The sequence below is a fragment of the Pinus tabuliformis genome, chromosome 8 (genome assembly GCF_031772625.1).
Source record: "Pinus tabuliformis cultivar Carrire ecotype Pingquan chromosome 8, CPIR1, whole genome shotgun sequence".
In the NCBI taxonomy this organism is placed as follows: Eukaryota; Viridiplantae; Streptophyta; class Pinopsida; order Pinales; family Pinaceae; genus Pinus; species Pinus tabuliformis.
In genome coordinates, this window is record NC_142294.1 from 1557977409 (window position 1) to 1558049497 (window position 72089).

The 72089-nt window shown below is 38.5% G+C and overlaps 1 protein-coding gene across 1 annotated transcript; it reads right to left on the reverse strand.

The window, feature by feature from the left end:
* Positions 1-2553: 2553 nt before the first annotated feature.
* On the reverse strand, positions 2554-32104 carry LOC149241908 (RNA polymerase II C-terminal domain phosphatase-like 4). Its single transcript, XM_089374070.1, has 8 exons — positions 31505-32104; positions 22371-22459; positions 22078-22220; positions 21606-21804; positions 8321-8616; positions 7360-7548; positions 3325-3378; positions 2554-3153 (listed from the first exon to the last, which is right to left on the reverse strand). The coding sequence occupies exons 1-8, from the start codon at positions 31741-31743 to the stop codon at positions 2773-2775; spliced, it is 1590 nt and encodes a 529-aa protein (XP_089230196.1). The 5' UTR covers positions 31744-32104; the 3' UTR covers positions 2554-2772.
* Between the last annotated feature and the right edge of the window lie 39985 nt (positions 32105-72089).

Consider the following 72089-nt stretch of genomic DNA (forward strand, 5'->3'; position numbering starts at 1 on the left):
TTTCTATTTCAACACTTAAAACATGATTAACATTTATATTAAAGGAACATTACTTCCTATCTTAACGCCTAATAAATAATTAATATTGATAATAAAAAAGAATATTGAGTTTACAAAAAGAGGTGACAAAATTAAAACACTGAAGAAACAAGTCACCAGAAATAAATATTTATAGCCTCTTCTAAACACTCTTAAGCCCTTACTAAATTGGTCGTGTGCCAGATAAAGCTTATGATATAAAATGCTGCCTCTTCTAAACACTCTTAAGCCCTTACTAAATTGGTCGTGTGCCAGATAAAGCTTATAGATATAAAATGCTCATTTATCATCATTGTGCCAGAAATATAGCAAAATGTTAATTGATTTCAAACGCTATGAAATTCAATTATCTAAAAATAAAAATGACAAATTTAAAACATTAACAAATTTGGCATTACTAAAATTCCCTTGATGCACGACCATGGGCTAAAAGCTCAAAACCTCTGCCAATGGAGTTCCTTTATAAGGCTCGTACATCTCAAATAGTTTTTGAAGCTCGATCAATCGCTAGAGGGAATACCTAACTTAATTGGAACCTAGTTCTAAGATCTTCTACGAAAGCACTCCTTTTGTTCTTCTGTAGCCTTGGTCATTACTTCCCTGATCTGTATAACGACTGGCCAAGTCCAACTTAGATATGGTTGCCATCAAGTGCTTCGTGGGTCTAAATTGTTCTTACTCCATGCACCTTAGAAAAATTTTCAACCATTGAATAATAACAATTCTGATTTTCAACCATTTAGTACCAACAGTTGTTTTGTTCTTACTCAATGCACACTAGAAAAAATTTCAACCTTTGAATAATAACAATTATGATTTTCAACCATTTAGTACCAACAATTGTTTGAACCATTTTGAACCTACTAAATCAATATTCAAGCCAAAATTTAGAACGACACTAAGGTCAATCAAAGAGCACTAGGTAAGCATTTGCAAGGAGTTAGTGACATCCAAGAATGAAATCTGAATTGAAAGAAACCACTAATCTCAACAAAATCAAAGTCTAGACCACTGGAGACTTCCAAAATATCCATTAATTAAATTGAAAATTCATGGAGCATCAAGGGGAAAGCCCAAGCAGACTAGCATTGGAATATCGTTCGTGGTTGTGAAGGGCAACCAATGGTAATCTTTGCCACCAACATAGATGAACTCAATGGAAACACAAATAGCACAAATCGGGGTTAAGAGTAGCCTTTCAATTTGGCTCAATAGACACACAAATAGCACAAATGGGGTTAAGAGTAGCCTTTCAATTTGGTTTTCCTTTATTACACATAGAAGTAGTTTCATAGCTCAATCCATCCACTACAACATATTTATTACTAAGAATCAAGGCCCAGGAAAGATCCACCGATGCATGTCCTCAAGTTCGCCACAACAGAGGCTACTTTAGATCAATTCAAACATGTAATATTCAACCACATATAAGGGAGAAACAATTGAGTGGCAAATCTTCTAGCAATTTCAGATGTCCATGGAAGAAGACGAGCTCTATTTCACAACCAGGAGATCCAGAGATTGAGTCAGATTTGCAGTCGAAGACCAAGGTATCCTCCAATTGAAATCAAGGTTTTTCTAAAACCCATTTTAATCACCTGAGCATTGAGATTGACAAATGGCAACTAAGGACCAAGGCACTCATGAAGATGAGGCCTGCCAATTTATCCATCAACACACCACTAAGGCCATAGAATCAACTTGAGGATGTACAAAAGATTGATATTGATGTTGAACCCATGAGTTAAACTTTTTAAAATAATGGCATATTAGCTCTACAGTGAGTTTAGACATCATGCACCTTTCAAAAAAGCATGAGTTTCACTTCATTTCAATCTTTTTATGATAATGTTGATGTAAAAAATAGACTTAAAAGTTAAAACTATCTAGCATCGCTAGCTTTTGGAATCTTCTCAGAAATATGGTGATTGTTATGCTTTCTTTTATGCAAAATTCTCAAAACAAGTTTGAAATAATTGATAATATGCCATATAACAGTTCATAAATAGAAAGGTTGTTTTAGTTATTGTTTGCGCATTATCTGTCCATTTATATATTGTTTGCAAAACTGCTGCCGGCTTTGTAAGAAAAGAAATCGTAGTTTTTACCTTCATTCCACATATTTTTTGATGGCATGGTTTCTTACCAGAATAATTTTCTGCTAGGAAATCTAGTCTGAGACTCTGCCATTCCCATCTGGGGAAATTTGACCTTTCCTCCCAACAACCACCCTAAAATAGACGTTAAGCAGGACTATATGTCAATCTGAATCATGCAAAATCCTATCAATTTGATGAACACTTGTATCAACAATTTTCTTAGTTCAGTTTGCAACGTGAGATGTTAAAGTGATGTGGGACTTCAGGCTTCAACCTACTTGTTTTCCACTGTAGAATACATACATTTTTTCAACTCCTACAGTAATTTTCTTACTTGGCACCCCCATCTTAATATGGTATCTATCTAAACCAAATTCTTTCCCCTCCCATGTTTTAAGAAGCCTGAAACAAGAGATAGGGTAATCGTAGTATTAAGAAGCTTAGATTCTAGAGAAAATATGGAAATGATTGGAAATTTATCGACGCACTCATCTCGGATGTTACGACAATACCTCTGAATGCACTCAATTGTTTGTTAGTACTAACCAAATACAATGCTTCTACTACAATCAGCCCACTATGGAATCCCTGTTAGATGCTACTCCAATCAACTTTGAATGTTTCGACAGCAACATCAGGAATCCTCTTCCTTCTCTGCATCTTCCCAAGGCAACACTGGAATAGATTCAACAAAAGTTGATATTGAACTATTTTTCTTAGCAGTGATGGAGAATTTTTCTTCAACTTGCCTTTGCCACAAGTAGCCTGCTGCTTCAAGCCAGTGAGGGTGAACCAAATAACGTTTATGCTGCACAGCCCAGCGTGCTTTATCAGTTCCTAAATCTAGAGCAACAACATGAGTTACAGATTCATCTAATGCGGTAGAACATGTTGCTCCTAATTCTTCAGCCGTACGCCAAAGATGATGTTTCTCAGCAGGATAATCCATTGGGAAGATCCGACTGAAGACAATTTTGCAACCTTCAAGAACTTTCAAACGCACAGCTTTTATGACCTGCACTTTAAGGAAAAAATGAATCGTTAAACCAATTTCCCTTCACAGAACAATGAGCTCCACCAAATTTTTTTCCCTGTTATCACTGCCAATACTCCTACACAAGAAGCTAAAGTAACAATTAATCTCAAGAGCTGTCAATAAAATATAAAAACATTGGTATTGGCATACCTGTCTTACATCTCTGCTATTGAAGCCCGATCGAGCAATATCTTTATCATTATTCTGTAGAAACAAGGCTATGAGTAAAAGAGCAGTAGGCAATTCTAGTAAAATCCATTAATACTTATATCTATGAGAATTTTGAACTCTTGGGATTCCTTCAGTTCTTCCACAAAATGTTATTAAATATGTTCTATTCATAATGCTGTTTTTACTGAATAATCTTGAAGAAGAAAAAAGTAGAAACATTGCATGCCAGAGAGAAAAGTGCCAGCTTGAATTTCAAGAACAAATGAAACATAAAACTGTCCTAACCAGGCAACAACCCAAATAGATAGACAAGTGACTAGGTGAAATTTTCCATTGGTATTGGTTGAAACAATTCACAGAAGTTAGACAAAAGCAAACATATTTCTGAAACTTTTCCAAACTAACTAATTTCCAGGTTGTAGATCAACTACATACAAAAAATTCAAGCAATTTGTCCATGGCAGTATTGCACACATTGCGATAATATTGGAATTATCATGATATTATTGCCGAAACCCACCTCGCCAATATTATCAGCAGTATTTATCGCGATAAATTGGCGGATTTGAAATTATCGTGAAAATTTCCATATTTATCGCTAGTCAAATGAAATTATCGCCTTGCTGCGCCAAATTTCGTTTTAAAACGTCCGGGTCTGATTTTTTTTGCTCATTTCGGTTTTTTGCTTGCTGGGATTGTGATCTGAGAGGTATAGCAACCTTGTGACGTGACTATAACCAGCTAACAAAGGGATTTCCATAGTATTTTTTGCCATTAGCTGAGTATTTGTAGAGTGGGTATCTACTCCAATATACCATTTCCACATTTCCAGGTATGTAAAAAATTCTCCATTTTCTTTGTTTTTCTTTGTTCATTAGATATACTTCTTTTTTCTCTTTGAATGAAGGATTTAATATTTATGTAGCTAGGGTATTTTAATTGGAACATTTTTCATGGTTTTTCAATTTTGTGAATTTGTAATTCTAAGTTCTTCTCATTTTTTTGTCCCATAGATTTACAAATTGAATCAGTGCTCTAGACTCTAGAGTCTACAAACTCTACACATTTCAAGAATCAAAATGCCAAAGCCATTGGATCCAATCTGGGAGTATGGTCTACCCTATGAGGGTCATAATAGAATGAGGTTGAATTGCAAGCTATGTGGTATGGAAATGTTTGGTGGAATCAGCCGTTTGAAATACCACCTTGCCAGAATACCAGGGAATGAAGTGGAGATTTTCCCAGCAGCCACCCCAGAAATTATCCATATTGCAAACCAATCCATTTTTCAAATGCATAAGAAGAGAGATCAAAAGGAAGAAGCAAGGCTTGAGCTTGCAAATAGATCCACAAGCTTCTCAGGAGTGGGGGAAAGCCAATCCTTGGGCTCACCTTCTACAATGCCTGGCCCCTCAGCGTCCTCACCTTTCTTTGTGCCAAGATCCATGCCTAGGGGGCAACCTTCTATTCGATCAATGGTGAAATCGAAGGAGAAGGAAGAGGCTGACAAAATTGTGGCGAAATGCTTTCTATGGAGTGACATACCATTCAACATTGCCAAGAACAACCCATTCTACCATTCCATGTTTGAAGTTGCTACCATTGTTGGTCCAGGCTACAAGGGCCCTTCTTATAATGACTTGAGAGGGCATCTCCTTCAAGGGGAAAAGGCTGATTGCACAAGGAGATTGGCTGAGTTGAAAGAATCATGGGAGATCACAGGATGCACTATTATGTCAGATGGTTGGATAGATGGGAAGGGCAGGTCCATTCTGAATTTCTTGGTTAATTGTCCCAAGGGGGACAATGTTTATCAAATCTATTGATGCATCTGCATATGTTAAAGATGCACAGTTATTATGTGAGTTATTGGATAACTTCATTCAAGAGATAGGTCCGCAGTATGTTGTCCAAGTCATTACAAACAATGCTGCTAACTATGTTGCTGCTGGCAAGTTGCTCATGGAGAGGTATCAAACCTTATATTGGACTCCTTGTGCTGCCCATTGCATTGATTTGATGCTAGAGGACATGGGAAAAATTCCTTGGATCAAGGAAATTGTTGAGTCGGCTAGGAGTGTTACAAAATATATTTACAATCATACATTTGTTCTAACACTCATGAGACAGTTCACAGGGGGAAAGGAGTTGGTCTGTCCTGCTATCACATGTTTTGCAACTAGCTTCATTTCTCTTCAATCTCTCTACAATTCGATGTTGGAGTTGCAGAGGATGTTTCTCTCAGATGAGTGGAATGCTTGTGTCTATAGCACTAAAGTGGATGGGCAAGCCATAGCCCAACTTGTGAGACACAACCAGAGTTTTTGGATGGGAGTGGAGGAGTTGTGTGCTATCAGTGAACCTTTAGTAAAGGTTCTTCGCTTGGTTGATGGTGAGAAGCCCACAATGGGCTACTTGTATGAGGCCATGGATAGGGCCAAGGAAGCTATCCATCGATACTATGAGGACAAGGGGGAAGAGGGATTCACTAGATGAGATGAGATATGGGGTGTGATTGATGAGCGATGGAACAACACTCTCCATCGTTTGATTCATGCAGCAAGGCTCTACCTCAACCCTGCATTCTCTTATGCATGTGGATTTAGGTTTGATGCAGAGGTTATGGATGGATTTTACCAATGTATTCAGAGGATGGTGTTGACTTCAACGAGATTTCCAAACAACTTGAGGTATATAAGTTGAGTTCTGGGACATTTGGGTATGATATGGCTATCCAAGACAGGACCACAAGGATGCCAGGTAAGCTACAAGTAAAATTTATTTCAATTTCCACTTTCAAATTTCAATGTGTTTCCTTTCTATGACTATCTATGATTCTATTTGAAATTTTGACATTTGTTACTTAATGGAAAATTGAAATATAAGTCATTGTCTTTCCTTGGAAATTTGAATCCTTTCCATTTATTTGTTGTAGATGTTTGGTGGGCAAACTATGGTAGAAGAGTCCCAGAGTTGCAAAAACTTGCCATTCGAGTGCTAAGTCAAACTTGCAGCTCTTCAGGGTGTGAGCACAATTGGAGTGTCTTTGAAAAGATACACTCCAAGAAGTGCAACAGGTTAGAAACTTAGAAATTTTCAAATTAAATTTAATTTATGGCATATGTAGGACATCATCCTGAATCTTGATTGAATGATTCCTCTAATGATTAATCACAAAATGTTCCTCGTGCAATTTAGATGCCCACCGCCTCAATGACATGGTACATGTCTACTACAATCTCAGGTTATGGGTCAGGCAGATCAACAAAGTCTCTGATACAGAGGCCTTTTCATTGGAGGCACTTGACGCCAAGAGTCCATGGAGGGTGGAGACCGAGAAGCCTCTCATGGAGGAGGCACCTGAGTGGTTGGAGCAAGAGGATGAGGAGGAGGAGGAGGAGGAGGAGGAGGATACTACATGTAGGAGAGACAGATTTAGAGCAGGGGGAGGATATTGAATTTGAGAGTGTGCCAGAGATAGAGCCACTGCTACCATGACCACCTCCACAAAGACTGCCAACTAGGGGAAGAGGCAGAAGACATCCCACTTCATCTTCAACATTTTCCCCAAGAGTTTCACCTTCCACTTCAGGCTCCACCTACTGCTTCTAGAGGAAGAATGACAGCAATGACCTTTGCCCATAAAAGGGGTAGAGGGAATCATTGAAACTTGATATTTTAGTGCATCATGATTAGCCTTGTAGGCTTGTAGTATATAGATGCCACATGATTGTGAAGACAATTTTCTTGGTATTTTGTTCTTGCTAACCAGGATCAACTTAAGCACTTGCAATCCTCAACTTTTTAAAAGAAAAATAATGGCTATTAAATTTTCGAAGAATGAACTAGATGGTAAAACTACACAAGTATTTGCATTATATACAATACATGAAGAAAGATGGCCATCATGGGATAGGCCCATGTGTCTCTATGAAGAAAGTCACACGAAAGAAATAATGGCAAGAATTGGTCTCATGATTGGATAGAAATTGCAGTGTGTTCATGACCACTGACCTCATCAAAAAATATCTGATGCACAGAACGCAGTGCACGTAGCATGCTGGCAAGAGTGCCCTCCATCTCTGTTTCATCCCTCATTGCCTGTGTAAATGATTGACCTTGGATATTATATTGTCGACAACTTGAGCTAAAGAAATGGTATCTTTCCATCACCATCAGATTTGATCTGTGCCTTGGCCATACCTGCACTCATTAGAGCATTAAAATTAATGTCCAAAGAAATTGTATACAAAATTACATATCACATACCTGTCAAACCAATTCGGACCATTCCTTGTTAATGAGTCACAAATGTTGCATGCAGCAATGAAGATACTAATGAATAGAAAGAATTAGAGTCAGAACCCATTCAAAATCAAACCAACCAAATAACTTAATCATGAAGACAGTGAACTGTCAACTGTATCATGGTTAAAATTGATGGTTTGACATAGTTAAAGATAACATAAGCACCACACACCAAGATTCATTTTATATCACTCTAATTGAGCACTGAACACGAGTGTATTCATTTCCAGTACTTGGTACGATGTTTCATTCTTTATCAGCAATTTGAATCATGGTTTCAACATACGAGGACCTAACAACCACTTAAATGGCATTTCTTCATAATATACTAAAATCCCAGATATTAACTGCTTCAGTTTTGCCCTCTGGAGCTTATGTTTTCAACATTTGTACCAATAGCAAATTCTCTCTTCTACAGTTTTGTGAAACTTTGGTGCTTGCAAGAAATTCAGAAAATAACACAAGACAATTTTTGAATATGTAAAACCAGTTACCACTCTATTTCTGAGCCAAAATGTGAAAAGCAAACAGACAAAGCAGAGATGCCGTATACATATTTGGAGACAAAAGCTAATACAAAATAACTTGCCATGCAAATATTGAATTCATGTAAGTGACAAGACCCAGACATATCCATCGGCAAATTAAGTGAGGATTTATTACTCACATTCTCTGTATCATCAAGAATCACAACTGCTGACTCTGCTCCCAGTACCACATCCAGGTTTTTTTGATGTCTGTGGGTACTGTCCCCCTGTGAAATGACTCTAGTGCCAAAATATTTTCCTGTGGGATCAAGAAGTTTTGCCATTTTCAAAGCATAACCACGCTCCCCCATTGTATAGACATACATCTCATACATCTCATTTGCCTCTTCCAAAAACTTGTGCACGAAAGGCCTAAGTTTCGTCCACATTTGCAAGGACATCAATCTGTACAAGCTCCTGCTGGTGTCCCCAACTTCTGTTGAAAAAGTAAAGGAATATTACAAACAGAATTCTAATCAAATATTTACACAAACAAAAGAAATAGTAAGCTGAAAAGGATATGCACGAATTTCACAAGATATCCCTCTAAACAACTGAGAAGAGAAACTGCAAGACAGCATACAAGAGACCTACATCCCCAAAACAAGACTGAATAACTAAATATAAAGTAAGAGGCATGCAGATTCTGGACAAACTCACGGTATAGAGTCTAAACACATTATGTGCGCATTTATTTCCTATGCATGTTCTTCCTAAAAAATGTGCAGGAAAATATATGTTTGCAACATTGCATGGTCCTACAACATTCGTAATGGCTTTACCTACAGGATGTAAATTTTAGCAACACCCATCACATGTAGATAATTGTTGGGCTAAGGCTGGATCCTTTCTCTTGCAATATTTTGCTCAGAGAAAACCCTCCGCAAAACATGTAACAGAAACATCATTAAAGAATGACAACTAGGAGGAGATAACACCACCAAGCTTAGGGGTGATCATATATTGACTTGTGGACACACTTTCAGTCCCAAAATAATCTGCTAGCTATGACCCACATTCTAAACTTCTTGTAAACACCCACCACTTCACTATCAAATAATTAGTTGTGTGTGGGTAATAAAGTATGGCCCATTGGTCACATCCTCTGTCCAAGCAGCATATTGATAGCTGCACTGCTCCTCCTCATCCCCTACAATACTTGTACCAGAATGTCCCCAGATCCATTATTGGAATGGATCCGGATACCTAAAATGGACCAGAGGACAGATCTGATAGGATCCAGTTGCAAATGTTAAGTGTGCACAACCTTGTGATGTTATAAACGAATTTGTGAAAAAATTGTAGCATTTCTATAAACTTTATATGCGTGTTTATAAAAGTGAATTGGACCATGAACTGACATATGGATCATCCCTCTGGGCCAACATAGTGGTTACAAAATCCTCATACAGGTACTTATTCTAGGACCAGTGCTATACAACTTCAGATTGTAGAAATTTCTTATTTTCCACCCCGGTTTTCAGTTTCACCTTATTTCTCCAAAATAGTTAAATGCCATTTCCCATATCCATACATTCAACAACTGGAAAATAAATTTTACTGAAAACACAAATTCTGGAAATATTAGAGAATGCTGGAAAATGCAGAAATAAATATCAGCACATACAAACAGTCATTCAACACATTTAAACACAGTGATTTTTTGTCAAGGTGACCCTGGAAAAACCCCCTACAACTCTTGGGGAAAACCAGTTCGAAAGCTAAACCAGTTCGAAAGCTCTTTCTTAATTCTGGAAAATGATTTTACAGTGAGAAAAATATTGAGAAAAATATTCAGCGAAAAATCAGCAAGCAAACTTTTACAACTTATCTCGTTTTCCGTGCCTCACAGCCAACTGGAAAAACTTGCAAACAGCAAAACAGAACAGCAATAAATGTTGTACGGCCTCCTCGATTTTTGTGCCCAAATTTCAGCCTTAAAATGCTGCTGTATGGACTACCTAAAAAGCATGCAGGCTGCCATAAATGCTGCTGTATGGTTTCCTCGATTTCTGTGCAGAAAAACAGCAGTACAGCTGTATGGATTTCTGCCTAGAAAAGCATGCCAAGGTACAGCCACTTACTGTACGGCCTCCCTTGAAAAACGTGCCAGCAAACTTCAAATTTTCTGCTCCTCGATTTCTGTGCTAACTTGCTGTACGGTCTCCTTGGAATCTGAACCAAAACTGTTGTACGGCCTTTCTAGAAAATCGTGCCCAAAGTCTGCCTTTCACTGTGTGCTAACTCAGCTGTACGGACTTGCTGAAACGCTGCCTTGGAATGTGTGCCAAGTTGCTGCCTCCTTCTCCTCACTGTCCAGAAATCTACCTTACTCTCCTCTCAATCTGCTCATGAAAGAATGAATGACCTTTTCCTCCTTTCCCTCCTTTAATCTTACCCTAAGTGGCTTTTGGGGAATCCCTAAATCCAATGGCTGAAATAGATTGAGATCTAGGGCTGAGATTAAATGCTCATTTAAATCTCACTTTCTATTTTTTTAATTCACCCCACTTTAATAAAAACCCACTTAGTCATTTATGTCCAAAATCACTTTTCCTTTCTAATTTTACATTGACTTTATTAAAGTCACTTTATAATTAGACTTTAGTAACTTTATTACTTAAAGTCACTTTTAAATTAGATTTGACTTTATAAAAATTATAAAGTCACTTTACGAGAAAAAATTAAATTCTTTTGGACACTTTTCCCTAGGTCAAAGATCAAAGCCTTAAGGAACCACCTGTCCTCCGGTACCAAATTTCAACACAGATAACAAGTGACCCATACTACTAGTAACAAGTGATGTTAAAGCAACTTCTCTGGTACCCATTCCACTGCAAATTTGTTCTTTCCTCATCTTTTCCATTAATTTTAAATTCATCCTCCTTCCCGAACTCATATTTTTTAGTTTTCTATCCATTTCATTTCATTCAGCTACAATAATAGCAAGAATGGAAAATAATAATAATAACAATAACAACAATAATAACAGCAACAACAATAAGAATGACCAAAGGGGTTGGATCCAATGGTGAAAAGCAAGTTTTTTCACCGATGGGTAACATTCAATTCTCGTGAGGGCCACTTATCCTAGAAGCCATAAGGACACCTTGAGAGATTATATCAATGGTCTCATGACCCGTGCAAACATAAGTGAATCAAAACACACCACCATGTCCTTATAAAAAAGTCAAATCTCACTAACACAATTGGATTTTGAGGGTTTCATCTGTAAAGCAGCCAAGGTTCCAAACTTGCAGTAGTTGGAAGGAGACACTCAAAAAAATTCAACCATGTTAAGTGTTGGAGAGGTCCAGGCAGGGTGCAATCCCCAGGTCATTTTGATGGCTTAGATGCCCCTGGGCCAAAGTTTCTTAGATCACAAGTTAATCCCGCAAGTCACAGACATTGATGCAAGAGAAACACAGCAGGGAGGAAATAAACCACTGCCACAAAATAAAAGAATGTGAATCAGATCACTCTAGAGTCTAGACATCATAGGACCACTGTTAGTCCAAAAAGAACATCAAATGGCACTCACAAAAACAGGCAATACACTCCCCCATATGAAGAACAAAAATTACTTTTTAAGGACTCCAATCACTGTCAAATGCTGGTAAAAGATCACCTTCATACAAAAATCAGTCATCGTGTGATTTTCCACCCTTGAAAGATTTAACGAATGGACATAACATTATCAGAAAAGCATCGCTCCTGAAAACAGGCAACCAGCTAAGTGTCTATTAAATAATAGTGGAAGTGCAGAAAAATAGCAAGTGATACAAAAGATGATCAATTAAACCACTATCTCTAGTGGGTCACAACCATCATGATGTTTGAAAGAAAGGAATGCCAATCAAAACAAGGACTACCACTGGGTGTGAGAGGAAAATAAGTTGCTGCCTGTGAGCCTTAACATTTCTAAAAAAGTTATGAAACTCAATTTCAAAATATTTTTAAGAATATTCCCATTTTAATTTTTTTAAATGGTCCAAATGAGAGTGAAGCCAGTCTCTCTCACATCTAGGGTCTTGTTGCAATTTGCTCTCTTCCGAGCATCACTTTCATTGGATGACTTCACTTGAGAGGGCAGAGAGCCTTGAATTCCAACTCCCTGCAGTCAATTGCAAAAGCAATGGACTTTCCAAAGCTACAGCCACACGCAGCTTCCTCCATCTTTGTCCCGCAGCACAGGATCCAGCTCCCGCCTCACTTATATTCATTATTGCATCCCTCTTCTTTAAATTTTAAGCAGGCTGCCTCTGACTGGGGAAATTAGTGGGTGATACTCAGGGCATTTGATTTCACCATCGATGCGGGCAGCACAGGCTCAAGGATTTACGTTTTCAAGTATGTGAATGTGGGGTGGAATCCGCTGGTGACTTTTACAAGTAAAGATGTGCCTTTGCTTAGGACAAAGCCCAAGATTTCGGCATGTGCTTCGAGGCTGGAGAAGGCAAGGGCTTCGCTGTTGGAGCTCTTGAATTTCACTACACAGAAGGTTCCAGAGAGTCACAAGAGTAGTACAAAGATACATTTGATGACTTGATGACGAGCAGGTTGAATTGGTGGAGGAGGGTTTACATGACCAATTACATAAATAAATTTTCTTTCATGACATAAGAAGCCCAAGTAGGATCAATTAAATGTTAATAAGGACTAAGTCTCATCACACAAATCCTAGAAGCACACAATGGGTGCTTTGACCTAGAAACAAAATAAATAAAGCATGAAACCCATACTCATAAATAATTTTTCTTTTACAAATAATTTTCTTTTTCTTTTCTTTTGACAAAATCATGACTCAAATACAACTGTGAAGACCAATACTAGTTACATTTCTCAACTTCTTGGACAATGCGTTGTGGGTTGATTTTTTGTCTCTAAGCAAACACAAGTGCATAAATAGACTGTATGTATGCAATGAGCCAAATCTGTGATGTGTTTCGTTCCACAAGTGTGACTTGATTGCTCTTGTGCATGATCATTGGTTGAGTAATGGTGAAAATGGTGTGCATTAACACCTCCACGTTGTTATCTCTGAGCTAATGCAAATGATTGTATTCCGGCCAAAGCCATTGCATGATCCCATACACTTATACACTTTTGATGTTTGGGTTCTGAATTCTGACATATGTGTGTGTGTGCGTGAATTGTTTGCGAGTGCAGAGGCCCTTTGACCATTGTTCTGAATCAATTCGAACGCAATAGGCTGATGGTTTCATCGTAAATGCTTGATTGTAACCTACGGTATTGTGGGGTTCCAAAAGTCTGTTAAACGAATTCTTATTCTTATGGTTAGATGGCGATGTCCAACTATATATATATGTATATATGTATATATATATATATAGCATAGCTCATTACAACATCTTGTAACAGAGCTTTGACTTTAGTTTGACAGTTGGCCATACATATATGGCAGACATCTAGCAGTTGGCCATGCATGACTAATTAAAATTGGCAGAGGAGGTGTGAAACATCAGATATGGCCAATGGTTCTATGGCAACTTTTGTCTAACTTGCAGCTCTGATGGTAAACCCTGGCACCGTTTGAAGGCCACAAATATATACATATATACATATGTAACAAAGGCTAAGCCTGTTTCAAAACTTAGCAAAGGGATGGTCAAGGATGCCAAAATCAAGTGGTATCTTGTTTTAAATTGTTCTAGCACAATCTTATACAAAGAAATGTGAAGTTTTGGTTCATGATTTCTGCTAGGAGACAAGAATCAAGAGAGAGTTGACAATTCCCTACAACACTTAGCAGTTTCCCTCTTAATCAAGAGATAAGTACTTATATTTTTCTCCCTAGATTATTATTATTATTTGTATTCCTCGATCAGCCTCTTGTCTTTTGTATTTGCTTGGGTATATTGTTTCTTCCATGGTGTCTTTAATGAGGTTTGCAGGCATATCTTGAAGGTTGCCAAGATTCTGGCAACATCAGGAAAAACAAAGCAAGACTTATGACAAGAGGGTTCTCCTAGTAAGAGGGAGCAGCAGTGGCAGAAGGACTTGCTCACGTAACAAAGGGAGTAGTAGTGGCAGAAGGACTTGCTCACATGACAAAGGGAGCAGCAATGGCAAGAGAATTTGCTTCTGCGACAAAGGGAGAGTTGACAATTCCCTACAACACTTAGCAGTTTCCCTCTTAATCAAGAGATAAGTACTTATATTTTTCTCCCTAGATTATTATTATTATTTGTATTCCTCGATCAGCCTCTTGTCTTTTGTATTTGTTTGGTTATATTGTTTCTTCCATGGCATCCTTAATGAGGTTTGCAGGCATATCTTGAAGGTTGCCAAGATTCTGACAACATCAGGAAAAACAAAGCAAGACTTATGACAAGAGGGTTCTCCTAGTAAGAGGGAGCAGCAGTGGCAGAAGGACTTACTCACGTGACGAAGGGAGTAGTAGTGGCAGAAGGACTTACTCACATGACAAAGGGAGCAGCAATGGCAAGAGAATTTGCTTCTGCAACAAAGGGAGCAGCCAGGACTACCATAGGAAGACTTGCTTCAGAAGCCAGAAGGACATGGTCAGACCACTTCATCCAAGAGATGATATAGACAGGAGTAAGAGAGCTCCAGTACATATCCACAGATAAGCAAATTGGGGACATACTTCAAAGAAAAGCTTAGTATGATGTTGAATGTCTCCCTCATTGGAAAGGAATGATGAGGTCTTTGCAGGATTGGGCTGACCATCTCCTAAAGCCATAAAGAACTTTGGATGGATCATAAAGGACTTTGACCAAGAGAAAATGAATACATTCACTGTTGAAGCCAAAAGGACTTGGCTAGTTCATATAGGACTTTGACCAGAAAGGTGAATGTCCCAAAGCAATTACAAGGGAAAATTATAGGATACATTCCCCTCTGAAGACAAAAGGACTTGGCTGCCATAAGGACTCGCATAGTTTGACAAGAAGTGAACGTCCCACTAAAATTATAGGATTGGACAGATCTTCTCCTTGGCCAAAAGGACTTGGCGGCCAGAAAAACTCGGCTACGTTGATCAAAGGAGATAGATGCAATTCACCTTTGAAGCCAAAAAGACCTGGCTAAGTCATAAAGGACTTTGACCAAAGAGGTGAATGGTCCAAAGGCAAATTCTCTCGTAAGAAGCTAGAAGAACTTGGATGCCAGAAGAACTTGGTTGGATCATGACTAAAGGAGATTGATACATTTGCCTAAGGAGCCATAAAGGACTTTGGCCAAAAGCCCTAGATGCTTCCATATGAGAGTCACATTGCCCCCTCAAGGATGGAGTTATCTATAGACATGCATCAACATGACAAGCTCATAAAATTTTCTTCAGGAGATATTTTAGCTAAAGGAAAATCTGTTGCAACTAAGGAGAATACCTCCCTCTCTAAGAGAGAGTGTTGATTTGTGTGTTAGCATTAGAGGTATTTTTGCATGCCAAGAGGCCTCCTAAGTCGACCTAGAAAATTTATGGAAATTAAAATAAAATATATTTTATTTTCGGGTTTCATGTAGACTCAAAAGGGGCAAGTCGACCCCAACATGAAAGGGTGTGTCGGGTGTCCCTTGGGTAAATGCACCCATTTGACTTGTATATATACAAATGATGTGACACTTCATTTGTCTCACTCACTCATCATCTCTCTTATATAGAAGACACTCGTGGGAGCTAAAAAAAGGATGAAATGGCTAAAGTTTGGACTTGGTTTTTGGCACAGATTTCTAGACATTTTATTGTAAACCTTGTTGAAGAAGAATTTCTCCTACAAGAAGAGTTGTTGGGTTTTCTCCCAAGTTTGGGTTTTCCAAGAAAAACTTGTTGTCTTTATAGTGCAAGGTTGTCCCTTTATGATCTTATTCTTTCTATTGTTTTCATTGCATTACTGTTGAGATTTTTGTGTATAATTGCTTAATGATATCAATGGCATAAGAAGAATTAATTGAAGATCATTAGAAGTAATTATCAGATTAGAAAATTGGTTTCTACTGTGTTGATTGTAGAAAAATCAACAAGACCGCAGCAAAGAAGGGACTTTACCTTATTCATGCAACAAGACATATCTTGAACCAAATATTCCAACTCATCCAAATCCTTCAATTAGTGATATGTCATTATTTTCTTATCTTCAACCTCAAATGCTAGAAGTGGGAGCATCGAGGGTGGTTGATCAACACCCCTCACAAAATATACCATCCCCTCTTCCTTCTGGAGGAATTATTCTAGGGTTCTCAGTAACACTCGCAAGCTTTTACATCAACAATCTACTCTCTCATTTTGTTATACTAGAATACAAATTCCTATCTAGTATAGCATAATTTAGATCCTTTTAATTTGTTGTTTTTATTTCTTTTTTAGAGTAGTTGCCTTTGCACTCTTGCTTTGTATTCCACACTAATGTACTTAGCAATCCATTTAACCTATTTGTGGTCATCTGGTAGACCGTAGAACATTGATAAAATTATCTTATCTTAATTTCTCACTGAAATTCCCTCAACTAATCAACAGGGTTACCTTAAATTCTTTTATGGCAAAAACTTAAACGCAGTCTGTAAATTTTTCTTTTCAACGCTATATGAGTCGACCTAGTAGTCTCATAACAAAATATACACAAGAAAATTGTCAATAAGGCAAGAATAAAAAATATGGTAACCCGATATATTTGAGTTCACATGTCAGCCATTACAAAGCAAAACATTTTAAAATGAGAAGATTGCCAAAGAGGCATCTTCATTCTCTGTAAGTGTGACAACAACGTGGAAAGGTAGTCACCAGTGAATTACATCTTCCCTTTTCAACATTTGATCACATATATTTATTTGACCTACAAGCTACCCAACTGCCTTCTCAACTGCCTACCTTTGTTAATTTATTGCTATTTTTGGGCATATTGGAGCCAAATTTGATTGCCAAGGACAAAGCACTCTTCGTTCATATTTGTATGCTCTTTTGTTTCTTGGTGGTTTGCTACAAAACAAAACTTATGAGGGCATGTATAATTGTTGAAGTTTTTGTAGCTTCAGAAGATCTTCTACATAGGCCTCTTAGCATGTAGAAGATATTTGATTGCCTCTTTAGGTGCTTGCTTGGTGGTGTAAGTGATATTATGATTTCTTTCTTTAAAGTTCACTTAGAAAAAGTACAATAAATTAATCTAATTAATTATTGTGGACTTTTAAGGCCAAAGTTCTAAGGATAAATAATAAAATTATTTAAGTTACTTTTATATAATCTCAACTGTTGATCTCAAGTGAGGCTTAAGATTTGATCCTAGTTGTTGATCACTTATGAGATTAAGGTTAGGGACCTTGGCTTAATAAAATTTTAAAATAAGCCTAAGGGAGAGATGAAAACGTACACAATTGTAGAGGAAGCAATTTTCTGAATGCAATAGGAGAATCCCTAAACACGTGAATCTCTTCAATGGAGGTGTGGGAAATAAATAATCAAAAAAAAAATAGAGGTGGCCATGAAGAGAAGACTCAATGTTGTCATTTCTCTAATAGAAGACCCTCAGGTTGTGTACATGGATGAGCCCAGTGCAGGGTTCAATCCAGATTTAAAAATTTAACATTACCATTAATCGCATAGCATTAGTAGGGCTTGGACAAATCCACTTTAACATTGCTTAATCACCCTTAGTTGTACTCCCAGAGTTGTGACTGAATTGCTGAGAATGAGGCAATAAATCAATTTTAAGATGCTTTTTTCACTAGACACATCCAAATTTCGGGAAACTAGTAGGGCTCATGTCTGACACCAAACTCATGTCTTGCAAACAAGACATGAGTCAAACTCCTATTGGACACATGTCACCCATGTGTCGTGTCCAACACGCGAAATATGCCATAGGAGGTGGGGGGATGACGTGTCATGTCATGCAATTTTCAGAATGCAGTAGGAGAATCCCTAAACATGTGGATCTTTTCAATGGAGGTGTGGGTAATAAATAATCAAAAAAATATAGAGGTGGCATGAAGAGAAGACTCAATGTTGTCATTTCTCTAATAGAAGACCCTCAGGTTGTGTACATGGATGAGCCTAGTGCAGGGTTCTATCCAGATTTAGAAGATTTAAAAATTTAACATTACCATTAATCGCATAGCATTAGTAGGGCTTGGACAAATCCACTTTAACATTGCTTAATCACCCTTAGTTGTACTCCCAAACTTGTGACTGAATTGCTTAGAATGAGGCAATAAATCAATTTTAAGATGCTTTTTTCACTAGACACGTCCAAATTTTGGGACACCAGTAGGGCTCATCTCTGACACCAAACTCATGTCTTGCAAACAAGACATGAGTCAAACTCCTGTTGGACACATGTCACCCATGTGTCGTGTCCAACATGCGAAATATGACACAAGGGGTGGGGGGATGACGTGTCATGTTACTTAGATTGAAAGTGGCTTGTGTAAGCAGGCCACTCAACTCAAACTGGCATGATTCGACAAAATCAGTCTTCCTTTTGGTCCTAGTGGCTAACTAGACTAGACAAACTTCGAATGTTATTTTCTTTGTAAAACACTGGCTTTAACAACTTGTGGAGTGTCATAACTAGGATTAGAATTGGGATCAATTAAAATTGAAACAAGATGGTTGGCAAGTATACCTTCCATCTCCGCCATTGAGGCTTGGTGGTCTGCTTGCCTGTTTTCCACGACCACATAGAATCGGGGTACACTTTGGGCCACATCGTTGATGGCAGTAGCCTCTTGGACATTGTACACCTTTCTGCTATCTTCCTGTCAATGTGGGTAGTCTCTTAACAAAAGCTCTTCAACAGCTTTTTCCTCGGTTATTCAGTCTCATCCTTTGTTGGTCGAATTGGCTTATTCCCACTTGGAGCAAAAAAAAATCTACTCGAATTCACTCTTAGCTAGTATGCCAAACTTGACACTTTTCCTAGCCTACTAGTAACGTAAGGATCTTGATTCCTTCTTTCTGAAATTGGTCTTTTCCTTCTTTTTCCATTTTGTCTGAAATCCAGACTTATGCTTCGACTAGTCATAACAGTATTTAGCCTTCCAAATGGTATCCTCCAGCATCTTAGGTTCATCGAATTCTATTTGATCTTAATAGGACTGAGACAAGCCACAAATCAAGGAAAACATCATCTGAAGGCTTGCACAACACAAAAAGGGAATCCTTTCATTGCTTCCTATGATCCCTCAATGATTCTCCCTCTCTTCAGTGCTTCGCGTGCATAACATAACCAAATAGTCAAGTTCCTCTTGGTCCACCAGACTCAAGTCTAAGTCCTCAACTAATACAATTCAAAAATGGACTCCCTCACAGGCCTAACATGACCCAGGGGATTGTTTTGACTCCCTCTGCCTGAGTCACTCTTTCGCAACTTCTGCTGTCCAATTTCCAAACACAGGCTTACCAGTGGCCTGCTCATGTTGGCTTCACAAGTCGCTACTATTCTATGGCACATGAGGGGTTCACAAGGATTGACACCCACATTCACTCATATTCTCCCCAATGCTCGACCTCCAATTGGTACCAATGGCTACAATGGCTACACTCTCCTCATGAACGCTACCTCAAATATGAGGTTAAGGGTCCCTTTTTGGGCTGCAGAATCAACTGGGACTCTGCTGTATGGTACATAACCCAGGCTTGGGCAATCCGATACCTCCTCTCCCGTTTCTCTCATAACTGCTTGGCAGTTGGTCAGAAACATTAATTTCAGGAAAGATAGGAAACGTCCCAATCCCCCTCACGGGCTTCCTTAAGCTATCCTTTCAGACATCGGAATCTGTATAGGCTGGTCCTCTTTAGCTTCAGCATTTTATAATTTAATTAGTAGAATATTTACATCGAACAGTTTTTGCAAGATATCCATGCTGGCCCTCTAGCATTATCATCCTTTAATTATATTACAAAACTCAGGTATTAGAAAAAGGGATTTTACAGATACAATGAGGTCACATATCTCTATGACATGCCATTTCCCACAAAAGAAAGTTCATCATGTGCAATTTAAAAGCTGATGACAATTCCAGATCACCGCCATAGGGTCTTTCTAAAGTTTAAATGAAAATGAGAAACAATAATCATCTGTTAGTTCTTCTGTTCTTCTGAGCCTATTCTCCATTAACAGTCAGTTTCTGTCATTTCCTATTTGTCAGGATTTTCTTGTTTAGCAGCTTTATTTATAGACCGGAGTTGACGGGTTGACTAATGCCTAGTCATCAGTGAGTTATTTGCATTTAAATAATGAGTTGAACAATTGGTTGTGTTGGCCTGTGTTCATCACATGGAATGTGCTTGGCATGTGTTGGAGTGTCGCCACCACATGGAGAAGTGTGCTTGGCATGTTGGAAGTATGCTTGGCACAGGTGGGGCGCATTACTTGAGGAGTGTGCTTGGCATGTGTTGAAATTTGACATGTGACCACCACATAGAGAGGTCTGCTTGACCTGTGTTGGCATGTGTCTACCTAATCTTTGCACATGTGGGAGCATTACTTGTGGGAATTACACTTCTCTATTCTTCAACATTTTTCTACAGAAAAAGATGGAAGGCGCATCAGCAAGCAAGTAGTCATGCAATCATTCTCAGTGTTAATAAGAATTTATGGGATTACCGCTACAGATTTTCTAGCTTGTTAGTTGTTATTTTCAGATTTATTATTTCTCTTGTTTGCACTCCATCACTCACCATATTTATCTCAAATTCTGATATGAAAAGTCCTACACTATTGATCTATTCTCCTATGCTTTTAGCTTTCGAAAATCTGAAGTGTTGAATTAGCTGTTCCTAATGTTTCATTTTCAGCTCTAGGATAAAATATTTTAGTGCATATATGCTATCATGAATTAGAAAATTGAACATGATCAAAAAGCAGAACCACAAGGAGGACCAACTAATCTTGTCAGAATTTGCTGCTAAATGCACAACACCAACACGCCTCAACAATAGACAACTTGCATGGTACTTGGACCAAATTTAGTTTAATTAGGCTCAGGTATAGTTAATACTTGAAAGCAGCCAAACAGTGAGTGTACATGGCAGACTTCATTGGATCGACTGAATTCCAGATCAAATTAAGGTTAATTTTACCTTGATAGCAACCTGACAAAAACAAGCTCATCAAAATTATCTTGCAAATGGCAAGGATCTATAATTGTGAATCATAGCATCTGACGTGTAATTTGTAAATAAACACACATTACATATTGTGCATTTGAAGCAAATAAGACACTAAAGTATTATTTCCCATCTTCAATGACACTTGTATAAGCAAGAATCTCCCTAGCAACAAGAGCCAAATCCTGACTTGTCCTTATTCAGTCCTCTCTTGATAACTCACTGTTTAGAAAGACACTTCCTAGTAAGATTAATTGATAGGTCACCGCAACTGAAAAACAAATCAATTCAACAACTAAATAACATTTACAACCATGTGCAAGTAGTTATTATACCTGAACCAGGATTCAATACTCCTGTTAGGTATGTTGACGTGATGTACGCCTCCTCTTCAGGAAGAATATCAACAAATCGAGCAGAATTCAGCAATGTGTGATCCAAATCCAGTACTAAATATAATTTCTGCCTTGGTAACAATTTCTTCAGATCACTTTCACGTAACCGTTCGATTTCTGTATCTGCAAGTTCGAAATCCTAAAACATTTGTACATTTGTACATGTCACTTTTTCTCCTCAAAGAATTATTGATGTTACTTACAGTAGTATCAAGTTAAACTTTCCACAGAAAAATAAGCGTAGCCTGTACTGAAGAAACAAATTTTCCTTGAAGTAAAATCTTAACCTAGTTGCACAATCTGCAAATGTAATCATCTCTGTAAACTAATATGAAAGGAGAGATTAAATGCCTCATCATTGAAGGCAATAAAACAAGAATTATATTTACGAATGGCGTTTTAGAAATCATACCTTGTGAATATATTTGAGGGCAACACCAGTTTGATCATTAGACTCAGAATTTTGCTTCATCATGCCACAGCGAATGCAAACTCCCCACATAAATCCTGGATGTGGAGGGCATTCTTGACTACTACTAGATGCTTGTATATTAACTGCAAAAGAAATGCAATGCATGCAAAAATAGTTAAAAGTTTACATTCACAATCAATAGTATTTGTGACAGGGCTCCTAATATAAACCTTTTCAAGTTTTCAATGAGCCTTAAAGATGCAGTTTGAAGGTCTTTTCCAGAATCCAGATACCTTCGAGGTCTTGCTTCATTGATATTTGTACCTCTCTTCTTTCCTCATGTTCAATCCCTTTCTCTTCACATAATCTTCGCCTTTTGCTTCTAACAATATCCAAACACAAATTCCCAAAATGAATTAGAAGACTTCCAAAAGTTAAATTTATTGCCAACAAATCTCAGCATGCAGTTCATTGCTTAGATATTACTACAATGATATTTGAGCTTGATTTCAACATTTACATTGGCCACAATCTGGCATTATCTCCATTTTCTATTAAGAAGGTGAATGCAATGATGCATGGGAAAGGCACAACCACCATTTCTTCTATCATCAGGACATTACCAATGATGCAATAGCAATGTTTCTTGCTTATATACCGCCATCTTACAATATCTCCTGGATATAAACTATGCATCTAAAGTAGGGAAAACGAAATGTCAAACTCAGAATTATCTAGTTATTTCACTCCTGCGAAAATATGGCCTCCTGGTAGAAGAATAGTGTGGCCTGACAAGAATGAATTGTAGATGTTATCTGTTGGCAGATTTCCGCAGTGAAAAATAAGTACCAATTCTTATTTTCGATTGGATCAACCAACTAGCGATGTTATGGCATCTGTTTTTCTGTTCAAAAGTGAAATTGCGGAGCTACAATCATTTCAATTTTCATGAATACAGAGTAGCAAAGGGAGTTTTCCACCACTTGCTGTTAACCTTCGATGATAAACCTACCCTCTTTATGTGATTATAAACTCCCAACCTCGATCTCCTGTTTGGACAAAAGGAAATAGCCCAAAAACTAAGGAAATTCTTTGGCAACGCATTTTGGTAATTTCCCATGTCATGCCAATTCCAAATTATTAATCTCTTTGCCCACTTTGCTAAATTTACTGACAAACTGCAAGGTCCTTGATCTTCTGCAATCTAATAGATATTGGAATACAATTATTTACCATTTATTTAGCATGTGGCTGCTAACGCACATTCTATCTGCACATACAAATGTTGGTATAGATTTCTGTCAGATTTAGGTATAGAAATTTCTAATGATTGCAAATTATGACGTCTTAGGACTCGCCATTGTACAGGCAAGTATATAAATAACTTAATAAGCCAAAGTTGGACTGAACAGTCAATTTTATACTTCATAAACCTGGATGCATGCTTAAGGTTTCCCACAGTGTTTTCAATTACATAAGCCACTGTAAATGTGTATAAGGAAAAATCAGTATCTTAGGCAATATTTCTGAAAGAAAATGGTGATAGAATGCAGAGTGGCATGTTTTAGAGCTTTAATCTGTTAAATGGAATTGCATTGCAACATGTTTCATCTGGCCCAAAGAACATTCCCACAATCTGAGACATTTCCTATTGATGTTTGTAGCTCAGGCAGGTACTTTTGCACAGGTATAAGTGGAAGTCACCTAATTTACCCTTAACCTTAGCAATTAATAATTAAAGTAATTGACTTTTATAAGATAAGGTGAGTTAATCTAATAAAATGCAAAGGTTAGTTGCATCAGTGAATTGGATGAACCTCAACCGTAGATCTCAAGTGATGTCGAGATCTCATCTCAACCGTCAATCACTTTGGAGATTGAGGTTGTGAATTCATTCAATAATCCAAACTTATAAAAGGAAGCCTAAGCTAAGGGGGGAGAAACACATCTTGAGCACAAGACATAGTGAGAGTGAGATCACAGTGATTGGGTGGGAGAAAGACTTCCAATCAAGTGTGCAGGGTCCAAGGAAGAGTGCACAGGCCAGCAAGAGAGACAGATCCAAATCAACCAGCAGATTGAAGGACAGATCAAGGATTTTATCAGCTGGATTATTTCCAGGTTCTTGTTGTATGTATTTTCCCTCGTTGGATCTTTTTCCCTGGAAGGGGACCTTGTAGTTTCTGAAGTTATTTAAACGAAGAATTGATTTGAAAGGAAGTAATCTCCATGTGAATGCAAGATTGGTAAACCGTTTTTGCTTCCACTGTTTAATTGTTAAGATCCCAGTTATCTTTTATTCAGTAGATTTGCATAAAAAATAAAAATTAGTGCAAGGAATCTGCTAGGTAGTAACTGGTTGGGTTGCTGGGGTCAAGGAAAATATTTCCATCCAATACCAAAATGTTTCTATGATATTTCGGTCACCAATGGGCTGTGCCTCAAACCTGATTTAGTTGTTTATGGAGAATTTTTAGGGGATTTTAAGGGCAATTGTAGTTTTGAATATCATTCGATGTAATACTATGGATATTGCAGAAACAAATAGGTCTTTGTGTCATTTCATACACATATAAAATCTCTCATATATTTCCTCTGATTTATTAGCTCCTACTGAATAGCATCATTATGTGATCCAAAAAAGCTATCCAAAAAAGAGCTAGAGAAAGGGAGACCAAATCCCAATGCCATCACTTATTCACAATCTTTGTTTAAAGTAGAAGCAAAAGTGGACATCAAACCTTACCAAGATGAGATTGATGATGTTAACTTGAATCAATAGTTGCAACAGTTAGAAGTTCATTTCAGCAAGAGTGGACATCAAACCTTACCAAGATGAGATTGATGATGTTAACTTGAATCAATAGTTGCAACAGTTAGAAATTCATTTCAGTGATCTAACACTAGAGAAGAGCAAAAGATTTCATTTTCCCAACTAAAGTTAGAGGACATGCCCAAATTTGGTGGGAAAGTCACACAGAAGCACTTAGTCTAGAGAGTGATCCCCTCAATAACTAATTGCAAAGTGTTTTAAAAACCCTCATTAAGTCACAATTCTACCATATTGGGTACAGAGAGGACAAATGGATCCGCTGGCATTACTTTCAGGATAAGAAAAGGCCGAGTGTGCAAGAGTACACCACCGAGTTCAGAAAAATGGTCATTATGTTGGGTATATCACCGAAGAACTTGCATGTACTCCTCAAGTATAAGAATAAAGAACAATAAACTGGTTGCAAGTAAAAAGACACCAAGATGCCTCCAAGGAGGGGAAGAAGAAGTGGGAAGAAAGGATAAGAGGGCAACGGCAACAGCACATCAATGCAAGGATCCAAAAAACCACTACAATCATTGTAATAATGATGGTCACACCAAAGATAAGTGTTGGAAGCTGAATCTAGAGTTGAATCCAAGGAACCGCAAGAAGGATGTCAAGAAGAAGAACATGCTAGTGTGGATTCAAGCAAGAAGGTAGAGAGTAGCTCATATGTAGATGACAAGCTTGACTACAATACAATGTAGGAGGTGAGTCAAAGTAGCCTCCACCCCAAGGAAGAGAAGGCAACGACAACTCTCCCATAGAAGGCAACAACAATTCTCCCATATTGTATCCGAGTCAAGAAGACAAAGGTGGATGCTTTATTTCCTTTTGGTTCACAAGCAAACCTCGGAGTAAAAAAAATCTGATCAACAAGCTTGGATTTAGAAATTCATAACCATCATCACCCATATCCATTGGGATGAATAATTAAGCATGCAAAGCTTAGTGTCACCAAGCAATGTAAGATCAAATTTTCTATAAGTGCAAACTGTATTCATAAGGTGGAGGGAGATGCAGTAACACTTGATGTGTGTGGCGAAGTGTTTGGAAGCCCCTACATGTACATGAGGGATGCAATCTTCGTGAGGAGGGCCAACTAGTATCACTAGAACAATGCACACAGATAAATCCAAGATCTCTCTAGCAAGTACTAACCAAACCAAGAAATTAATCAATTTCGGTAGGAGGTTTGCATTATTCTTCTTAAGAGAAAATCAGCCAAAAGATGAATTGGTAAAAGTAAAGGCATCTTGGAAGGGTGGTGTACCAAAGAGTAGAAACATCAGTTGGGGGAGTTTTCGTAGGTGTACAAAGAAGTGTTAAAGAAGCCTAAGAGGGAGGTGGAGCACAAGATATAGTTGTTGTCTGACTCTGCACTGTCAAACATAGGGTTGTATAAACAGTCCATCCTGGAAGCAAATGAAACGAAGAAACAATTGCAGCAACTATTGGAGCAGGGAATAATTTGACTAGGCACCTTACCTTGTGGGTCATTTATCATCATAATACCCAAGAAGGATGGGACTTAAGGAATGTGTATTGACTACAAAGCTTTGAATAAAACCACTCTCAAAAATAACTATCCTCTTCCCAACATCGATAACTTGCTAAATCAATTATGTAATGCCAAGTACTTCACCAAATGGGATCTCAATTCAAGATAACAAGTAAAAGTTAAGTACGAAGACACCTAAAAGACTACCTTCAATACAAGGCAAGGCCTGTATGAATAGCTAGTAATGTTTTTTTACTTATGTAATGCACCTAAGAGAGAAGTGGAGCACAAGATACAGCCGTTTGCCTGACTTCCCATTGCCAAAAATTGGGTTGTATAAACAATCCATCCTAGAAGTAGATGAAGTGAAGAAACAATTGCAGCAGCGATTGGAATAGGGAGTAATTTGACCAAGCACCTCATCTTGTGGGTCAAGTATCATCATAATACTCAGGAAGTATGAGACTTAGGGAATTTGTATCGAATACAGAGCTTTGAATAAGATCACTTTCAAGAATAAATATCATCTACCCAGTTCAATGACTCACTACATAAATTGCAGCATGCCAAGTACCTCACCAAGTTGGATCTCAAATCAAAATTACACCAAGCACAAGTAAGGACTGAACACAGTTGGAAATCTACTCTCAAGACAAGGCATGGTCTATATGAATAGCTAGTAATGCCTTTTGGTTTATTTAAAAAACCAACTACGATTACATGTTTGATGAATGATGTGTTGTGTTCCTTTCTAGATTATTTTGTAATAGTATACGTAGATGATATATTGGTTTATAGCTCTACATGGTAAGAGCATATCTCACGTCTCATGCAAGTGTTAGAGACTCTAAAAAAGCATCAACTATGGCAACCTTCAGTAACCTACTACTAATGTCACTAAAGTTAGGAGCTTAATGGGGCAGCACAACACCTATGGAAGTTTATAGCATCATTTTCAACTGTGGTTGCACCATTCCATGTTATAATGACCAACGGCAAGAGTTTCTAATAGGAAAAGAGTCAGTAAAAAGCTTTTGATGAGCTGAAACAAAGATCAATGAAGCATCAATCCTTGAATTGCCTAATTTGCAGAAGCCTTTCAAAGTGGAAACAAAAGCAATTATATATGTATGGAAGCATTATTGATGCAGGGAGGTAAGTCAATATGCTATCATTCTGAAATATTTCATGGTGGATTCCTAAACCATCCTACATATGACAAGGAACTATATGCTCAGGTTTAAGCTATTAAGAAGTGGAAGCATTGCCTAATGGGCACCAAGACCATCATCCATAAATCCCCTGTCACTACATTACTTGAAATCCCAAAGTAAGCTTCAAAAAACCAAACACTATAAACAGATGGGGTTTTACAGCAATTTCATATAATCATCAAAAATAATAAAGGCAACATCATTAAGTTGGAAAACATGCTTTCAAAGCCACCCACATCCAAGATCACGACTTTGGAAACTCTTATGCACATGGATCCTTTCACCCGTGATGCATACAAAGACACATAAACAAAGATTTCCGCTTATCAAATAGGCTCACACTTCCAAAGTTGAAGGGCATTTTGGTGTGCTAGGAAGATAATAGCCAACTTACAAAGGTATGTGTATTGGCCTAGAATGCAAGAAGCTTTAGCTCAATTTATTAGGGGAGGAATACTTTGTTATACTAGCGAGTCCAATAACAAAAAGCAAGGTTTATGCCATCCCCTACCTATACCTACTAGACCTAAAAGAGTAACTCCTTGTGAGTTGTTGACAAGAACAATAAAGGGACATAACTATCTATTGGCAGTAGTTGATAAGTTTAGCAAGATGTGCATTCTCATGCCTTGTAAGAAGATCATCAAGGGAAAAATGTAGCAACATGTTCTTTGAAGAGGTCTAGGTGCACTTTGGGATACCAAGGAGCGTCATCTCAAACGAGATACTAAATTTCTCGATGCCTTTTAGACCACATTATGGGAGAAGATAGGCAACAAGTTGAAGAGATCCACAACTTTCCAACCATCAATAGATGAGCAAATAAAAGTTGTGAAAAAAGATTTTCATTTAGCTTTTGAGGGGATAAAGCCATAAGTATCCAAGGACCTGGGATGAAAATTTGATTTATATTTGGCACTCTTGTGACAAAGTAGTCCATACTTCCACTGGTAAGTTGAAGAGATCCACAACTTTCCAACCGTTGATAGATAAGCAAATAAAAGTTGTGAAAAAGATATTCATTTAGCTTTTGAGGGGATAAAGCCATAAGCATCCAAGGCCTGGGATGAAAAATTGATTTATATTTGGCACTCTTGTGACAAAGTAGTCCATACTTCTACTGGTAAGTTCCCTCTTGAAACTTCCTTTGGCTATTTGCCAACTTAGCCCTTAGATATTGTATATGGACATCCAAGAGGAGTGAGGGAAGACATGGCAAGAGAAGCATTGAAGGCTGAAAAATCTGTTTGACAAGATCAAACATATTCATTTGCAAGTACAAGAGACATTGAAGAAGTCACAGTAAAATTACAAGGCCCGACGTTATCAATATACATATTTAAAGTAAGAGACAGAGTTTGGTTACATCTAAATAAAGGTTACAAGGTCCTCCTAGTAGGAATATCAAGTCTCTGCATATGGTCCTTTTAAAGTGTTGGAGAAGGTGGGTGATAATGCCTACAAAATCCGTCTACTCCTATAGATGTGCATTTGCTAAAATGTGGTGAATCTGAAATTCTATGAGGCTTCCATGTTGGTCCAAAAAAGTGATGAGCAAGTCTTACCTACCATAGCATACTTAGCACCAGGAGCTCAAGCAGAGTTAGCAAAAGATACAACTATGGCATGTTGGCTTGAAAGGACAGCTTCCATGCAAGGGCAAACGGTACTCCAAAGAGAAGGTATAGAAAAAATTTCCTTCAATAAAAGTTTTTGGGGACCAAAAGTCTCTCTAAATGGGGAGGTATGATACGAAATGGACCATTACATACTTTTCCATCTAGTTTGGTACTTTCTAGGTGGAAAAATGAAGTTATTACTTTTTAGGGCACATTTTAGGGGCAAGTCCCTTTTTGGTGATTTTGGGTCCAAAACATTCCAAATCTCGTTTAGCCTTAAACAATCGTTTTTGGGGTCAACACTTCACATGTTTGACTTAAACCTATGGATGGTATAATATACTTTAAGAGCTTTCTAAAGAAGCGAAGATCACGTCAATCAAAGATTGTATGTAAAAGTTATGCCTGACACAAGCTGACCTGTTGATCCAGGTGGCTTTAGAAAGGCTCAAAAATCAAAGTTTTTAGATTTCATCAAATCTAGGATCAGATCGAAGAGCTCGTCAAAAGCTTTCCAACAGTGCAGACGGCACTGAAATCCGAGTTCGTATGAGAAAGTTATTAGAGTTTGAAGTTTGTACCAAACAACAACAACAAAAAGAAGTCAAAAGTCAACCAGAGGGTTCCACGTGGCACCCCCATAGGCTGCCACATGGCAGCCTAGTCATCAGACCAAGTGGACCACAACAAGTGACAAAAAGAAGTCAAAAGTCAACCAGAGGGTGCCACGTGGCACCCCCATAGGCTGCCACATGGCAGCCCAATCATCAAACCAAGTGGACCACAACAGGTGATGTGGAAATATCACAAGTCGACACATGGCATGTAGGTGACAAAAGTGGCATATGATGTGGACCAATGAGAACCTGCCACCCAATCACATGGTGCCACATGGCAATCACATGGTGCAACCTGCCCACACGACTACTCTGCTTGTTCCCCATCGTTTCCTATTGCCAAACAATCTGCCCTAACAGACTGGCAAGTACTATATATTACCAAATTGGTCATGAAGCAATCAAGATACTCTTGAGTACACCTTAACAGGCAATGACAATTTATTTCATAAAAACTTTATATTTCGCCCTAAACCTGTAAATGTATCTCCTTCACATCAAAAGAAACTGGGCCAGATAGAAGATTCTCTTGAGTTAAAGCCAGGTATCATAGTCCATAATGCGTTCACTACTCACCACCCTGCCCACTCATTCATGTAATTTTGTTGGATCCTCTTGGATAGAGTGCTTTGTAATGTCCCGGGCAACCCAAAACATTGTTAGAAGTAGTAATCCACAACTTGGTGGCAAACCCAGGCAAAACATCCGCCAATGGGCTACTCCACCACTGAGTTACATGCCCCTTTCACGCTGGGCACCCTTATCAGTTAGATATCAAGGTATGGATTGATACCCCAGCAACCCCCTTCCAACCATACTTTGGCTTAGGCCTCCTAATCACCTGCCAGTCAACATCATCAGGTGGCTATGATACCAAGTTGAAAATTGGACAGGCTACAAATCAAACTCGAGACCTTCCCACTTCCAACGGACTGTTCTACCACGGAATGAAATGAGCGGATGGATAGAATATGATGTCGGAAATGTTTAAGCCGGCAGTGTGAACCCACCAGTTCACAGTGAGAACGCAAGTGCCAAATAAGCATGGAGTTTTGTTTAATGCCCGAAGCTTTGCCAGCGTAAAACCAAAATCCCAGACATATAGGTGCCAAATAAGCATAGAGTTATGTTTAAGCACAAACGCTTTCACGGCAAAAATCAAAATAAGCATGGAGTTTTGTTTAATCCCCGAAGCTTTGCCAGCGTAAAACCAAAATCCCAGACATATAGGTGCCAAGTAAGCATAGAGTTATGTTTAAGCACAAACGCTTTCCCGGCAAAAATCAAAATCACAATCGTGTGGGTTATACAAAAAGGAGTTATGGTTGAGCCCTAAAGCTTCACCTGTGCAAAATCAAAATCACAATCTAAAGCAGCAAAACGTGCTTATTTTAACCAGGATAGTGGAAAATTAAGAAGCACTAAGAAGTCTTTTATTCAAACTCGTGTAGGGCCAAAAATGCCCAGCTAGGCAGCAATACAAACCTCAAGCGAGGGCAAATTAGGTCAATGGCCCAATCATTCACTTGAACAGAACAAGCAATATAAAATTCAAGTGGCCGAGATCCTCCACAAATAATTGTGACCCAAAATAAACGAATAGTGAACAAGAAAGGAGAAAAATATAGCCATTCCCATGCCCACCCACAATACAAGCATACCTTTCGGCATCCAATTCTTCATAGGCGCCGAACTCTTCCTCCTCGACCTGTGTGCCATCATTGAAAAGACCCTCGCCCTCATTTCTATCTTCAATGTACTCCGACTGGTTCTCTTCTTCTTCAGAGTCTTCATTAGCCGGGGATGTATCAGACGGGGTAGAAGCTAGTTCCAAGTCGAGGAAAGCTGCGAAATCCTCATTGCTTGAAGAAGGAGAGGGAGACTCCGCTGCCAGACTCATGATCCAAGCTTCCGTGAACTCCAGACAACCATAATACGATATATCACATAACACAACTGGTTTTATTGGACTATAACAGCGGGCAATGCTAGAACAATGACGAAAGGAAATGATGTAAGATCCGTGGGCAAAAGCTTTAGGGCACGGGTTTTGAATAGATAGCTTCTTACAGGATCTGAGTCAGACCGCGCGAATTTATTATTACTACTCGGAGAGAAAATCGGGTGAAGCAAAGAGAGAATCCAGGGAAGCAAGATGCGAGAAGTTTTGAAGTTGTTGAGAAAGTCATGAAAGGGGCTAAAGACGGATATAGTTATAGTCACTCCTTGCGGATTAGTGTGTAGTTGAAAATAATGTAGGTTTTGAAGGAAATAGAAAATTTACATTTGGATTTGCTTTGGGAGGAGCAAAGATGGACGGGCGTCATATATCAGCCAACGGCTAGTTGAGGGCTTGACATTTGGTAACTTTGGGCAACAATTTGAAGAGCAAGTGCCATTATTATCAAACAAGGCTTTAGTATTTTCTACGTATTTATTTTGTATTGTTTTCTTCCAATTTTTTATTATATTTTGTTTTATGCAAAATCTTAATATTTTATTCTGTGTTGTTGTGCATTTAATTTTGCTTTACATAAAAGCTGGTTAATTTTTGTTGACCTCCTAAATGTTATAGGACAAATCATATTTGTTATTTTTGTTTTTCAAGTTCTTTTTGTTGCATTTTATGTTTTCAAGTTGTTTTTGTTATATTTTGATTTTGATGGGTAGTTTAGTTGGTTGAAACCTTTTGTTAAGTTATTGGCTCTTTGTCATGAGGCGCGAGTTCAATTCTCAATGGATCTATCAAGGTCAAGTCCATTAGTTGAGTCCACTGGGCATGATGCTCTTTTACATGGCCCTGCATAAGGGTGTTGCGAGAATAAAAATGTTTTATATGTCATTTTGGAGTTAAATATATGGATTATGTTTATGGTTTAGGTGTGTGGTTTCATTATGTAGATTGGATTTTTGAGTTTGGTGTGTAGGTCAAGTTTCTTCATGTGTGTTTATTCATTATGATTGTTCAAAATAATCGTGTTTATGTGCTTTGTTATTCATCAAAAGTGGTTAACCAATAGAAGAAACTTTTTCTCCTCGCTTGATAGTCAGCTGGTCAATAACTCTATAATGCGTGCAAATAGCTTTACATCAGAGTTATCCACTTATACTCCAGTCAGTGCTCTCTCCCATATAACATGTTTCTTGAAGCAAGGTGGCTCATTTATTAGAAGATAAATTAACCTTTTTTGTAATCATGTGATTTCATTTAATGTTTTGGGGCATACTAATATGGATCACAAGCCAAGCTGGATGATTGACCACTCTCAATTATATTGTCATCCCCATGCTTCATTTGGGAGGTTATCCTTTAACCCTAATCTAGTGTGACCTCCTCTGAAGTCCTTCCTTTAAGAGGGGCACTAATAGGAGGCATTTATTGAAGAAGTGTGCCAAGGTAATTCATACTTACCACGTTCCATGTTTTCCTTATTATCCACACCAATTCTTTAGGTTGATTATCATTTATCATTGGGACTAGCGTCTTATAACATCATCTCTGAGTCAAGGCCTAGAAATTTTCCCTGAGAGGTTATTGTAGCTAAAACAATGAAAAAGGCATATGAAGCCACAACTAAAGAAGAAGAAAAAACAAAAGATTGTTGGGAAACAGTAAGCACATGGGCAGAAGTGACATGTAACTACCATGGATATTCCATTAGATAGTTTGTCACAACATATCTAGTAAAATTATACTTAAAATCCGAAATCTATACTATGAGGGTTGTTTTCCTTAGACTTCCGAATTTACTAAGTTATTATTTTCGTGCATGCAATAAAATGTGAAAAATAAAGAACATATTTATAAGAAAAGTCTTCGGCAATAATCACATCAAAATTCATTTGTCAACACATTTTGAACCAGTAAGTGTGGTTCATCGTCAGGACAAGATGAACAACCAGACCATAGCAATAAAATAAATAGAGAGATCCCCCATTCAAACGGCTAGAAAGAAGCAACTAATTTGGACCACACGAAACGACTACAATTGACTGGACCATAGCTAAATTTGACTGGATCAAGGGTTGGGGAAGTTTATTAATCAGTTAGTTAATTAATTAATTAGTTAATTTATTAGATTTAATTATTTTGACTTAATTTTATATGTAACTCAAAATATCGTTAATAATTATTAAAAGTTTTATTCTCTTTACAATTCCAAACTAAATAAATTATAAGGGATAAATTAAGGTAACAACTAAAGTTAATTAATTAAATAATTAGTTAGTTTAATTTAATTGACTAACTTATTTCCCAGGTATATTTATTTAAATTGATATGCATTATCTTCTTTTAATTCACATGAAGGAATATGGGATAGGCTAGGCAGAAAAATATATAAATTTTTATTAAATGATTAAGTAAATAGATTATTTTTTATTAATTATATTTTGATTTCATTTAAATGGAAGAGTTACTAAAACTATTATGGGATTTGGATTAATGTGTATAAAATAATCGGTTAAACAGATAATATTTTTAATAAGTTTATATAATTTAAATATACATGCTTATAACTCTTTATGTTTATAAATAAACTTATTAATTTTAATAGAATATTTTGAATTAAAAAGAAATTTCATAAAGAACCTAACTGAAAAGAAGAAGAGAACCAAGCAAAAAGAGATAAAAAATCAAAAGAGAAGGGAGCAAAGGGGAACTCAAACAATTCATCTGACGAGGGAATAAAACAAGAAAGGAAATAACCAGAACGAAGCAGGGTAAAAAAGGAGGGGGGAGGGCGCTAGGAGGAGAGGAGAGGGATCCAACAATTATTAATCTTCCAACCGTCATCCCTGTTGAGATTGCTTGGCCTTCTTTCAATTTCTATGGCCTCCCTAAATTTACGGTGGTAGTAATAAGCAATCTTAGCAATCACCTTGGTCTCCTCAATACATATATGATGCTTGGCCTTCTCTGCATGCTTTGCCAAGGCTGAAGACTGCACCCTCCCATGTTTAATGTCAGTTGCATGCTCATGAATCCTCTGATTAATAGAGTGCTCAGTTTCACCAATATAGGGGGTCCCACAAGAACAAGGAATAACATATACCCCTTTCATGTCTTTGGGATCAACAGGGTCTTTTACAGATCTAAGGGAGCTACAAATGGTGTTGAGGGGTCTAAAGGTAGAAGGAACATTATGCGTCCTAAGGATTCTAGCAATCTTGTGAGTGGTCCCTTGTATGAAAGGGAGATGCACCCCTGAGATTCGATCTTTAGGGTCTTCCTTAACCTTGGGACCTCTACTAGCTTTAAGGAAAGCTTTTAGACCTTGGTGCCTACTATAACCATTATTAACAAAAACATCAAGGAGATGGGCTTTCTCTTTATCCAGGTTATTTTTATCAGAGATTCTCAGTGCACAAGTGGCTAGTGTGTTGAGAACACCCAATTTTTTAGCAGGGAAGTGATGAGAGTTGGCATGAAGATACTGCTCAGTATGGGTTTTCTTTCGAAACACCTAGTGGGAGAAAGAACCGTCATCCTTTTAGAAATGAGAACATCAAGGAAAGGGAAGCACCCATCAACTTCCTGCTCCATTGTAAACTTTATGAAGGAAGATTGATTGTTGAGATGTTGGAAGAACTGATCCAACTCATCTTGGCCATGAGACCAAATGACACAAGTGTCATCCACAAATCTTTTTCACAACTTAGGTAGGAGACGAGCTGAGGCTAAAGCCTTAGATTCAAAGTCTTCCATAAAAAGATTAGCAACAATAGGGGATAGGGGGGAGCCCATGGCGACCCTACATGTCTGCTCATAGAATTCCCCTCATAGAATTTTACCCTGCTTCCTTCTTGTTATTTCCTTTCTTGTTTTATTCCCTCGTCAAATGAATTGTTTGAGTTCCCCTTTGCTCCCTTCTCTTTTGATTTTTCATCTCTTTTTGTTGGGTTCTCTTCTTCTTTTTAATTAGGTTCTTTATGAAATTTCTTTTTTAATTCAAAATATTATATTAAAATTAATAAGTTTATTTATAAACATAAAGAGTTATAAGCAGGTATATTTAAATTATATAAACTTATTAAAAATACTAATTGCTTAACTGATTATTTTATACACATTTAATCCATATCCCATAATAGTTTTAGTAACTCTTTCATTTAAATGAAATCAAAATATAATTAATAAAAAATAGTATATTTAATTAATCATTTAATAAAAAATTATATATTTTTCTGCCTAGCCTATCCCAAACTCCTTCATGTGAATTAAAAGAAGACAATGCATATCAATTTAAATAAATATAGATGGGAAACAAGTTAGCCAATTAAATTAAACTAACTAATTATTTAATTATTTAACTTTAATTGTTACCTTAATTTATCCCATATATTTTTCACATATAATTTATTTAGTTTGGAATTGTAAAGAGAATAAAACTTTTAATAATTATTAATGATATTTTGAGTTACATATAAAATTAAGTCAAAATAATTAAATCTAATAAATTAACTAATTAATTAATTAACTAACTCATTAATAAACTTCTCCAACCCTTGATCCAGTCAAATTCAGCTAAGGTCCAATCAATTGTAGTCGTTTCGTGGAATCCAAATTAGTTGCTTCTTTCTAGCCGTGCTTCTTTCTAGCCGCTTGAATGAGGGATCTCTCTATTTATTTTATTGCTAAGGTCTGGTTCTTCATCTTGTCCTGACGATGAACCACACTCGCTCGTTCGAAACGCGTTGACAAATGAATTTTGATGTGATTATTGTCGAAGACTTTTCTTATAAACTTGTTATGGATCACAGAAGCCTCAATTCAATAATAATAAAGAACACATAACAATACAATCACGCACAACCATAATAACACAATATATGATGTGGATAACCCTTTCAAGAGAAAACCCAATTGGAAGGTGAGGTTGCTCTGCTCTCTCTTTCTGTGAACAAAAATAGATGCAAGTACAAAGGAGTGAGACCTATGGCCTATGGACTGCTACAATACACAAACCCTCTTTGTTTACTTTCTCTCTTTATCCACTCTCAACTGCTATGCTCATATATGGAACAAAATACACTCTAGTAGAATGGAACCCCTTTCCCTCCTAGTGGACCAATTATAACACAACCAGTAGCCTACCAATGGTTAAGTCTAACTCTTTTAACTCTTAATTAGAGTTATAGTATTGCCTCTTTTAGAGTCTTCATGATCATGTGGTTATCCCCTTTTCCATGAATAATGGAGGTTGACGTTACATTCTATTGAATCATGGTGGAAAAAATAGGAAGGGCAACTTCTGGGTGGCATAACTTTTGTATACGAACTTCGATCGAGGTGATTCTTGCATCATTGGAAAAGTATTTATGTGTAGAATAGCGCTAGATGCATGGTGCTTAACCAACAAATTTATACCCCCAAAATGTCATTTACTTCCTCAATCAACTTCTGAGAGTTTTCAAACCCCAACTCACCAAATTGGGATCCATCGATAAAAATGGTCTCGTGAGCTCATTCCTCCATTTTTTACACTATGAAAGCATCAAGATGAATGAAAAATAATATAATGATATAATCTTGATAATAATAATAATAAAAAAAGGACTAGCATGAGCTCCACCCCCTCATTAGGCATTACTTGATTTCTTAGCATTTCATGCTACATCTAAAAGGAACTCTTGAATGTCTCAACTCTCACGAGCAAGAAACTGCTACATCTTGAAGGGGTATTGGAAAAGCACCAAGCAAGGTTCGTCTCCTAAGTTATGTAAGAAAGAAAGATGAATCATTAAAATAAAAGGCATCTGAGAGGGGTGGAAAATCAAGTTGGGGAAACGGGTATGTCATGCCTCCATGATTTCCCCCTCTTCTCATTATTATAGTACTTAAATATGTTGGACTCCCCTCTAGTTGGTACCATGGCTATGGTCATCTTCTTAGAAGTTTGGGTCACTCCATCACCATCATTATCATATGCACAAATGGATTAATGGGTTTACATGTGCAATGTCCCTCCCCTTCAGTGTTGGAAGCACCTAATAAGGTTGAAGGTATAATCATCCCTAACATAAATGTGTAACTTGCTTACAAATCCCAAGCTCGAAAGACATTGGAAGACAAGGTTTGTGTGAACTATTTTCATGCCCCTAATATTAAATATGGTTCACAATGATACTTTAATGGTTTTTGTCCCTAACAATGTTGATCTTACTTGATCTTGAGGGTATATTTCAAGTGGTTCATTATTCTTGCAGCAGAGATCCTTTCATGGAAGACTTGACACTTATCCAACACCATTCAAACGACATTTTGCCCATTCTTGAGAGAAAATATGACCTGGAGCCCTAACATTGCTCTCATGAGATAGACTTTGGGATTTGATGAGAATCCACATGGTTATATGCCCCGTGTTATACCTCTATGAGTTAAAATGTTGTACAAGGAAACCAAGGGTTGGCTTATTTGATGATGTGTCTAAACAAACCTAGAATGCCCCTAGCCTAGCCTTGACCCTGTTTTATAGATGTTGCTTTGTTTTGAAATCTAGATGAGAATGGAAAACACTAAGATGACTTGGAAGCGTTGGCACATTATGCCTAGATGCCAATGTTTGCATTAGAGCTTACCATGTCATCCCCACATGCCCTAAAAGGATGACATGGTCCTTTTTGGAGATGACATCATGGTGGAGGAGGAGTTATTTAGAGATGTACCCATGCACTTTGTGTTGAAAATGGTTGTTATTAATGTCAAAGGATGTCCAAATGAAGGAGAAGATTGCATAATCAAATAGTACATTATGAGACCTTTTTGACAGTATATGGCATGCCTCCTAACTCCTCATAGTTGAGGAGATATGAATTTTTTAAATATATATCCCTGTCATGTACAAGTTGTCCCAGCCAGTGACAAGTCAACCTCCTTGACCCCTCAACAAATTAGTATAAATACCACACATGTGGAATATCCGAAGGAAAATAATTCAATGATGTAACAAAATAGGTCTAAGGCACACCACAAATCTAAACTTGAGACAGGGTTGAGTTTCGAGGAGCAGCAAGGAAGAAGAATTCAGGAAGGTTTTTGGCATATTTTTGGGAAGGTTTTATGGTTTGTTTGGGGATTTCTTCAAGGACATAGTATTAGTGTTTTAGGTTTGTTTTGAGGATTAATTTCTTATGTGGAGAAGGCAAAGTCTAGGCCTATTTTGAGGACCAAGATAAGGTGTCCTGAGTAGGTTGGGTTTAGGCCTATTGAAGAGGTCGAGTTTTAGCCCTGTTGAGGCCAAATTTAAGGCCATTGAAGGGGCTAAATTATTGTCCTATTGTGGTTGAATTACAGACCTATTGCAACTAAGTTTCAGGGCCAAGTTGCAGGTCCAAATTCTGGATGAGTTCAAGGCTATTTTCTCAGGGTCAAACTATAGTTTGAAGGTCAAGTTGTGGGGCCAAATTCTGGATGAGTTCAAGGTTGTTTTCTTAGGGTCAAATTTTGGTTTGAAGGTTGCGTTATAAGGTCAAATCCTAAATCTGTTGAGATTTAATGTCGATTTTTAGTACTATTGAAAAATGTAGCTAGTATTTGTAACAACTCCTCGTTGATTTTCCATGTAAATATAAAACCAAGGTCATGGGAGATGTATTCCAAGCTGAATGTTGGGAAAAACATAGTGATGGGTATCACTTGTGATTAATAAATGGCTACGAAAATTGACAAAGGCATTGGCAAAGGAAAAGTGGTAATAATTGGCATTTTATTTATGAAATAAAGGAAAATAGGTGAAAAGGAAGATGAAAAGACATATATTTTCATGAGAGGGAAACTGAAGGAAAAATGAAGAAAATAGAGGCCTCATTGATAAAAAGGCTTTTGAGGATTAGTTCACAGCTTAAAATCTAAAATCTATACTATGAGGGCTATTTTCCTTAGACTTTTGGATTTTTTAAGTTATTGTTTTCGTGCATGCAATAAAATGTGAAAAATAGACAACATATAACAATACAATCACTCACAACCATAATAACACAACATATGATGTGGGTAACCCTTTAAGGAGAAAACCCAACTGAAGGTGAGGTTGCTCTGCTCTCTCATTCTCTAAATGGAAATAGATGTAAGTACAAAGGAGTGAGACATATGGCCTATGGGTTGCTACAATGCACAAACCCTCTCTATTTACTCTCTCTCTCTCTCCACTCTCAACTACTCTGCTCATCTATGGAACAAAATAGACTCGAATATAATGGAACCACTTTCCCTTCTAGTGGACCAGTTATAACACAACCCAATAGCCTACTAATGGTTAAGTTTGACTCCTTCAAATCTTATCTAGAGTTACAATATTGACTCTTTTGGAGTCTTCTTCATCATGATCACATGGTTATGCCCTTTTCCATGAATAATGGAGACTGATGTGACATCCTCTTCAATCATAATGGAAAAAAACACAAAGGTCAACTTCTGGGCGGCGTAACTTTTGTATACAAACTTCGATCGAGGTGATTCTTGCATCATTGGAAAAGTGCTTATGTGTAGAATAGTGTTATATGAATGGTGCTTAACCGACAATTGTTTACCCCCAAAATGTCATTTACTTCCTCAATTAGCTTATGAAATTTTTCATAACCCAATTCACCAAATTGGGATCCACTGGTAAAAATGGTCCTGTGATCTAATTCCTCCATTTTTAACACTTTGAAAGCATCAAGATGAATGAAAAATAATATAATGATACAATCTTGATAAAAAAAGACTAGCATGAGCTCCACCCCCTCATTAGCCATCACCTGATTTCTTATCATTTCACATCACATCTAAAAGGAACTTTGAATGTCTCAACCCTCATGACCAAGAAACTACTACATCTTTAAGGGGTATTAGAAAAGCATCAAGTAGGCTTCGTCTCCTAAGTATGCAAGAAAGAAAGATGAATCATTAAAATAAAATGCACATGAGAGGGGTGGAAAAATCAAGTTGGGGAAACAGGTAATTCATGCCTCCACGATTTCCCCCCTTCTCATTATTATAGTACTCGAAGATGTTGGACTCCCCTCTAGTTGGTACCATGGCTATGGTCATCTTCTTATAAATATTGGTCACTCCATTACCATCATTATCGTATGCACAAATGGATTAATGGGTCTACTTGTGAAATGCCCCTCCCCTTCAGTGTTGGAAGCACCTAATAAGGTTGAAGGTATAATCATCCCTAACATAAATGTGTAACTTGCTTACAAATCCCAAGCTTGGAAGACATTGGAAGACAAGGTTTGCGTGAACTATTTTTGTGCCCCTATATCAAATATGGCTCACAATGATACTTTAATGGTTTTTTTCCCTAACGATGTCGATCGTACTTGATATTGAGGGTATATTTTAGGTGGTTCATTATTCATGCAGCAGAGATCCTTTCAAGGAAGACTTAACACTCATCCAACACCATTCAAAGGACATTTTTCCCTTTCTTGAGGGCAAATATGACCTGTAGCCCTAACCTTACTCTTATGAAATAGACTTTGGGATTTAATGACAGGGTTATATGCCCCTTGCTATAACTCTATGTGTTAAAATGTTGTACAAGGAAGCCAAGGGGTTGGCTTATTCGATGATGTGTCTAGACAAACCTAGGATGCCCCTAGGCTAGCCTTGACTCTGTTTGATAGATGTTGCCTTGTTTTTAAATCTATATGAGAATGGTGATCACTAATATGACTTAGTGCGCTAGCACATTATGCTTAGATGTCAATGGTTGTCTTAGAGCTTTCCATGTCATCCCCACATGCCCTAAAAGGGTGACATGATCATTTTTGGAGATGACATCATGGTGGATGAGGAGTTTTTTAGAGATGTACCCATGCACTTTGTGTTGAAAATGGTTGTTATTGATGTCAAAGGATGTTCAAATGAAGGAGAAGATTGCATAGTCAAATAGTACATTATAAGACCATTTTGACGGTATATGGCATGCCTCCTAACTTCTCATAGCTGAGGAGATATGAATTTTTGAAATATATATATGTACAAGTCAGCCCAGCCAGTGACATGTCAACCTCCTTGACCCATCAATAACTAGTATAAATACCACACATATGGCACATTTAAAGGACAATAACTCAATGTAGAAATTTTGAATAATATGACACTTATTCACAGAGATTATCCCGATTATACACTATTGCGGAATACATGCATAATACATAACCTCCTCTACGTTGATCATCAATTTTGCGGAATTAAAAACAATGAAACATCAATCTCATGCACACATTAACACAATATGTAACCCGGGAAAGCATACAGCTGAAAACCCCACACTATCTGTATATTATAATGATTGAGAACATGTAACAATACATAGTACAATACTCCCTGCAAGTACTCAGTACTATCTCCACCTGTTACACACAAACTAGCTCAGATCTGAATCAATCACAGGTTCAAATCTCCTCCGTACTTGCCTGCCTCCACTGTGCAATCCTGCATGAGAATGGCTGATCCAAACTCGTATTTCCCTTGGCTGAACCACACAATCCTCATTGGCAATACTCAATCCACTGATTGTGCAAATCTCATGCACAACTATAGTCACAACTGACAACTTTCTTGCCCTTTCACTCACCTCTAACACTTCTCTCCACTGAACTGTCCATCCACTGAGTTAACTGATGTATTATTTAGTTGATTTATGAGTTAATAATTAGTGAATTAATTAATAATTAATTCACATCACTCATCACTAGTGTATTCTGCAGTTACACTAAATACAACTAGTTCAACTAAGTCAAACTGAACACAACTCCATCAACTCCTCAATCAACTCCACCAAACTCAACCACATGAGTTCTAACTGAAGTCCATCATGCATTAACTCAACTGACTCATAAGAAAAGAGTATTTCCTTCTGACAGCTGCATGTGCCACATCCGTAGCTGGAACTGAAGTGCTCCAAGAGGATAAGATAATGTTTATAGTCCAAATATTATTATGAGCTAATAATATTCGATTGTTCTATTTTTAGCCTGGCAGTCTAAAAATAGAAACCGTCGTCTAAAAATAGAAGTCCATCTATTTTTACCAACATGACCAATCATCCACAAATAGCATCCTGCAACTCATAGACCATGATCCATATGTCTAAAAATAGACTTTGCGCCAAAAATAGCCTGCGGGCCCACTTAGTGAAGGCGACTCCTTTCCACTAAGCTCCATCATCTTGTTGCATTTTCAACACTCCCTCTCAACAAGATATGGATTATCTGCAACCCCTATCCTGCAACTCTGGAATGTTCTGCATGCAACACATTTGCCCGGTCCACTTGCTCCAACAACACTTGGAACAAAAACACTCCCAACTGACCACTCTGTTGGGCTAGGAACATACTCTGATGCTGAAGCTCTACCTGCTGCTGACAAGTGCTCCCTCTCTGACATCTACGCTACTGCAACATCTCCATGCATCTCGCACCATTGCACACTTCTTTGTGCCACTAGCACTGTGCAAAACACTTGTGCCTCTTGCATTGCTGTAGCCTGCTAGCTATGCGTTGTCCTGGGATTCGCTACACTGTCGCTCTCTCTGCCGCTCCATCAGCATCTATCTCTACCCAATCAACAGTCAGTTCTTGCTACTCCACATCGGGGCTCCCGTAGCAAGGTCTCATCCAAGAGGTTGGGTACCTCAAGGATCCTTCCCCTCCTCCTTGGGACAATCAATCCACATCACCCCACCTCCTACCTGGAGGTATGGCTGCATGTGATCCCTCAGCCCACCTGGCTCGAAATTTCCCCCTACTGGAGGTCTCTGCATGAGTAGATGTCTCTACTTGATCTCCTCTCAGCTTCCCTTGTTGTGGCTGCTCCACAACCTCCTGAAGCTGTTGCACCAATCGTGGCTCCTCCACAATCGTCTGAGACTTCTTCTGGCACTGCATGTTGAGAGGTAACATACGCTCCCTCTCAACCACCAAGTCTCCATCAGTTGCCTTGCTACTCAAGGCTTTGCATGCATCTTGAACCTCAAGAGCATACAGGTTATTGCCCCGTGAACCAATCTGCTTCACCTGTCTAGTGATGATGTGTCTAAGGAAAACCTTTCCCTTACTGAAGACTACATCGCAGCCTCTGTCTTCTAGCATTGCGATCGACACCAAGTTTCTCTTTAGTCCTGGTACATACTTGACATCGGTCAAGGTAAGGCGAGCTCCATGCTCCCTCTGAAAAATAACCGTGCCTACACCTGAGACACTCTACTTCTCATCATTACCCATCACTATGAGTATCTGGAGATCTTTCTCCTCCAAAGTACTGAACAAACTCTTGTCACCGTTCATGTGGAAAGAAGCTCCATTGTCAAGAAACCAACCACTTCCCACCATGGATGAAACCATACATGCGAAGAGTGTGAAATCCAACTCAAACTGTGAAGCAAGTGCCTCACCTTCAGATCCTTCCCCAGATCCCTTCTTGGATTTCCTCCGTGGCCAATTTGTAGCATAATGACCCAACTCATGACAACGAAAGCATCTCACTTTCAATTTGTCAACCTTCTTCCCATCATTGGAAGAACTGGATTCGGAAAGAGAACCCTTCTCCTTCCCCTTCTTTGCTTTGGCAGCCAAAGCGCAATTTTCTTCATTAGATGCCTTTGATGAATATCCGTCCCTGGTATTCCACCTGATCTCCTCTCGCACAAGATCTGACCAAAGTCTCTCCCATGGAAATTTCTCCCGACCATTAACAGAGTCCTGATAGGAATGCCAACTCTTCGGAAGACCAAGGAGAGCCAAGCTCACCAAGTCCTCATCATCGACAATCACCCCCACACTTCCTGTCTCATCCTGGCACTGGGTGAACTTCGTGAGATACCTGGGCATACTGTCTCCATTCTCACACTTAATGTTTCTGAGTTTATCCTTGAGCGCCAACTTCCTATGGTCGCTCTTGCTTTGGAATAGATCTGTCAACGCTTTCCACATCAAGTATGGAGAAGCCTTTCCACCCTTCACGCGCTCCAACAGAATCCTTCGACACTTTGCTGTCTTCTTTTGCCAAACCTCAACGTGAGCAGCATCAGTAGGCTTTGGGACCTCAACCTCTATGAACTCCTTCAAACCATTGTCATCTAACACCGCCCCCATCCTGTCTTTCCATGCAATATAGTTCGAGTTGCCTTTAAGGGCATACTCCAATCGCAATCTGTTGAAAGACATTTCAACTTTGACACTAAGAAAACACTGCTGCAAATTCGAATTCCACTAGCTCAAGACTCAACCGCTTCTGATCTAAAATTCGTGAGAACAAAGTATTTCTCGTACAAAGATTGACTGTATGGGCATTCACCGGATATCTCACCTTCCAAAAGAAGGATGAATCCAAAGGCTACCTGGCCCGATTATAGACTCTGCTTGAAGAAATAAAATGTAAACACTTTATGAATAATAGATATGATAATCAACTCTGCTCTGATACCATGTATAAATTTTGAATAATATGACACTTATTCACAAAGATTATCCCAATTATACACTATTGCGGAATACATGCATAATACATAACATCCTCTACGTTGATCATCAATTTTGCGAAATTAAAAACAACGAAACATCAATCGCATGTACACATTAACACAGTATGTAACCCGGGGAAAGCGTACAGCTAAAAACCCCACACTATCTGTATATTATAATGATTGAGAACATGTAACAATACATAGTACAATACTCCTCGCAAGTACTCAGTACTACTCCACCTGTTACACGCAAACTAGCTCAGATGTGAATCAACCACAGGTTCAAATCTCCTCTGCTGCTTGCCTGCCTCCACTGCGCAATCCTGCATGAGAATGGATGAGAATGGCTAATCCAAACTCGTATTTCCCTTGGCTGAACCATGCAATCCTCATTGGCAATACTCAATCACCGATTGTACAAATCTCATGCACAACTATAGTCACAACTGACAGTTGTCTTGCCCTTTCACTCACCTCTAACACTTCTCTCCATTGAACTGTCCATGCACTGAGTTAACTGATGTATTCTTTAGTTGATTTATGAGTTAATAATTAGTGAATTAATTAATAATTAATTCACATCACTCATCACTAACATATTCTGCAGTTAGACTAAATACAACTAGTTCAACTAAGTCAAACTGAACACAACTCCATCAACTCCTCAATCAACTCCACCAAACTCAACCACATGAGTTCTAACTGAAGTCCATCATGCAATAACTCAACTGACTCATAAGAAAAGCGTATTTCCTTCTGACAGCTGCATGTGCCACATCCGTAGCTCGAACTGAAGTGCTCCAAGAGGATAAGATAATGTTTATAGTCCAAATATTATTATGAGCTAATAATATTCGACTGTTCTATTTTTAGCCTCGCAGTCTAAAAATAGAAACCACCCATATGTCTAAAAATAGAAGTCCATCTATTTTTACCAACATGACCAATCATCCACAAATAGCATCCTGCAATTCATAGACCATGATCCATATGTCTAAAAATAGACTTTGCGCCAAAAATAGCCTGCGGGCCCACTTAGTGAAGGCAACTCCTTTCCACTAAGCTCCATCATCTTATTGCATTTTCAACACTCAATGATGTAACATATATATATATATATATATATATATATATATATATATATATATATATATATATATATATATATATATATATATATATATATATATATATATGTCCCTACCATGTACAAGTTAGCCCATCCAGTGACAAGTCAACCTCCTTGACCCATCAATAAACTAGTATGAATAACACACACATGGCACATTTGAAGGACAATAACTCAATGATGTAACAAAATAGGTCTAAGACAAGCCACAAATCTGAACTTGAGATAGGATTGAGTTTCAAGGAGCAGCAAGGAAGAAGAATTCAGGAGGGTTTTTGGCACATCTACTGGAAACGTTTTTGGCATATTTTTGGGAAGGTTTCTAGTTTGTTTGGGGATTTCTTCAAGGACATTGTATTGGTGTTTTAGGTTTGTTTCAAGGACTAATTTCTTATGTGGAGAATGCCAAGTCTAGTCCTATTTTGAGGATCAAGATAAGGTGTCCTAAGTAGGTTGAGTGTTATGAAACCAGCTCACAAAAAGATAGAAATGATAGATCAACGCCTTAGAAATAAGCCTCTTCGAGGGGGCAACCTCCTTTACATTACACAAATGAACAATTCTTAGATGATTCAAATGAAAAAACCTCCTTTCTATATATAGGAGTCTAAGGGGTCACAATATAACCAAATTCACCCTAATAATAATAATATAAAGGCACACAAATAACAATAGTGGGATTCTATGGGGCACAATAATAACAATATGGGGACAATAGGAGCACAAAAATAACAATAAGGGATACAATGACAATAGTAATGGGGGAATCACTAGTATTATGGGGACCTAACATGCCCCTCTCCTTCAAAAAAGTGTTTTCCTCAACGCTTGAGTAGTTCTGGATGCTTCTATATAAAATTCTCATCCTCCCATGTGGAATATTCAACGGGTAAGTTCTTCCACTTGATGAGATACTCTGAAATTGATCAATTTCGTAGCTGTCGAGTTCTTGTTTCTTTGATTGCTTTAGGTTCCAATATGATTTTTCCTTCCTCATCAAGTTCTGGCAATATTGTTTGAACTAGAATCTTGTCACCTATAACCTTCTTTAAGCATGAAACATGGAAAACTGGGTGCACTCGGGAAGCTGCAGGAAGCTCCAATTTGTATGCCATAGTACCTATCTTTTGCAACACCTTGTACAGACCATAATACTTTGGTGATAATTTATTATCCTTCTTAGCTTGCTTGAGGGACATTTGTTTATATGGTTGTAGCCGTAGGAATACCCAATCACCTACATCAAAACTTCTTTCACTGCGATGTTGATCCGCCTGTTGTTTCATTCTATTCTACGCCAAGGTGAGGTTATCCTTTAAGAGTTGGATAACTTGTTGTTGATGCTCGATGTGATCTTCCATTGCTTGAACCTTAGAATTTTCTCTTAAATATGATGTGATGGATGGTGGATGATATCCATAAAGTGCCATAAATGGGGTCATTTTTGTTGCAGTGTGGAAGGAAGTGTTATACCACCATTCAGCCAGAGGCAACCATTTGACCCATTGTGTCTATTTATCATATACAAAGCAACAAATATATCCTTCCAAACATTTGTTTGCTATCTAGTTTGCCCATCAGATTGAGGATGATAAGATGAGCTATGAGCTAACTGAGTACCAAGACAAGAAAATAATTATGTCCAAAAATTTCCAGTGAAAATGGGATCTTTGTCGCTTACAATAATCTTTGGGTTTCCATGTAGCTTTTGAATTGTTTCCATAAATGCAGTAGAAACTGTACTTGCTTTAAATGGATGAGATAATGCACAAAAGTGTGCATACTTGGTAAGTCTGCCAATTACCACCATGATAACACTCTTTCCTTTGGACTTGGGTAAACCTATGGTAAAATCCATTGGAACCTCCTCCCAACGTTGGCTTGGAATGGATAAAGGTTGTGATAGTCCTGGGGTCTTAATTGTTTCAACTTTATTTTGTTGGCAAACCAAACATTCCGCCACAAAGTTTTGAATATCCAATTTAAGGCCATCAAAAAAAAAATCCTTCTTAACCCTGTGGTAGGTTTTTAGAAATCCTGAGTGCCCTTCTAAGGGAGAGGTGTGCAATTCCCTAAGAATCTTTTGTTTGAGTTGGGAATTCTTACATAGGTATAACCGATCCTTGTACCATATCAAATCATTTTTCCAGCTAAACGTATCATATGCACTGGGATCTTGTCATTCTTCCATTCATCCCTTGCTTCGTTTATCTAATCTGGTTGGATAATAAAAATGGCGCAAAGAAATGCTTTGGGACCTCAACCTCTATGAACTCCTTCAACCGATTGTCATCTAACACCGCCTCCATCCTGTCTTTCCATGCAATATAGTTCGAGTTGCCTTCAAGGGCATACTCCCTTTGCAATCTGTTGAAAGACATTTCAACTTTGACACCAAGAAAACACTGCTGCAAATTCGAATTCCACTAGCTCAAGACTCAACCGCTTCTGATCTAAAATTCGCGAGAACAAAGTATTTCTCGTACAAAGATTGACTGTATGGGCATTCACCGGATATCTCACCTTCCTAGAGAAGGATGAATCCAGAGGCTACCTGGCCCGATTACAGACTCTGCCTGAAGAAATAAAATGTAAACACTTTATGAATAATAGATATGATGATCAACTCTGCTCTGATACCATGTAGAAATTTTGAATAATATGACACTTATTCACAAAGATTATCCCAATTATACACTATTGCGGAATACATGCATAATACATAACCTCCTCTACGTTGATCATCAATTTTGCAAAATTAAAAACAATGAAACATCAATCGCATGCACACATTAACACAGTATGTAACCCGGGGAAAGCATACAGCTAAAAACCCCACACTATCTATATATTATAATGATTGAGAACATGTAACAATACATAGTACAATACTCCTCGCAAGTACTCAGTACTATCTCCACCTGTTACACACAAACTAGCTCAGATCTGAATCAATCACAGGTTCAAATCTCCTCTGTTGCTTGCCTGCCTCCACTGCGCAATCCTGCATGAGAATGGATGAGAATGGCTGATCCAAACTCGTATTTCCCTTGGCTGAACCACGCAATCCTCATTGCCAATACTCAATCACCGATTGTGCAAATCTCATGCACAACTATAGTCACAACTGACAACTGTCTTGCCCTTTCACTCACCTCTAACACTTGTCTCCATTGAACTGTCCATGCACTGAGTTAACTGATGTATTCTTTAGTTGATTTATGAGTTAATAATTAGTGAATTAATTAATAATTAATTCACATCACGCATCACTAACGTATTCTGCAGTTAGACTAAATACAACTAGTTCAACTAAGTCAAACTGAACACAACTCCATCAACTCCTCAATCAACTCCACCAAACTCAACCACATGAGTTCTAACTAAAGTCCAGCATGCAATAGCTCAACTGACTCATAAGAAAAGCGTATTTCCTTCTAACAGCTGCATGTGCCACATCCGTAGCTGGAACTGAAGTTCTCCAAGAGGATAAGATAATGTTTATAGTCCAAATATTATTATGAGCTAATAATATTCGATTGTTCTATTTTTAGCCTGGCAGTCTAAAAATAGAAACCACCCATATGTCTAAAAATAGAAGTCCATCTATTTTTACCAACATGACCAATCATCCACAAATAGCATCCTGCAATTCATAGACCATGATCCATATGTCTAAAAATAGACTTTGCGCCAAAAATAGCCTGCGGACCCACTTAGTGAAGGCAACTCCTATCCACTAAGCTCCATCATCTTGTTGCATTTTCAACACTCAATGATGTAACATATATATATATATATATATATATATCCCTACCATGTACAAGTTAGCCCATCCAGTGACAAGTCAACCTCCTTGACCCATCAATAAACTAGTATGAATAACACACATGTGGCACATTTGAAGGACAATAACTCAATGATGTAACAAAATAGGTCTAAGACAAGCCACAAATCTGAACTTGAGACAGGATTGAGTTTCAAGGAGCAGCAAGGAAGAAGAATTCAGGAGGGTTTTTGGCACATCTACTGGAAACGTTTTTGGCATATTTTTGGGAAGGTTTCTAGTTTGTTTGGGGATTTCTTCAAGGACATTGTATTGGTGTTTTAGGTTTGTTTCAAGGACTAATTTCTTATGTGGAGAATGCCAAGTCTAGTCCTATTTTGAGGATCAAGATAAGGTGTCCTAAGTAGGTTGAGTGTTATGAAACCAGCTCACAAAAAGATAGAAATGATAGATCAACGCCTTAGAAATAAGCCTCTTCGAGGGGGCAACCTCCTTTACATTACACAAATGAACAATTCTTAGATGATTCAAATGAAAAAACCTCCTTTCTATATATAGGAGTCTAAGGGGTCACAATATAACCAAATTCACCCTAATAATGATAATATAAAGGCACACAAATAACAATAGTGGGATTCTATGGGGCACAATAATAACAATATGGGGACAATAGGAGCACAAAAATAACAATAAGGGATACAACGACAATAGTAATGGGGGAATCACTAGTATTATAGGGACCTAACATGCCCCTCTCCTTCAAAAAAGTGTTTTCCTCAACGCTTGAGTAGTTCTGGATGCTTCTATATAAAATTCTCATCCTCCCATGTGGAATATTCAACGGGTAAGTTCTTCCACTTGATGAGATACTCTGAAATTGATCTATTTCGTAGATGTCGAGTTCTTGTTTCTTTGACTGCTTTAGGTTCCAATATGATTTTTCCTTCCTCATCAAGTTCTGGCAATATTGTTTGAACTAGAATCTTGTCACCTATAACCTTCTTTAAGCATGAAACATGGAAAACTGGGTGCACTCGGGAAGCTGCAGGAAGCTCCAATTTGTATGCCATAGTACCTATCTTTTGCAACACCTTGTACAGACCATAATACTTTGGTGATAATTTATTATCCTTCTTAGCTTGCTTGAGGGACATTTGTTTATATGGTTGTAGCCGTAGGAATACCCAATCACCTACATCAAAACTTCTTTCACTGCGATGTTGATCCGCCTGTTGTTTCATTCTATTCTACGCCAAGGTGAGGTTTGTTGGGTTGTGTTATATTCTTTCCACGTAGTTAATAGGGGGTTTGAAGGGCACCCATAACCCCACTCTGCCTCGGAAAATTTTGGTTTTGGACCATATGTTAGGTTGGGCGGACCCACCTATGGTTTTGTGCATGATTTTCGCACATGTTTTTTTGACGCGATGGTTTTTCGGTCCATGGTATTAGACGCGATGGTTTTCGGTCCATGGTATTGGATGCTTTGGCATGTATAAATTTGTATTGTAACATTGAAAGGAATATAATGAAAAATCAAGCTAGTAGTCCCGGTTTTGGGATCCAGGGAAAATTCTCTGTGCATATGTGTTTTATGGGTTATGCTCTCGCATTGTTTATTTTCTTTGTTTAAGAATTCGTATGCAGGTAATTTTTGTACAGGGTTAAAACCTACAAGGTTATCCTTTAAGAGTTGGATAACTTGTTGTTGATGCTCGATGTGATCTTCCATTGCTTGAACCTTAGAATTTTCTCTTAAATATGATGTGATGGATGGTGGATGATATCCATAAAGTGCCATAAATGGGGTCATTTTTGTTGCAGTGTGGAATTGTTATACCACCATTCAGCCAGAGGCAACCATTTGACCCACTGTGTCTATTTATCATATACAAAGCAACAAATATATCCTTTCAAACATTTGTTTGCTATCTAGTTTGCCCATCAGATTGAGGATGATAAGATGAGCTATGAGCTAACTGAGTACCAAGACAAGAAAATAATTATGTCCAAAAATTTTCAGTGAAAATGGGATCTTTGTCGCTTACAATAATCTTTGGGTTTCCATGTAGCTTTTGAATTGTTTCCATAAATGCAGTAGAAACTGTACTCGCTTTAAATGGATGAGATAATGCACAAAAGTGTGCATACTTGGTAAGTCTGCCAATTACCACCATGATAACACTCTTTCCTTTGGACTTGGGTAAACCTATGGTAAAATCCATTGAAACCTCCTCCCAACGTTTGCTTGGAATGGATAAAGGTTGTAATAGTCCTGGGGTCTTAATTGTTTCAACTTTATTTTGTTGGCAAACCAAACATTCCGCCACAAACTTTTGAATATCCAATTTAAGGCCATCCAAAAAAAATCCTTCTTAACCCTGTGGTAAGTTTTTAGAAATCCTGAGTGCCCTTCTAAGGGAGAGGTGTGCAATTCCCTAAGAATCTTTTGTTTGAGTTGGGAATTCTTACATAGGTATAACCGATCCTTGTACCATAACAAATCATTTTTCCAGCTAAATGTATCATATGCACTGGGATCTTGTCATTCTTCCATTCATCCCTTGCTTCGTTTATCTAATCTGGTTGGATAATAAAAATGGCGCAAAGAAATGCTTTGGGACCTCAACCTCTATGAACTCCTTCAACCGATTGTCATCTAACACCGCCTCCATCCTGTCTTTCCATGCAATATAGTTCGAGTTGCCTTCAAGGGCATACTCCAATTGCAATCTGTTGAAAGACATTTCAACTTTGACACCAAGAAAACACTGCTGCAAATTCGAATTCCACTAGCTCAAGACTCAACCGCTTCTGATCTAAAATTCGTGAGAACAAAGTATTTCTCGTACAGAGATTGACTGTATGGGCATTCACCGGATATCTCACCTTCCAAAAGAAGGATGAATCCAGAGGCTACCTGGCCTGATTACAGACTCTGCCGGAAGAAATAAAATGTAAACACTTTATGAATAATAGATATGATGATCAACTCTGCTATGATACCATGTAGAAATTTTGAATAATATGACACTTATTCACAAAGATTATCCCAATTATACACTATTGCGGAATACATACATAATACATAACCTCCTCTACGTTGATCATCGATTTTGCGAAATTAAAAACAATGAAACATCAATCGCATGCACACATTAACACAGTATGTAACCCGGGGAAAGCATACAACTAAAAACCCCACACTATCTGTATATTATAATGATTGAGAACATGTAACAATACATAGTACAATACTCCTCGCAAGTACTCAGTACTATCTCCACCTGTTACACACAAACTAGCTCAGATCTGAATCAATCACAGGTTCAAATCTCCTCTGCTGCTTGCCTGCCTCCACTGCGCAATCCTGCATGAGAATGGATGAGAATGGCTGCTCCAAACTCCTATTTCCCTTGGCTGAACCACACAATCCTCATTGCCAATACTCAATCACCGATTGTGCAAATCTCATGCACAACTATAGTCACAACTGACAGCTGTCTTGCCCTTTCACTCACCTCTAACACTTGTCTCCATTGAACTGTCCATGCACTGAGTTAACTGATGCATTCTTTAGTTGATTTATGAGTTAATAATTAGTGAATTAATTAATAATTAATTCACATCACTCATCACTAACGTATTCTGCAGTTAGACTAAATACAACTAGTTCAACTAAGTCAAACTGAACACAACTCCATCAACTCCTCAATCAACTCCACCAAACTCAACCACATGAGTTCTAACTGAAGTCCATCATGCAATAGCTCAACTGACTCATAAGAAAAGCATATTTCCTTCTGACAGCTGCATGTGCCACATCCGTAGCTCGAACTGAAGTGCTCCAAGAGGATAAGATAATGTTTATAGTCCAAATATTATTATGAGTTGATAATATTCGACTGTTCTATTTTTAGCCTGGCAGTCTAAAAATAGAAACTGCCCATATGTCTAAAAATAGAAGTCCATCTATTTTTACCAACATGACCAATCATCCACAAATAGCATCCTACAATTCATAGACCATGATCCATATGTCTAAAAATAGACTTTGCGCCAAAAATAGCCTGCGGGCCCACTTAGTGAAGGCAACTCCTTTCCACTAAGCTCCATCATCTTGTTGCATTTTCAACACTCAATGATGTAACATATATATATATATATATATATAGATCCCTACCATGTACAAGTTAGCCCATCCAGTGACAAGTCAACCTCCTTGACCCATCAATAAACTAGTATGAATAACACACACGTGGCACATTTGAAGGACAATAACTCAATGATGTAACAAAATAGGTCTAAGACAAGCCACAAATCTGAACTTGAGACATGATTGAGTTTCAAGGAGCAGCAAGGAAGAAGAATTCAGGAGGGTTTTTGGCACATCTACTGGAAACGTTTTTGGCATATTTTTGGGAAGGTTTCTAGTTTGTTTGGGGATTTCTTCAAGGACATTGTATTGGTGTTTTAGGTTTGTTTAAAGGACTAATTTCTTATGTGGAGAATTCCAAGTCTAGTCCTATTTTGAGGACCAAGATAAGGTGTCCTAAGTAGGTTGAGTGTTATGAAACCAGCTCACAAAAAGATAGAAATGATAGATCAACGCCTTTTTAATAAGCCTCTTCGAAGGGGCAACCTCCATTACATTACACAAATGAACAATTCTTAGATGATTCAAATGAAAAAACCTCCTTTCTATATATAGGAGTCTAAGGGGTCACAATATAACCAAATTCACCATAATAATAATAATATAAAAGCACACAAATAACAATAGTGGGATTCTATGGGGCACAATAATAACAATATGGGGACAATAGGAGCACAAAAATAACAATAAGGGATACAACGACAATAGTAATGGGGGAATCACTAGTATTATGGGGACCTAACATGCCCCTCTCCTTCAAAAAAGTGTTTTCCTCAACACTTGAGTAGTTCTGTATGCTTCTATATAAAATTCTCATCCTCCCATGTGTAATCTTCAGCGAGTAAGTTCTTCCACTTGATGAGATACTCTGAAATTGATCAATTTCGTAGCTGTCGAGTTCTTGTTTCTTTGATTGCTTTAGGTTCCAATATGATTTTTCCTTCCTCATCAAGTTCTGGCAATATTGTTTGAACTGGAATCTTGTCACCTATAACCTTCTTTAAGCATGAAACATGGAAAACTGGGTGCACTCGGGAAGCTGCAGGAAGCTCCAATTTGTATGCCATAGTACCTATCTTTTGCAACACCTTGTACATACCATAATACTTTGGTGATAATTTATTATCCTTCTTAGCTTGCTTGAGGGACATTTGTTTATATGGTTGTAGCCGTAGGAATACCCAATCACCTACATCAAAACTTCTTTCACTGCGATGTTGATCCGCTTGTTGTTTCATTCTATTCTACGCCAAGGTGAGGTTATCCTTTAAGAGTTGGATAACTTGTTGTTGATGCTCGATGTGATCTTCCATTGCTTGAACCTTAGAATTTTCTCTTAAATATGATGTGATGGATGGTGGATGATATCCATAAAGTGCCATAAATGGGGTCATTTTTGTTGCAGTGTGGAAGGAAGTGTTATACCACCATTCAGCCAGAGGCAACCATTTGACCCATTGTGTCTATTTATCATATACAAAGCAACAAATATATCCTTCCAAACATTTGTTTGCTATCTAGTTTACCCATCACATTGAGGATGATAAGATGAGCTATGAGCTAACTGAGTACCAAGACAAGAAAATAATTATGTCCAAAAATTTCCAGTGAAAATGGGATCTTTGTCGCTTACAATAATCTTTGGGTTTCCATGTAGCTTTTGAATTGTTTCCATAAATGCAGTAGAAACTGTACTCGCTTTAAATGGATGAGATAATGCACAAAAGTGTGCATACTTGGTAAGTCTGCCAATTACCACCATGATAACACTCTTTCCTTTGGACTTGGGTAAACCTATGGTAAAATCCATTGAAACCTCCTCCCAACGTTGGCTTGGAATGGATAAAGGTTGTAATAGTCCTGGGGTCTTAATTGTTTCAACTTTATTTTGTTGGCAAACTAAACATTCCACCACAAACTTTTGAATATCCAATTTAAGGCCATCCAAAAAAAAATCCTTCTTAACCCTGTGGTAGGTTTCTAGAAATCTTGAGTGCCCTTCTAAGGGAGAGGTGTGCAATTCCCTAAGAATCTTTTGTTTGAGTTGGGAATTCTTACATAGGTATAACCGATCCTTGTACCATATCAAATCATTTTTCTTGCTAAATTTATCATATGTACTGGGATCTTGTCATTCTTCCATTCATCTCTTGCTTCGTTTATCTAATCTGGTTGGATAATAAAAATGGCGCAAAGAAATGCTTCCACATCCTCATCCTTTCTTGAGAGTGCATCTGCCACAACATTTTGCTTCCCTTTTTTGTAGATGATTTCAAAGTCATAAGACAACATCTTTGTGACCCATTTTTTTTGCTCTTCTGAAGATAATATTTAAGACTATCATGATCTGTTTTTACCTTGAAGTGTCTTCCCATTAGGTAGGATCACGATTTCTTAAGTGCATGTAGTATTGCCAACATTTCCTTCTCATAAATAGCTTTGTGTACATACTTTCCTTTGATTGGATGACTTTCGAAAGCAATGGGTCTTTCTTCTTGCATTAAAACAACACCAATTCCATTTCCTGAGGCATCACATTCCACAATAAAGGTTCTTGTGAAGTCCAATGTAGCTAAGACTAGTGTTTGGCACATTGCCTCTTTAAGATGTTCAAAGGCCTTCGTTGCTTCTGGAGTCCATGAAAATGCATCTTTCTTCAATAATGTTGTTGGAGGTGCTACTATTCTCCCATAATTCTTAACAAACTTGCGATTATACCCTGTCAACCTGAGAAATCCTTGTAGATGCTTTATGGATGTGGGGATTTTCCATTCCTTAATGGTTTTAATTTTGCTAGGGTCTACCTTAACACCTTCATGAGATACAATATGACCCAGATATTCGACCTCTTGTACTCAAAAGAAACATTTGGAGACTTTTGCATATAATTGTTTCTCCTCCAATAGTTTGAACACCATGTCAACATGTTGGACATGATCCTTCCAAGACTTGTTATAGATTAGTATATCATCAAAAAATGCTAACCCAAATTTTCTAAGGAAGGGTTTGAAATTGGAATTCATCAAACCTTGAAATGTAGAAGGTGCATTAGTAAGGCCAAAAGGCATGACCAAAAATTCATAATGACCCTCATGAGTTCTAAATGTTTTTTTTGGAATGTCTTGAACCTTCATTCTGATTTGATGATATTGTGAACGAAGATCCAACTTGGTGAAGTAAATTGATCCATGCAATTCATTCAATAATTCATCAATGACAGGAATGGGTAATTTATCTTTAATAGTGAGCTTGTTTAGCTCCCTATAATCTGGACACATGCGCCATGATCCATCCTTCTTGTGAACCAATACTATTGGAGTAGAGAAAGAACTTTGATTAGGTTGAATTATACCAACCTATAACATTTCTGCAACCATACGTTCAATTTCACTCTTTTAGACATAGGGATATCTGTAAGGCCTATGTTTGGAGGAACACTTCCTGGAATCAAATTAATAACATGATCATGATCACGAATAGGTGGGAGGCCTTTGGGAGTCTCAAATACCTTGGAATGATTGTCCAAGACTTTTTGGAGATATGGAGAAATGGATGATTTCGATGTGGGAACCTCTAGTGAACATAATTGTTCAATTATGCATCGTTGTTCTTTCTTTAGAAGATTTGTCATTCCGTTAGAGCTGATTATCTTTCCTGGTTTCCTTGCGATACCCCTTAATTCAAATTCCTTTCCTTCTGAAGAGAGTTTCATGAAAAGTTCTTGAAAATTAAAAGATATTGTACCCAAGGATTGTAGCCATTGGACTCTGTTAATTTTAGGTATGTTCTATGCTAGAGCAATTTATTTCAATTTCTTTTCCACATTAGCAATCACATCAGCATAAAGTAAACTACAGATAGAACATAAATATAAATCGCAGAAGACAAGCGAAGACAAGAGGACAAAGATGTGGCGGTAGCCAGGGACAAACCCCACAATGTGGGGAAACCCTCGATCAATTCTTCTTTTATGTTCTTCAAAGTTCAGCAGATAAAGTGAGAGAGATAGTACATTTACAATAGAAGTCAATCATTTTTACTTTTGATATCGTCATGAGATCAGTTGAAGACATATTACTTTAACTGATTCTCTAAGGTGACTCGTTCACCTATCATAGTGCTGCATCTCGTCTATTTGCTGCACATTACCATGTGACACCTTGCTATACTGTCACATGTGTTGAACCTTGATGACCGAGTTGCTCTCATCTTCATGCTGCTCATCATGTTACATCTTCCATGGTCTTATTCATCATCAAGTTGCCCATGCTCATGATCTCATTCATCATTATGCTGCCCATGCTCATATCATCATGCATCATTATGCTGCCCATGCTCATATCATCATGCATCATTATGCTGCCCATGCTCATATCATCATGCTGCTTATTATGCTGCCCATGATCTCGTACATCACGCTACCTTCTTTCGGAGATAGATGCTTCGACTGTTTCGGCAGTTCCCAGTAGTTCCGGTATTTCCGACTTTTCCTGCGTTTCCGGCTTTTCCGACAGTTCTGGCTTTTTTGGCTTTTTCGAATTTTCTAGCAGTTCCAGCTTTTCTGGCTTTTTCAACAATTCCAGTTTTTCCGGCTTTTCCGGCTTTTCTAGTAGTTCTGACTTTTCCGACTTTTCTGGATTTTCCGGCTATTTCGGCTTTTCCGGTAGTTCCGTCTTTTCTGGATTTTCCAGATTTTCCGGTAGTTCCAGCTTTTCCGACTATTTCGACAGTTCTAGATTTTCCGGTAGTTCCGATAGTTCCGGCATGTAGGAATTTACAGGGTAAGTTCCTCAGAAAGAATACCAAAAGGACACCGCTCACAACCAGATCTCAAATCAATACACCAGTATTTTTGACGTGGTTAAAACCCTCAGAGTGCAAGGAGGGAAACAGTCCACGGCCTGTCCCAACGTGGGTACAGACAATTTATTAATCAAAGAATGAAAATTTACATAAGCTTCTCTCATGCACGGATTACCCGAACAATGACCCTCCATGCGCTTTAAATAGAACTCATGGACCAATCGGGTGTCAAGCCACGGATCAAGTGTCGGTAATACCGAGGTGAGAGTGAACCGTCGGATCACTACATATCGTGACCATCGGATTGTAAGTTACAAAATGTACAACGGTAAAGAAACACACTTTACCTAACTCTAACCTAACTCTATGCTAGACCAAGTTGAACTTAACTATATCCTATGTGTCGGAATATCCTAACATCCCCCCTTAAGAACAACTTGGGATAGGATTGAAGGATTTACAAATATGACACAATAGGAGAAGGAAGGAGGCACTAGAGCCTATCCCCCCTTAGTGACAACTTCCTGAACTCCAAGCATATATCGAAGTTTAGTGAACTTCGCCTCTGTGAGAGCCTTTGTGAAGATGTCTGCAACCTGATCATCCGTTGGACAATATTGCACTTCAAGAACATGGTCATGAATGAGCTTTCTGATGAAGTGCATGTGTAGTTCAATGTGTTTGCTGCGCTGATGCTGGACTGGATCTTTGCATAGCTGAATGGCACTTTGATTATCACACCAAAGTGTGGTTGGATGCTGCTGCTCAAAGCCAAATTCTGATAGGATCTGACGAAGCCACAAGGCTTCCTTACTAGCTTCCACGGCACCATGATACTCTGCTTCTGCTGACGAAAGAGAAATGGCAGCCTGTTTCTTACAAGCCCATGTAATAGGTCCTGAACCAAGAGTGAAGACATAACCGGCAGTAGACTTCCGATCATCAAGGTCACCAGCCCAATCAGAATCAGTGAAACCAACTAACAGAGGAGTTGCTTTGGCACTGTAATGAATCCCAAACTGTACTGTACCTCGAACATAACGAAGTATTCTTTTAGCTGCTTTCCAATGACTTTCACGGGGGTTTTGCATAAAACGAGCAACAAGGCCAACAACAAAGGAAAGATCAGGACGAGTATGGGTTAAATACAAGAGTTTTCCGACAAGTTGACGGTATAAGGTAGCATCAACTTCAGGAGAAGTACAAGAGACTGAAAGTTTGACTCCAGACTGAAAGGGAGAAGGGGCTGGCTTACAGTCTTCCATGTGAAAATGACGAAGAATATCACAAGCATACTTGGACTGGGAAAGGAAAATACCTTCTTGGGATTGCAAGACTTGAAGACCGAGAAAATAGTGTAAGTGTCCTAAGTCTGTCATTTCAAATTTCTTTTTAAGGCTGGACTTCACATGGTTTATAAGGTTGGGATCACTACCAGTAAGAATAAGATCATCAACATAAAGAACAAGGATGATAAGAGAGTTGCCCACTTTCTTGGTGTAGACAGTATTGTCAGAATGACACCTAGAAAAGCCAGATTCTAAAAGAAAGCTATCCATTTTGGCATACCAAGCCCGAGGAGCTTGCTTGAGGCCATAAAGGGATTTCTTAAGTCGACAAACGAGGCTGGAGTCTGTTTGTATGAAGCCAATGGGTTGTTCCATATAGATTTCTTCCTGCAAGTCCCCATGCAAGAAGGCAGATTTAACATCCATTTGATGGACTTCCCATTTTAAAGAGGCAGCAAGGGAAAGAACAAGGCGGATAGAGTTCATTTTGGCAACTGGAGAGAAGGTTTCAGTGTAGTCAATGCCTTCAACCTGTGAAAAGCCCTTAGCAACTAGACGAGCCTTATGTTTATCAACTTTCCCATCTGGTCCATACTTGGTTCTGTAAACCCATTTGCATCTAACAAGTTTGCGTCCCTTTGGTAGAGGAACAAGATCCCATGTATCATTTGTCATCAATGAATGATATTCTTCATTCATAGCTGCTTCCCAATGTGGATGGCCTGAAGCTTCTGCAAAAGTGTCAGGATCATGATTTACTGGAGCTTGAGCCAGTAAAGAAGAGGCTCTTTCAAACTGAGAACGTGTACGTCGCTGATCTGTAGGATCACCGGCAAGATCACCTGCTGCATCCCGAGTAGCACGGACCCATCTTGGAAGTTGAGGATCCTGAGAAGGTGGGGGAGGATTATCATCCTCGCTTTCATCATCAGAAGAAGAAATGTTTTCAAAGATAGAAGAGATAGGAAGAGGTGGCACATCCGCCGGACTAGGCTCGCAGGCCGATTTATTTTCATCAAATTTTACATCTCTTCTAATGATAACATTTTTGGACTTAAATGGAATAAGTCTATAACCTTTTACATCTTCAGAATATCCAACAAAAGTACATTTCTCACTCTTAGGTTCTAAAGCTTTATGCTTTTCATCTGGAATATGGGCCCATGCTTCACTTCCAAACACACGAAAGTGACTTACATCTGGTTTAATGGAACTCCAAGCTTCTTCTGGAGTGATATTCTCTAGAACCTTAGTAGGAGTGCGATTGATTATATAATTTGCACAATTAATTGCTTCGGCCCAAAAACTAAGACTGAGTCCTTTAGATTGCAGCATACAATTAGCCATTTCCTTTAAGGTGCGATTTTTCCTTTCAGCTACACCATTTTGTTGTGGAGTGTATGGAACAGTATGTTGCATTTGAATTCCATTTTCGGTGCAAAAGTTGATGAATGCGTTTTTAACATATTCTCCACCATTATCAGTTCTTAGCTTAAGAATTTGATGTCCAGATTGTTTTTCAACAAATGCTTTGAAGGCCAAAAAAGTGCTAAATACTTCGCTCTTGAGTTTTAAGAAGTATACCCAAGTGCGTCTAGAGAAATCATCAATGAAAGTTAAGAAGTACTTGCAGCCAGAGAATGAAGCAACAGGAAGAGGACCACATAAATCACTGTGCACAAGCTGTAAAGGGGCTGAGGCGTGCCAAGAGGCACGTTTGTCAAAACTGTCCCGATGATGTTTTCCGAGTACACATCCGGAACAAACACCATCTTTGCAAGATACCATAGGAAGACCTGTCACCATATTTTCTTTACATAGATGCTGAAGGGAGCGATAGTTTAAGTGACCAAACCGCTCATGCCAAAGTTTGCTCACTTCATCATTATGAGCAACAAACACTGAGGGAAGATGGGATGACCCAAAGTTGTGAAACTTATACAACCTTTTGGAATCATCAGCAAGACCAGTAGCTAGAATCTGTTTAGGATCTTTTAGATCCTTGATTACAACATCATGAGGTGAAAATTCAACAATTTTACCTTCACCTGAATGAGTTATCTGATAGATAGATAGAAGGTTGCAGGATAAGTTTGGAACACATAATACATCATTGAACTGACCATTGTCTAGATGAACAGTTCCAGTCCCTACAACATTAAGAGATCTATCATCACCAACATATATATTTTTGGTGTTACAATCATTTAAAGAAGAAAACATGGCTTGGTTTTTGGCCATGTGACAAGAGGCTCCAGAATCAATGAGCCACTCATGAGAATGAGAAGAAGAAGAAGATACATTTAATGCATAACCAGACTGAGATGATTGATGATGACATGCAGAAAGTGCCGTTCCAGAAGTTGAAGTTGAAGTAGGCTCTAGATGGATGTTATGTTTCTTCATTGCGGCTTCCAAGGCTTCCATCTTCTTAAAGCATTTAGATTCTAAGTGGCCATCTCGATTACAAAAGTTACAATGTCTGTCAGTCCTCTTCCATTTGTTTTTATTGGTCTTGTCATTTTGCTGAAATGATCTTTCATCTTGAGGCTGAGTTGGTTTAGGGCCATTCCTTTGAGGATAAGACTTCTTAGGATTCTTTGAATTTGGTTGCTGCTGGGCGGCTAACGCTTTCGAGGAAGAGTTTCCAAGATTAAGAAGACCAAGGTGTAAGAGTTTTTCTTGTTCTCTTATTAAGGAATCACAAAATGAGTCAAAGGAAGGGGGTTTGTAGTCTTTGCCTTGACAAATGAAAGCTTCCCTTGTAGAATGGAAAGTGGAAACAAATACAGAGTAGGCTGGTCCCAACTTAGTAAGGATGGAATAAATAAGGTTACCATCTTCTTTCTTAACTTTAACACCTTCCAAGAGATATCTAAGGGTCTTGAATTTGGACAAGAAATCTTCAATGCAAGAAAAATTATTAGGATCCAAAGTAAGCAACTCATTCTCAAGTTGATGGGCTCTAATTTCATTTTTAATCCCAAAAACTTTAGCAAGTTTTTCTAATGCTTCATGAGGAGTTTCAATTTCTGCAATGTGGAATCTAAGATCAGGAGAAACAGACATTCCTATCAAACCACGTGCTTGATCTTGTCTATTTTCCCATTTTTCGGCCTTGTCTTCATCTTTGGTTTCTTCTCTTGGTCTGTGGCTATTCTGAAGAGACCTTTACTTCTAAGTAAATCTCCATGTAGGCTACCCATTGGAAGTAGTTAGTGCTGTCAAGAATGACTTGGCATGGACTTTCCATTTTTTGAAAAAAAACCTGAAGCTGAAGATGCTGAAAGTAAGTGGTCCAATGGATAGATCTCGAAAAAATAGGCGGTTTTAAAAAAAACGGCTCTGAAAAAGGCTTCCGGATGAAGAAGTTATGGCTTTTTGAAAAAAAAATTGTTGACGTTGCCGGCAAAGTGCGCGAATGAAAAAATCCGCCCCCACAAAATGGAGACTTGAACCCAAGACCTCTACTCTCTTAAAAAGTCTTTGAACCAATTGATCTATACAAAATATTTGAGAGAGAGAGAGAGGGGGGGGGGGGCCTCGATTTGCGTGCTTGCCTTGGGAAGGCTCTTTTCCCCTACAAAACACAAAACACAAAACCCAACACGAATATGCAAAGAAAAACGAACCTTACGGCTCAAAGTTAGCTTTAGCCAAAAAACTAGAATTTTAAAAAAAATCTCAAAGTTAGCTTTTAACCGAAAAACTAAATATTTTTCTCAATGTTTCTGATTTTCCAAGATCACACTAAGGTGCAGGGAAAAGAGCATACGCATGAGAAAAATCCTTTCTTTCTGTTTTGATTTGCCCAGATCGCACAGAGTCGCAGGGCAAAGAGCATACGCAGAAATGAAAGGTATAGATCCGGGAAAAAAAAGGCTAAATAAACCGAAACCGAAATAAGCAGAGAGAAAATGACAGTAAACTGCAAAAAAAACACTGTATACCTCCCGATCTGAAAAATGACGCAGCTAGGGCTACCGGAAACCTTTTCGCGTGAAACGAAAGGGGTTCCTCACTGAAACAGATGCTCCGAACGCAACAGAGCAGTCCTCTCGGCCCGAAAGCAGTCAGAAACAGCAGATCTAGGAAACGACAGCCGCATGCAGTTCTACCGGCTTCAGATTTGGATCACCAACGGACGCGGCCCTCAAATAGCTCTGATACCATGTAGGAATTTACAGGGTAAGTTCCTCAGAAAGAATACCAAAAGGACACCGCTCACAACCAGATCTCAAATCAATACACCAGTATTTTTGACGTGGTTAAAACCCTCAGAGTGCAAGGAGGGAAACAGTCCACGGCCTGTCCCAACGTGGGTACAGACAATTTATTAATCAAAGAATGAAAATTTACATAAGCTTCTCTCATGCACGGATTACCCGAACAATGACCCTCCATGCGCTTTAAATAGAACTCATGGACCAATCGGGTGTCAAGCCACGGATCAAGTGTCGGTAATACCGAGGTGAGAGTGAACCGTCGGATCACTACATATCGTGACCGTCGGATTGTAAGTTACAAAATGTACAACGGTAAAGAAACACACTTTACCTAACTTTAACCTAACTCTATGCTAGACCAAGTTGAACTTAACTATATCCTATGTGTCGGAATATCCTAACACGGCATTTCCAATATTTCCGGCTTTTCTAGTTTTTCTAGCTTGTCCGACTTTTCCTTAGGATCTCTCCTCCTATTGAAACCCAAAGACAAGTAGAGAGAGGAAGAGATTCAAGTGTCTGTAGAAATGACTTGAAGTCCTCTTCTATTTATACTAAAACGTAGAGGTTGAATAGACATGACTATTGGACTTCTGAGCCTACATAAGTCGCTGGCCGACTTAACAATTTGTCCATAACATAAATAAATTCATAACTTCATAAATACTTATCGGAATCGGATGATCTTTAGATCAATCCTACACCTCTCAATGAGAGGGATCCAATAAAAATATCAGCTACCATAAATAATATGACCCACATGGAGTTTGGCCCTAGTTGCCAATTTTAACACTCCCTCCCAACTAGGGAGAACTCCATCCGCTGATCCATATGTCCAACTGTACTATCCCTGCCATCAGTGCCCTGAATTGCTCTGCTCAGCTCTGCTGGCTCTACTCAGCTCTGCTCTGTTGGCTCTGCTCTGCTCAACTCTGTTGGCTCTGCTATGCTCTGCTAAGCTCTACTCTACTCAGCTCTGCTGGCTCTGCTCTACTCAACTTAGCTCTACTGAACCATGAAGAAGAGGAATTGATCGAGAATGTGTCATACCATTCTCCACTGACCCGAAGTTAGCCTTAGAGTGTGTGCCATTGGTCCCAGACCAGTCCTCAACCGACCCGAAGTCAGTGTCATGGTAGGTACAACTCCTACCACTAGTCCCAGATCAGTACTATACTTACTCGAATTTAGTCTCCGAGTATGTACCACTGGTCCCAAACCAGTCCTTAATTGACCCGAAGTCAGTGTCATAGTGGGTACAATTCCTACCACTGGTCCTAGACCAGTACTCATTGATCCCAAATCAATGAAGGCCATCCTAGCATAGGGAGTACGGTAGATACAATGATGCGTCCATCGGTACTATTATGGTCCCTATCCTCATTTCCCTGCTCATTGATCAGATGAGAGGTACTTCCCATGAGTCCCAGACTGCATGGGTAGGATGCCTCGACAAGAGAACTTAATCAATCCTGTCCTCACAGGAGAAATAATCATCCTGCTACACAGTCGCCATGGAGAACACATCATCCAGGCCTCACAGGAGAACTAATCATCCTACTACACAATCGTCATGGAGAACACATCATCTAGACCTCACTGGAGAGCTAATCATCCTGCGACACAATCGTCATAGAGAACACATCATCCAGACCTCACAGGAGAATTAATCATCCTACTACACAATCGTCATGGAGAACACATCATCCACACCTCACAGGAGAATTAATCATCCTGCTACATAATCGTCATGGAGAACACATCATCCAGACCTCACAGGAGAATTAATCATCCTGCTACACAGGAGAGCGAATCATCCTATCCCACAAGAGAGAAAATCATCTTGTCCCACAAAAGAGCGAATCATCTTTTTCACAGGAGAGCGAATCATCCTATCCACAAGAGAGCGAATCATCCTGTCCCACAAGAGAGCGAATCATCTTGTCCCACAAGAGAGCGAATCATCTTGTCCACAGGAGAGCGAATCATCCTGTCCATAGGAGAGCAAATCATCCTGTCCCAGTGCACACCACCAGGGGAGGGTGAGTCACCCTATGGTCGTATGTTGCTACAGTAAGAACTACAAGCCCCCAGAGCTCCCATAGCTCAATGTATGCAACATGCAGGACCCTTTTACAAGGGTCTCTCGACGACTCCAAGTCGTTCAGGAAAATCACAAATTTGATCTTTCCCTAGGGCTCTGACAAAGTGTAGTGACATGTACATCATCTCAGTGCGATGGAGCCTCCTTGCTCATCGACTTACCATATCCCAGATAAGGCAATATATGATGTCTATCTGCTAGAGCAATCATTGAATACGAGATTCCTCAATAATCGAATCCCACCTTTGGTTGTCACAAAGAATCACAATGGTATTCATCATGTGTACTCACTGAAGAGTTTCCACAACCAGGCAACTTCATACAAGGTCATACTCATAGTTATGTATCCGGTCTCGGCTGTACTTATAACAACCGATTTCTGCTTCTTGCTCATCCATGATATCGAAGCAGAATCCAAAGAGAACCAACACTGAGAAGTGCTCTAGTGATCCTCCACACTCCCTGCCCAGTCAACATTCGAATAATCATGCAACTTTCATATTTCCGGAAATGTATCTCAATCCATGAGAGATTGTGCCCTGAAGATATCTCAGAGGATTCTTGGCACCAATCCAGTGAGGCTCAACCAAATATGAGCTCACCATGCTAACTGTAAAACATATGTTTGGACGGAAGTTCACCAAGAACATCAATGTGATTGAGTTTATGAAACTTAGAGGCATTTCCCAAATCTGGTCCGACATTACTACCATATAACCTCTGAAAGTTAATATCCTTAAGGTAGTCATAGGCTTGTAGTTTATCTTTCCACATTCGGAATCCAACTCCCTCTTACTTCTACAAATGAGAGGGTCTGCACCTGTCAGAAATAGGTCGTCCTTATGAGGTGCCAGTATGAGAGGTCTATCATCCACAACCTTCGGGTAATGGTATGGATCAGTTTCACTCCTAGTGAATCTCAACTTCATCAAATAGCTATCAATCCTCTCATATTACGCCCGGGGTGTTTTGCTTCAAGCCATAGAGGGCTTTCTTCCACCTGTATACATGAGATTCCCGTTCATGAATCTCAAACTCCACGGGTTGTTCCAAACCTGTGGACTTGCTACATGAGGGGAATGGTCCCCTTGTAAGATTTTCCTTCGGTACATCTCAGACATGTACCTTCATGCTTTTTTTGAATTCAGGCATCTTGGTCACCATCTGACTCACAAACCTTCGTTGTTGAGTCAATGGACATGGTCCCCAGTGGACTTGATACAACCCTAAACTCTAAAACATCTTTGAGAAATATATTTTCAAACACGTACCTTTCCATCCATGAGTGACACCCTGAACCCTTAAACCTCCATTTCCGAGATGGACACCAGGTTCTTGCGATCAGGTACCTAAAAGAGATTATGGGGTTCCTTGCTTTCTTTGAAGAGTCGACCATTTCCTTGATGACCTGCATTACTTATCATTCCTTTGATCATTGAAGATGTCCCTAGAATGATTGTTATCTTCATCAAGAGATGTGTCCCTTCTATTCGGACACTCCTTTGCATGATGCCCGAGCTTATTGCAACCAAGGCATCTGCCTTTCCTTCCACCCTTAGATCTAAACTTCCCAATGAAGTGATCTTCCATTGTGCCATTCTGATAATATTCTCTGCTTCCACTTCACCCTTAGCGAACTTAGAAGAGAGATGTGTAACTCATTGATCCTTTTGTCTTGTCCCTATTGTCTTTGGTGATTGCTCTTTCAATCTTGCTTGGGAATTGTCTTCACCTCAGCTCTGATACCATGTTAATTTTAGGTATGTTCTATGCTAGAGCAATTTATTTCAATTTTTTTTTCCACATTAGCAATCACATCAGCATAAAGTAAATTGCAGATAGAACATAAATATAAATCGCAGAAGACAAGCGAAGACAAGAGGACACAAGATGTGGCGCTAGCCAGGGGCAAACCCCACAATGCGGGGAAACCCTTGATCAATTCTTCTTTTATGTTCTTCAAAGTTCAGTAGAGAAAGTGAGAGAGAGAGTACATTTACAATAGAAGTCAATCACTTTGACTTTTGATATCATCATGAGATCAGTTGAAGACATATTGCTTCAACTGATTCTCTAAGGTGACTCGTTCACCTATCATAGTGATGCATCTCGTCTATTTGCTGCACATTACCGTGTGACACCTTGCTGTACTGTCACATGTGTTGAACCTTGATGACTGAGCTGCTCCCATCTTCATGCTGCTCATCATGTTGCATCTTCCATGGTCTTATTCATCATCAAGCTGCCCATGCTCATGATATCATTCATCATTATGCTGCCCATGCTCATATCATCATGCTGCTTATTATGTTGTCCATGATCTCATACATCATGCTGCCTTCCTTCGAAGACAGATGCTCCGGCTATTTCGGCAGTTCTGGCATTTCTGACATTTTCGGCTTTTCTGGCTTTTCCGGTATTTCTGGATTTTCCGACAGTTCCGGCTTTTCCAGCAGTTTTGACTCTTCCGGCTTTTCCGGCAGTTCTATCTTTTCTGGATTTTCCGGCTTTTACGGCTATTCCGGCTTTTCTAGCAATTTCGTCTTTTTCGGATTTTCCGGCAGTTCTAGCTTTTCCGACTTTTCCGGCAGTTCCGGATTTTCCAGTAGTTCCAGCTTTTCCGGCTTCTCCGACTATTCCGGATTTTCTGGAAATTTTGTATTTTTCGGCTTTTTTGGCTTTTCTGGTAGTTCCATCTTTTCTGACTTTTTCCGGCTATTCCAACAGTTCTGGCTTTTCCGGCAGTTCTTACAGTTCCGGCTTTTCCGGCGGATCCTTCCTCCTACTAAAACCCAAAGACAAGCAGAGAGAGGAAGAGATTCAAGTGTGTGTAGAAATGACTTAAAGTCCTCTTCTATTTATACTAAAACGTAGAGGTTGAATAGACATGACTGTTGGGCTTCTGAGCCTACATAAGTTGTTGGCCGACTTAACAATTTGTCCATAACATAAATAAATTCATAACTTCATAAATGCTTATCAGAATCGAATGATCTTTAGATCAATCCTACACCTCTTAATGAGAGGGATCCAATAAAAATATCAGCTGCCATAAATAATATGACCCACATGGAGTTTGGCCCTAGTTGCCAATTTTAACAGACTCCTAGTACAACATCAGCACCACCCATTGGAATGGAAAGAATTGGGCTATTAAATACATATTCTCCCATGTATAGATTGATATTATGGCACTTTCCTGAGCAATTTATGGTTCCTCCACTTGCAACCATCACTTGACACTCTGGTGTTGGATATAGGAAGCAACTGAATTTCTTGGCTATCTTACAATAAATAAAATTATGAGTACTTATCAAATCAATCAACACTATTACCTTTTTCTTCTTGATATGCCTTTCTATCTTGATAGTTTGAGGAGTGGTAATTCCAACCAATGCATTACAAGATATGGTCGGATTCATTTCTTCTTTTTCTAGGGTTTGTTTCTGGTGTATATCCTCTTCTTTTGACGTTTCTTGTTCATTTTCTTCCTCCTCTTCACAGTCTATGTAAAATAATTTCTTCTTGACACACTTATGACCTTTAACGTATTTGCTATCACAACTATAACAAAGCCCTTTTGCTCTTTTTTCTTCCAATTGTTGTCGCGTCAACCTTGTACGTTGTGGATGGCTAGGGGTAGTGTTGAAGCCCCGAAAATCGGGTCTACAACAAGGGGGATACCCGCCCAGTCCGGACCGTGGTTGGCAGCTCCTTTTCTGTTTGGTATAGCGGGTCCGACTAGGGATATGGGACCAGTTTCCCAATTTACGTGTGTGTGTGAGAAAGATTGATATTTCTGCTCTAACAGTTTCTAAATGGAATACTTCTACTCTAATTCTAATCTACTAATAAGGCAATTATTATTCTAATAAACATAAATATGTAAATCTACACTAACCCGGGGTGTAATCTTTCATGTATGCGATCTAAAATGATTTCAAACAACAACTGGTAATAAAGATCATTTATTTATTATGAGAAAAGAATTCAATAAAGATGAACCACTTCGTATAAAAGTTCGACGAAACAGTTGTGAAAAACATATCGCATAATAAGCTATTCATACACTAAGCATAAATAAATAGCTATCACCGTACAAAAGTGCCAAATGATAACTCAGGCATTCATACATCAATATATAAATAACTGAACATGAAAATCACTTTAACACAAGGCAGAAATAGTTAAGAGATAGAAATACCATTTATAACTAGTCCTACTCATGAGCTTCAAGTGATAACGATTTATCTCTTCTTGATCAAATATCTACTAAGAGTACAAAAGTGCAACATCAGTAGCAAATATCAAATGCAAACATCAATAAATCCTGTTCCATTCATTCATCAAAACCTCCTCAGAGGTTACAGAAGTGCATGTTCTGGGGATAAGTTTTCGATAAATTTCAGGACCCTTCTCTAAATGCATGAGAAGGGTTTAAATACAACTAACTAAATCTAAAAATAAATTATTACAAAAATATAGGATACGATTTAAATGACCGTCCTCTTTTTAGGAAAATAAAACAAAATTAAAACTAAAATTAAACTACTTCTGTATTTGGTCCTTAAAATCGCATGTATGCAGCATCTGTTTGAGAAGAGTCGACTGACCGACTTTCGATTTTAGCTAAGCTGAGAAAACAAAATCGACAAGAGCTGGAGCCATCTTTTCGGCCGAATTGATGATGCACTTAAGAGTCATCCATAGGCTATGTCGCTTTACCAAGTAAGCCCAGTAATAATCCCATTTTAACCTGGTTAACCCTTGAATTGCTTCTGCCTTTTCTTTTGCCTTCTGCTTCCAATCTGCCTGTAGTATTGTTTTCTTGCAATTTTCGGAGCTTGCAGGTGACTGGGCAATTAACAGCGTTCCTTTTCGAGGAATTTTTCTCAGCGATAAGTCGGAAACTGCCTCCATTTCTTGTTCCGGATTTCCTTGATGCGTTTTTCGCGTTTTGCGCTTTTTCCTTCCAGCGGATATAAAGTTCAACATTTGTAAAATTAATACTTCCGTGAACTCTTGACCTTGAGTCTTAAACTATCTGTTTCTAATATCTGCGCTGTCCAGTATCCACTTCACCATGTCCGTGTATAGGAGAATTTTGGGCCTTGCAGCTATCCGGTGCAAGAATGAGCAAGCTATCTCTGTGATGGATGCCTCAGATGAACTATTCGAGCTCGCGGTAGCAACAACTTCCATTACTTTGGAATTCTCCTCTTCGAGTAGATTATACATGCCTTCCCTCGTAGCAATTCCCGTGTCTCTGTTACAGGCCGTGTCTGTATACA

Bases quoted from the DNA above. Each gene is read 5' to 3' on its own strand.
- LOC149241908 (XM_089374070.1), bottom strand. From the start codon at position 31,743: ATGAGTCTGGCAGCGGAGTCTCCCTCTCCTTCTTCAAGCAATGAGGAT. The intron at 22,460-31,504 runs GTATGCTTGTAT...GGATATTGTTAG, and splicing joins GAAGAATTGGATGCCGAAAG to AAGCAAAAGGCGAAGATTAT. The intron at 3,379-7,359 runs GTCAGTGGTCAT...TTGTTTCTACAG, and splicing joins ATCAGATATTTTTTGATGAG to AATAATGATAAAGATATTGC.